The 71,558-nt window shown below is 50.5% G+C and overlaps 1 protein-coding gene across 3 annotated transcripts; it reads right to left on the reverse strand.

The window, feature by feature from the left end:
- Positions 1-27,518: 27,518 nt before the first annotated feature.
- Positions 27,519-54,672, reverse strand: LOC140188868 (histone H3.3A). 3 transcript variants are annotated; one of them, XM_072245526.1, is made up of 4 exons: positions 54,568-54,672; positions 37,487-37,643; positions 32,365-32,518; positions 27,519-29,828 (listed from the first exon to the last, which is right to left on the reverse strand). In XM_072245526.1, exons 2-4 carry the CDS (start codon positions 37,612-37,614, stop codon positions 29,700-29,702), a joined length of 411 nt encoding a protein of 136 aa, XP_072101627.1. In that variant the 5' UTR covers positions 37,615-37,643; positions 54,568-54,672; the 3' UTR covers positions 27,519-29,699. The 3 variants fall into 3 exon arrangements, with proteins under 3 accessions (XP_072101627.1, XP_072101629.1, XP_072101628.1); XM_072245528.1 differs by lacking the exon at positions 54,568-54,672 and adding an exon at positions 53,754-53,861; XM_072245527.1 differs by lacking the exon at positions 54,568-54,672 and adding an exon at positions 44,457-44,539.
- Positions 54,673-71,558: the final 16,886 nt, after the last annotated feature.

Below are 71,558 nucleotides of genomic sequence, written 5' to 3' on the forward strand. Positions count from 1 at the left end.
TTGTTGTATCTGATGGTCGAGAGTTTATTGATCGGATAAATCTGAAATAAAGGAAATATTTTACATTTTGCTTCCATGCTGCCTTTTTAAATTCTGCCGGGCAGAAGGGAGTAGGTCGGTGTTGGAAAGAATTGCTCGCCATCCAGCACAAGCAGGACAAATGCCCGCCGTTCACGCTTTTTCATAGGTGCTCCCTGGCCTGCTGAGTTCCTCTGGCACTGAGTGTGTTGCTTTGGGTTTCCAGTGACGGCAGAATTGTTCGCTCCGGTTTCCTCCCACACTTCAAAGGTTCAAAGGCACAATTTCATATCAGAGAAATGTATACGATGTCAATCCTGAAATGCTTTTTTCTTCTCGACCGTCCGTGAAAACAGAGCAGTGCCCCAAAGAATGAAGGTCAGTTAAACGTTAGGACCCCAACGTCCCCACCCCACAGCTCCTCTGGCGGTAAGCAACAATCCCCTCTCCCCTCACAGGCAAAAAAAAAGGCATTGGCACCCGCCACCAAGCACTCAAGCGTGAGCAAAGCAACAGCAAAGACACAGACTTGCAGTTACCCCAAAGACATCACATTTCACCCGGTATTCGACATACCACAGGCTCTCTCTCCGCCTGATAAGGGAGAAAGAGGTGTCTCCATTTTCCCGGCGAGCGGAGAGACATAACAAACAACTCGCTGGTTTACAACGTTAAAAGTCCGGCACGTCGCTTTTTTTTGAGCTCCTGTGCCCGAAGGTCGCAAAGATCCCGGGTCTTCGGGCCCGCAGCAGATATCCCGACTCCCCCGACGACACGCGGGTCTCCTGCCGTGACACTGGCCCTCGATCTGCCCGTCTCCAGAGCCCCGAAGATGCAAGCATAGAGGTTGCTGTTAGGTCTCATTGACCCTCCTACGCTCCGCCTTCAAGTTTCGAAGACCTTCAAAGGTTTCGGGCTAGTAAGTTGTGGGAATGCTACGGTAGCTCCGGAAGACTTCTGGGATGCTGCCAGCATAATGCATTCCACTGTGTGCTTTTGAGGTTTCGACGTACCTGTGGCCAAATAAAGCTAATTGAATTAAAGGAGGGAGGAGAAGATGGCGGCGCGATGCAGCGCGCGCGGCCGTTCCGAATGATATCGTATGTGTTAACTAGGGGGCTGTGCACAATCCTGATTTGATGGAGACGGCCGTGAGAAGCACGGAGGAACATCTGGAGAAACTTCTGGAATGCCTGCTTCGCTGCCACTGCTACTGTGCGATCGAGAATCTCCGGAGGGGAAGGCCCCAAATCCTCGGCTTTGCCTGTTGCCTGTTGCCGGGGCCGGGGTCGAAGCGCTCGGCAGAGATGGTGCTCGGCGCTCGGTGTCGGAGAGCTGGTCGGAGGCTCGGAGTTTTGGACGGAATCAGAGTCGGACTGTGGTCGGATGCTTCCGGGATGCTGCATCGGCAAGTTGGCGGCGCTGGAGGTTCACCGTCTGCATGAGATGATGGGACTTTCGAGAGACTTTGAGACTTTTTACCGTGCCCGTGGTCTGTTCTTATCAAATTATGGTATTGCTTTGCACTGTTGTAAATATATGTTATAATTATGTGGTTTTTGTCAGTTTTTCAGTCCTGGTCTGTCTTGTGTTTCTGTGATATCATTCTGGAAGAACATTGTATCATTTCTTAATGCATGCATTACTAAATGACAATAAAAGAGGACTGCGTGTCCTCATAATCTAATCTAATCTAATCTAACACTAAATAAAATGCCGCAAGGAACAAGTTTTATGCCTCATCATTCCTGACTTCCAAAGAACCTTTTGGATCACAAAAGCTTCAGGATCCGACTCCAGACACAAGAGATTCTGAGGATGCTGGGAATCCAGAGCAACACACACACACACACACACACACACACAAAATGCTGGAGGAACTCAGCAGGTCGGGCAGCGTCTGTGGAAATGAATAAACAGTCGACGTTTCAGGCCGAGACTCTTCTTCAGGAAGGTGGCGGGTGGGGGGGGAGATTTCAGAATAAAAAGTTGGAGGGAGGAGGAAGAGGCTGGCAGGAAGGTGATGGGTGAAGTCAGCTGGGTGGGGCAGGTCGAGGGCTGGACGAGAAGGAATCTGACAGGAGAGGAGAGTGGACCATGGGAGAATGGGAAGGAGGAGGGGATCGGGGGGGGGGAGTGATGGGCAGGTGAGAAGTAAAAGGTCAGGGTGGGGAATAGAGGCGGGGGGTGGTTGAATTTTGTTCGTCGGAAGGAGTAATGGGGGGGTTGGATTTTGTTCACTGGAAGGAGTAATCGAAGGGGGGGGATTGAATTTTGTTCACCGGAAGGAGTAAACGGGGGGCGGGGGGTTGAATTTTGTTTGCCGGTGGGAGTAATTGATATTCACACCATTAGGTTGGAGGCTACCCAGATAGAATACAAGGTGTTTCTCCTTCACCCTGGACGGTGAACTCTTCACGACACAAGAGGACGCCGTGGATCGACACGTTGGAACGGGAATGGGGTGCAGAATTAAAATGTCTGGGCACTGGGAGATCCAGTTGGTGGTGGCTGGCACGGAGGCGCTCGACAAAGCTGTACCCCCCCCCCCCCCATCTCTACGTGTAGATGAGCCTCACCAACGTAGAGGAGGCCGCATCGGGAGAGCCCGACACAATAGGCGACCCCCTCCCACCACCCCCCACCCCCAGCGGATGCGCAGGTGAAGCGTGGCCTCACCTGGCAGGACTGTTTGGGGCCCTGAACGGAGGCGAGGGCAGGGTGCGGCACTCGGGCTGGTTACAGGGGTAAGCACCCGGACGGAGAGTAGCGGGGAAGGATGAATAGATGAGGGAATCGCGGAGGGAGCGACCCCTGTGGAAAGCGGAGGGGGTGGGAAGTAAAGATACGTTTAGGGGTAGAGGCGGACGATAATTTTTCAGAGGTGGAGACTCACGGGGTGGTAGGTAACACCAAGAGGGACTCTATCGCTGTTACGGCCGTGGGAAGACAGGGACGAGTGCGGGTGTGGCGGAGACGCAGGTGAGGACAGCATCAACAGTAGAGGGAGGGAAACCGGAGAACCAGGCGGTCACAAACTCCTTAAAGGGCGGCGGCGGGGGGATCAAAGCCCGATCAACGATCACCGGCGCTGTAGAACGATTTCACTATACGCCACTCTACCCAGTTGCCCGCCGTGAGCTGTCAGGGTAATGGGCCTCAGCAGAACCGTCGCGCGTGGACAAGGGGAGGAGGGGGGAGAGAAGGAAGAGACGGATAGGGAGGAGAAGGGGAGGGGGAGGACGGGTGGATAGGGGAGGATGGAGAGGGAAGGGGAGGGGAGGAGGGGAGGGGAGGAGGGGGATGGGGAGGAAGGGGAGGGGGAGGAAGGGGAGGGGGAGGACGGGTGGGTAGGAGAGGTGGGAGGGGGTAAGGGGTGGGGGAGGGGGAAGGATACAGAGATATAGAAATATATGCCCCTTTGTTCTGGCAAATTGTATTACGTCACGTTGCAGCCATTGTGAGCCTTGGACTCCCAGGACAGATAATATTGTTCTGTAAACCAGCCAACCCATTCATACAGAACTCTCAGCTGCTGCTGACTCCAGGACAGAGTTTGCCCTTAACCCCTTCACACTGATCCCAATGCACACTTCTTCTTTTGTTGGCTTCATGCTCATTCAGCTGCGACGGTGCGGAGGGAGTTTCACTCTGTGTCTGACCCCGGGAGTGTGTGATGGGACGGTGCGGAGGGAGATTCACTCTGTGTCTGACCCTGGGAGTGTGTGATGGGACGGTGCAGAGGGAGCTTCACTCTGTGTCTGACCCCGGGAGTGTGTGATGGGACGGTGCGGAGGGAGCTTCACTCTGTGTCTGACCCCACACCAGAGGATCGCGTGCCTCACTGACCCCAGAGAGCTGCGTTGGCTGGAGTCAGGGCTTTGAGTCCTGGTAGGGTCACCCGTGCCCAGCAGGTCAAAGGGTTAGAGGTCAGACTAAGAGTGGTCCACTTGGTCCTCCAGGTTCAGGGGGGTTCTGCTCAGGATTAACAACCCTGGCTGGTCGAAAACAAAACTGTTAGGGAAACGGCGATGAAGAATCCTTTCCACATCTGAGTGCGACGGTATTCCTGAGTCTTCACCTGGGACTTGCGTGACTGACAGGAGTGAAAACTGAGAGGAGGCTACTGACACGATGAAGGAAGCCCCGAACACCGCCAGGGATGGAGGACCTTCATCGCCGCCCGAAACACCAGTGGCGTAGTGGGCAAGAAGCAGCACCCATCATCAAGGATGATGGTCTTGTGGTCACAGACCCCCGCCATCTTCGGTCTCTTTTTGCCACCAAGGGGAAGGCGGTGCAGGAGCCTTAGGTCCCACACCACCAGGTCCAGGAGCGGTTGCTACCCTCGAAACTTCCCTCACCACGGGCCCCACAGCTCCCATCTCATGTCCCCAGTGTTATTTATTCTTCACTTGTCTTCTTTTGCACGTTGGTTGGCTGCTGGTCTTTGCTCTCCGTAAGCGTTGTGGCATTTCTCCATTTTCCCGCTCCTTCGGGGTCGATGTCAATGGCCAGAGTCGATGCCCTCTGGGGGGGATGGTGGGTACCAAAGGCGACAGAGTGATTCCTGGACAACCCCAGCGGCTTGCACTTTGTTAGGAGTTTGAGATCTGGTACGTCACCGAAGACGTTCACAGATTTCCGCTGATGGAAATCACGGGGAGCACTCTAAGTGGTCGCATCACCGTCTGGTATTGGGTTGGGTTGGGGGGGGTGCTTCCACGGCACAGGATTGGAAAATGCTGCAGAGGGTTGTAATCTGAGCCAGTCACCCAGGACATGCCCTCTTCTCATTGCTACCATCAGGAAGACACACACTCAATGATTGGGGAACAGCTTCTTCCCCTCTGCCACCCGATTTCTGAATGGACATTGAACCCATGAACACTACCTCAATACTTTCCTCTCTTTTAACACTAATTATTCATTTTAACACTTTTTTTGTGTGTTACACCGTACAGTTGACGCAAGATGACAGAGCCTTGTCATCTTCAGAAGTTTTCGGATGGCTCTGCCATAGTTGGATGCATCAGCAAGGGAGATGAGGCTGAGTACAGGTCTACGGTAGGAAACTTTGTCACATGGTGTGAGCAGAATTATCTGCAGCTTAATGTGAAAAAGACTAAGGAGCTGGTGGTAGACCTGAGGAGAGCTAAGGCACCGGTGACCCCTGTTTCCATCCAGGGGGTCAGGGTGGACATGGTGGAGGATTACAAATACCTGGGGATATGAATTGACAATAAACTGGACTGGTCTAAGAACACTGAGGCTGTCTACAAGAAGGGTCAGAGCCGTCTCCATTTCCTGAGGAGACTGAGGTCCTCTAACATCTGCCGGACGATGCTGAGGATGTTTTACAAGTCTGTGGTGGCCAGTGCGATCATGTTTGCTGTTGTGTGCTGGGGCAGCAGGCTGAGGGTAGCAGACACCAACAGTATCAACAAACTCATGCGTAAGGCCAGTGATGTTGTGGGGATGGAACTGGACTCTCTGACGGTGGTGTCTGAAAAGAGGATGCTGTCCAAGTTGCATGCCATCTTGGACAATGTCTCCCATCCACTACATGATGTACTGGTTGGGCACAGGAGTACATTCAGCCAGAGACTCATTCCACCGAGATGCACCACAGAGCGTCATAGGAAGTCATTCCTGCCTGTGGCCATCAAACTTTACAACTCCTCCCTTGGAGGGTCAGACACCCTGAGCCAATAGGCTGGTCCTGGACTGATTTCCTGGCATAATTTACATATTACTATTTAACTACTCATGGTTTTATTACTATTTACTTATTTATGGTGCAACTGTAACGAAAACCAATTTCCCCCGGGATCAATGAAGTATGACTATGACTATGACTACATCATTGTGGACTTCAGGCATGCTAGGAGTCACACTCACATCCCCATCTACGTCAACGGAGCTGTCATGGAGCGTGTATCAAGCTTCAAATTCCTTGGTGTCCACATTTCCGAGGATCTCACCTGGTCCCTGAACTCCTCCATCCTGATCAAAAAGGCGCAACAGAGCCTTTATTTCCTGCGGAGCTTCAGGAAAGCTCACCTCTGTCCCAGGATACTGACGGACTTTTACCGCTGTACCATTGAGAGCATAATCACCAACTGCATCTCAGTGTGGTATGGCAATTGTCCCGTATCGGACCGCAAAGCACTCCAGCGCGTGGTGAAAAATGCCCAGCGGATTATCGGCACCCAATCGCCCACCATTGAGAACATCTACCGTAAACGTGCCTGGGCAGGGCGAAAAGCATTATCAGGGATGCATCTCACCCTAACCATGGACTTTTTACTCTCCTCCCATCCGGTAGGTGCTACAGGAGCCTCTGCTCCCACACCAGCAGGCACAGGAAGAGCTTCTTCCCTGAGGCTGTGACCCTGCTGAACCTCACATCACAGCGCTAAGCAGTATTGCATCCGTATTGTACTGTCTCAGTACTTTTATATTTGTATGCTGTAGCACTTACTTTTTATTCGCAGTTATTTTGTAAATAACACTATTCTTTGCGTTTCTGGTCAGCCGCCAGCTGCATTTCATTGGCTTTGTATCTGCACTCGGCGCGATGACAATAAGGTTGAATCTAATCTAGATGCAAGTTACAATCCAGTAAAAACAAGCGAGAGGCAGAGAGGAACTCTCGGGGTTTTAAAAGAATGATGATTGTTCGGGTCCCTTTAAAAAGCGCGAGTTGCGGGCTGGCAGATCACAGCCTCGTCGTGCGGGCAAACTCGGCGATTTTTTTTCTCTTGCAAACTTGCCACCGAGTTGGTTCCGTGCGGAGAGAGGGTTTTTCGACTCGTGTGCACAGCGCCAGAAAGGGGCGAGCGGAGAATGCGAGAGGCGGCTCTCGGCCATGGGCAGGCGGAGCGGCTGGGCTCTGCCACTGATGCTCGCCCTCACCCTGGCCGTCTGGCTGCTGCAGCTGGCCGCCAGTAAGGTGTGCGGCTCCCTCACCTTGCTCTCCCGGTCCTTCCACACCTTCTCGGCGCTGCTGGGGCTCGGCACCCTGCAGGTGTCCCTGAGGCTGAACGCGGGCGGCCGGGCGCCCGCCGGGGCCAGGAACACCTTCGGCTGGCTGCGGGTCGAGCCCCTGGGGGCCCTGGTGCAGGCGGTCTTCCTCGCCGGGGTCTGCTTCGCCGTGCTGGGCAAGGCGGTGGAGAGCGTGCTGCAGCCTCAACCCGTGCGGCGCCCCGGGGTGCTACTGGGGGTCGGGTTAACCAGCCTCCTGGTCGACCTGGGTGCCCTGTACCTCTTCAGGAGAGGCAGCACCCCGCAAGACTGGCCCTCCGCAGGCAAGGGGCGCCCGCAGGAAAACCAAGGTAAGATGCCCCCTTTTTCCCTTCTGGTTTGTCGTTCATTCTGCCCGAAACGTCCGCGACTTGCTTATTCCTCTCCATAGATGCTGCCCGACCTGCTGAGTAACTCCCGTGTGTCCCTCTCTCCCTCTCGATTTCCAATATCGACAAAATCTGTTGTGTTTAGTTAGTTGCTGTTGAACTTTCTTTTCAAACTGCCAGAAGCTTAGAGTGCCCTGTTTATCAAATTTATACAACCTTGAGATTTAGCCACTTACGGGCAGCCCCGCGACAAGAAACCTGAAAGAACCCGTTTTTTCCTTTTTCAACCTTTTTATTAGTTTCATAATGATAAACATAACATAGTATTGATACAAAGTTATTGGGATTTTTTTTTTAAAAAGACTAACAAAGATCCAGTGTGCAGAGAGAGAGAGAGAGACGGTGGGGAGGGAAGAACACAAATTGTGCAGACGATGAAAGCGAGAAACAGAGCTCGGGATGGAAGTGAGTCCGTGGAAATCTGCCACTTCTTGGCTCATCACAGAGCGGAGAAAATAGTCGCGGAGCCTGGGGGGGGGCGGGGCGGCCTCACTGCGTGGAGTGAACGGAAGTTTTCGGGCTGCGGTCCACCGTGTCCAACGCGTGTCCAATTCCCCCCCGCCATCCCGTTGCACCTGCCCACTTCTGCATTAGCTCTGTTGATTTCTGTGCCCTGGATTTCGGGGAACTGTCCGGCTGCCTCTCAGACGTTGCCACCGTCTCTGCCTCTGCCGCCAAATCGGAAGGGTCCGGCGGACTTCGTTATCTGCCGGCCGCCCCAGAATCGCCCGGAGTGGCAACGAGGCAAGAAGGAGAGACCGGAGACCCATCATAATGTGAACGAGAGTCCGAGGGGGCAAACCACATCGATTAAACCTTGACCAAGACCAAGAACTCCAGCACCGTCCTCCGACAGCATGGGGGGGGGGGCCGAGAGTGGACGAGGGACGAGGGAGTTTGGGGGGGGCGAGAGTGGACGGGGGAGGTGGGCGAGAGTGGACAAGAGAGACAATAGACAATAGGTGCAGGAGTAGGCCACTCGGCCCTTCGAGCCAGCACCGCCATTCACTGTGATCATGGCTGATCATCCACAATCAGTATCCAGTTCCTGCCTTCTCCCCATAACCTTTGATTCCGCTATCTTTAAGAGCTCTATCCATCTCTTTCTTGAAAGCAGCCAGAGACTTGGCCTCCACAGCCCTCTGGGGCAGAGCATTCCGTATATCCACCACTCTCTGGGTGAAAAAGTTTTTCCTCAACTCGGTTCTAAATGGTCTACCCCTTATTCTTAAACTGTGGCCTCTGGTTCTGGACTCCCCCAACATCGGGAACATGTTTCCTGCCTCCAGCGTGTCCAATCCCTTAATAATCTTATATGTTTCAATCAGATCCCCTCTCAGCCTTCTCAGGAGGAGGTCGGCAAGAGTAGACGATGGAGGGGGGGGGTGAGTGGATGAGGGAGGGGGGGCGAGAGTGGACGAGGGAGGAGGGGGGCAAGAGTGGACAAGGGATGAGGGGGCGGTGAGAATGACGGAGGAGGGGGGGGCGAGAGTGGACGAGGGAGGAGGGGGGTGAGAGTGGACAAGGGAGGAGGGGGGCAAGAGTGGACAAGGGATGAAGGGGCGGTGAGAATGACGAGGGAGGAGGGGGGCGAGAGTGGACGAGGGAGGAGGGGGGCGAGAGTGGACGAGGGAGGGGGGGGCGAGAGTGGACGAGGGAGGGGGGGGCGAGAGTGGACGAGGGAGGAGGGGGGCGAGAGTGGACGAGGAAGGCGAGAGTGGACGAGGGAGGGGGGGTGAGAGTGGACGAGGGAGGAGTGGGGGCGAGAGTGGACGAGGGAGGGGGGACGAGAGTGGATGAGGAGGGGTGACCAGAGTGGACGAGGGAGGGGCTGGCAATAGTGGGGGGGGTCGAGAGTGGATGAGTGAGAGCGACAGAACACAAATGGGGACCTTACTTCAGGAGCAGGAGCTACACGCAGCCACCTTCCACCAACAGCAGTGAGTGAGAGGCCGGTAGATGGCGCTAAACACCCCCCTCGCCTTCCGCATATCACTTCGATGATTTGAAACTTCCTGAGTGCTTTAATCGGCGGGAAATGGGGTCAAGCGTGAGCTGCTTGGCTTTGAGGCCGCGCCCTTCGCCTGAAGCCTCTCGAAGGCCCCTCAGAGACAACAAAGCGCCAGATTGTCAAATCGGCCTGAAAACACACCACCACCAAAATGTAGACCACAGGCTCCTGCAGCAGCAGAACCACCTTTTGAAAGAAAAGGAAGACGGCAAACAAGTAGTTTCTTGATCCATCTGGAGGACATCGCCCATGGTAGCGTTGTTTGAGTGCAGGAGCTGGGGCCTCGGTGAGTTTAGGAGGCAGATACGGTGAGCCTGTTTGTAGCATGGACCTGGTGTGGAGGAGACTAAAAGTATTGTCTTTGAAGAATCAGACAGCAGATTATTAGAAATTTTATAAATTTTGCTTCTGCCTAGTGACATTCTACACCAAGATCTTTCTCCGAGCCCCTGCGGAGAAGGCCGAGGCCTTCCTTGCTCCAGCCCGGTGTATTATGGGCCGTGTCTGTCACGTGGGTAGACAAAGCTAGGAGCCAACATAAAGAGTTTGTGTGGGCATCCTGGAAGCGTTGCTCCCCAGGGTCTGACCCTGTACCATGCAAATCTGGGCATCTCCTGTAACCAGGCCTGAGGCCTATAGTCCAGGTGGCTGTTTGGCCTCTCCACCTCGACCTTTCAGAGTTGTGAGGGGAAGGGGCTGGACGAAGGCCTGATGCTTGCATCTTTCTGTCGTTGCAGACCTCCTCAGCGAGACGGCGACCAGAGGCCTGGGAGACAGCCAGAGCTGGCGGGGAGAGGACCTACGGGAGCCCGGTGAAGAGGGGCGCCTCGGCTGGCAGGCAGCCTCCCCGCACGTGCTGGGGGATGCCCTGGGATCGGTGCTGGTTCTGCTGAGCGCACTGGCCCACTATGCCGCCTGGCTGGCGTGCCCCAGGGAGCAATGTGACGGGGAGGGGGAGGTGAGGGCCGGGCCCTGCTGGCTGCTGCGCCTGGACCCGGCCCTGTGCCTGGGGGTGGTCTGCAAGGCCCTGTGGGCAGCCTGCCCCCGGCTGAGGGAGTCGGGGGCTGATCCTGCTACAGGCGGTCCCCGGCGGCCTGGATGTGGACCAGCTGCGGGAGCGGCTGCTGAGGGTGGAGGGGGTGGCGGCCGTCCACGAGCTCCACGTGTGGCGGCTGGCCGGCCGGCAGCTGGTGGCCACCGCCCACATCCGGTGCCGGGAGGCGGGGGCGGCCGGGCGGGCCGGGGCCTTCTTCGGGCGGGAGGGCTTCCAGGCCGCCACGGTGCAGCCGGAGCTCGGCAGGGCCGCGGGGCGGGGCTCGGGCTGCGCGCTGGCGTGCGAGGAGAGCTGTGCCTCCAGGCTGTGTTGCTCGGGAGACGGGGTAGGCCGCAGGGCCCGGGAGAACTCCATGCTGGCCGACGCTCCCCTCTCAGGGTACGTCAGCACTGAGTGCGAGACTACTGTCTAATCAAAGTTTGAAGTTTAAAATAATTTTACCATCAAAGTAGTATTTATGCCACCAATCACTACTTTACGATTAATTTTGCTCCAGGAATTTACAGTAGAACAAATAAGCACAGTAGAATCAATCAAAAGCTACACAAGCACCTACCCTATCTTTGCCCCTTAATTTTGTACACCCCTATCAAATCTCCTCTGTCTTCTACATTCCAGGGAGTACAGTCCTATCCTATTCAATCTTTCCTTATAACTCAGGTCCCCAAGTCAGACAACGTCCTTGCAAATTTTCTCTGCACTCTTTCAACCCGATTGATATCTTTCTTGTAGGTAGCTGATCAAAACTGGATACAATTCTCTAAATTAGGCCTCATCAACATCTTGTGCAACTTCAACACCCCATCTCCCGTACTGAAGACTTTGACCTATGAGGGGCCAATGTGCCAGAAGTTTTCTTCACGACCCAATCTGCCTGTGACGCCACTTTCAATGAATTATGGACCTGTATTCCCAGATCCCTTTGTTCTGACGCACTCCTCAGTTCCCTACCTGCCCTGGTTGGTCCTACTGAAGTGCAAAACCTCGCACTTGTCTGTATTAAATTCCACCTGCCATTTTTCAGCCCATTTTCCAGCTGGTCCAGATCCCACTGCAAGCTTTCATTACCTTCTATGTTGACACTGCAGCACCAATCTTGCTATTGTCCTCAAATTTGCTGACCCAGTGAACCACATTACCATCCAGACCGTTGACACAGATGACAAACAACAGCGGACCCAGCACCGACCCCCCATGGCTCTCCGCTGGCAGAGGCCTCCAGTCAGAGGCAACCATTCTCCTGTGAAACCAACGTCTAATCCAATTTACTACCTCATCTTGAACATCAAGTGACTAACCCTCCTTGACCAAACTCCCGTGAAGGACTTCTTCAACTTTTCCCGGTAAGCTTACTTGGAAAATCTAAAAGCTTAGTCAGACACAACTTGCCACACACAAAGCCAAGCTGACTATCTCTGATCAGTCCCCTTCTATCCAAACACTCATATGTCTGTTCCCTTAGAATACTTCCCAATAACTTTCTCACTACTGATGTCAGGCTCACCGGCCTACAAAGTCTTGGCTTATTCTTAGGAGCCTTTCTTAAAGGGAAGAACACTAGTTATCATCCAATCCCCTGGTACATCACCTATTGCTAAGGATGTTTTAAATATCTCCTCTATGGTCCCGGCAATTTCTGCACTGGGTCTGACAGAACACATTGTCAAGCCCCGGGAATTTGTCCGCTCGAATTCAAAGGTTCAATTTAATGTCGGACAAACGTATACAATATACATCCTGAAATTCTTTTTCTTCGCAAACATCTATGAAAACAGAGAAGTGCCCCAACGAATGAATGACAGTTGCATGTGAGGACCCCAAAGTCCCCCCTCCAGCTCCCCCCTCACAAGCGTAAGCGGCAGTAAGCAACAATCCCCCCTCCCTCCCTCCACTGGCAAAAAAAAAAGCATCGCCACCCGCCACAGAGCACTCAAGCGTGAGCAAAGCAACAGCAAAGACACAGACTTGCAGTACTCCAAAGACTTTGCACTTCACCCGGTATTCGACATACCACAGGCTCTCTCTTTCTCCCTAATAAGGGAGAGGGAGCTGTCTCCATTTTCCCAGCAAGCTGGGAGACATAACAAACTGCTCTGGTTTACAATGTTAAAAGCCCGTTACGTCACTTTTTTTTTTTCGAGCTCTGTGCCTGGGGATCGCAAAGATCTCGGGGTCTCCGGGCGCGCAGCAGCAGTAGATTTCCCGACTCCCCCGACGACACGTGCAACACCGACCCTCGATCCGCCCGTCTCCGGAGCCCCGAGGTCTCAGGCTTCCGAATGCGAGCCGGACTCTCAGGCCAAACCCTTGGCGTGCCGAACGACGGCCGGTCCTGAAACCCTGAGAACGGGTCCCATTCCCGCAAAGATCCGAAGTCAGTGTGTAACTCTGGGTTCGGGTCTTCAAATTTGCCTCAAGACAGCAAACACCTCCTCCTCTGTAATCTGTAAAGCGTTGTTGCTTTGCCTCACTTGCATAGACTGTGTCCGAGTAAATACAGATGCGAAGAAAAAACCCATTTAAGATCTCCCCCATCTGTTTCAGCTCCACACATAGATGACCATTCTGACCTTCCACAGGACCAGTTTTGTCCCTTGCTATCTTTTCAGTAGAAACCCTAAGGATTCTCCTTTTCCTCGTCTGATAGACTAACCTCATGCCTTCTGTTGGCCCTTCTGGTTTCCTCAAGTGTTCTCTTGATTCCTAGCACTCCTCGAGCACCTCGTTTCTACCTGTCTGCCTGTACCTGCTTCGCACCTCCTCCTTTCTCTCCACCAGGGGCCTCAATATCTCTCGAAGGCCAAGATTCCCTAGACCTGACGGGACCTTGCAGGCTGCCCCCAGCACGTCCTCGGCCTGTGAAGGCCATCGGCGCACTCTAAAACGCAATGCGCACAAAACGCCGGAGGAAGTCAGCAGGAAGCGTCCGTTTGTCACGAATAAACAGCCGCCGTTTCGGGCCGAGACCCTCCTTTGGGACTGTGGGGGTGGGGGGGGAAGATGCCAGGGATATTGTATGCTTTGACGTACGTGCGATAAATAAAGCTAATCTTTAATTTTTTTTTAAAAACTCCTCTCTGCTGATTGTCCGACCCTCACACCGTGGAATTTTCGCTTGGACCTCGGACAAGGTTCGAGTGAGGCGGTGGAACGAGCCGCTGGCACAAATAGAAGTTGGGACGGGTACACAGATGGTAGGGGTGTGGTCCTGGTGAGGGTCAAAAGGAGGGGGCAGTTTGAATAATTTTGGCGGGACATCTGAGCTTTTAGATAGAGGGATAGATAGATAGACATACTTTATTGATCCCGAGGGAAATTGGGTTTCGTTACAGTTGCACCAACCAAGAATAGAGTATAAATATAGCAATATAAAACCATAAATAATTAAATAGTAATATGTAAATTATGCCAGATGGAAATAAGTCCAGGACCAGCCTATTGGCTCAGGGTGTCTGACCCTCCAAGGGAGGAGTTGTAAAGTTTGATGGCCACAGGCAGGAATGACTTCCTATGACGCTCTGTGTTGCATCTCGGTGGAATGAGTCTCTGGCTGAATGTACTCCTGTGCCCAACCAGTACATCATGTAGTGGATGGGAGACATTGTCCAAGATGGCATGCAACTTAGACAGCATCCTCTTTTCAGACACCACCAGTTCCATCCCCACAACATCACTGACTCTCTTTGACCCTATGACTCTAGCTTTTGAGCTGTCTCCTTCTAGCATCATTTACGGAAATCTGGCTGCTCAAAGGAAATTTCATATTGAAGTACGTGCATGTCACAATATGCTACCCTGAGATTCATTTCCTTGTGGGCATTCGCAGTAAGTTCAATTAAACACAATAGAATTGGTAAAAAAAACTGCACGCAACAAAAAAACAACCAAGAAGAAATTGTGCAAAAACCACCCCCCCCCCAAAAAAAATATATTGAGAACAGGAGCTGGCTGGTGGCGTAGTGGCATCAGCGCTGGACTTCGGAGCAAAGGTTCCCGAGTTCTAATCCAGCCGGCTCCCTGGCACGCTTTCCATCCGTGCTGGGTTGAGCGTCGAGCTAGCAACCCGACCTCGTAAAAAAATAAATTGCCTGCTACAGTAACATCAACAGCAAAAAATTGATGGCCTATGCTCTCTCCCGTGAGTTTAAAGGCAATTTCTTCTTCTTCTTCATTGAGGATAGGAGTTGGAGAGTCCTTGAAAGCAAGGCTGTGGAATCAGTTGAGTGTTGGGGTGAATGAAGTTACCCACGCTGGTTCAGGAGCCTGATGGCTGAGGGGTAATAACCGTTCCTGAACCTGGTGGTGTGGGACCCGAGGCTCCCGTACCTCCTTCCCCACGGCAGCAGCGAGACGAGAGCATAGCCTGGGTGTCGGGGGTCCCTGATGACGGACACTGCTTTCTTGTGGCCACGCACTCCTCGTAGGTGTGCTCAATGGGTGGGGGGAGGGCTACCCTCTGTCTCGTTGGCCTCCCCAGCTTCTGCTCGGTTTCAACCTCTGCCACCCGACTGTCCCCGATAGGAACGAATTCCCAAATCCGCCCCCACCCTCAGTTCTCCCCCTGATCAAGAAGAATTGTGAGATCACAGCGACTGCCTCGGGATTCATAATAACGTTTCTTCGGTTTCTGCGTGTGGACTTTCTCAGGTAATTTTTTTTAAAAACCACAAACTACTTGGTGATGTGGCGCTCACAGAGCTTGGCCACTAGCTTGCAGGGGGCGAAGTAAGAAGCTGGTAAGTGATAGGTGGAAGAGTTAAAAGGCTGAAGAAGGAGGAATCTGATTGGAGAGGACAGTGAACCATGGGAGAAAGGGAAGGAGGAGGGGAACCGGAATGGGGAATGAAAAAGAGCGGGGAGAAACTAGAAGTTTAGGGAAATTGACGTTCCTGCCGCCAGATTGGTGGATAGTCAGACGGACTGCGAGGCGTCACTTCCCCCAACCTGCGCGTGGCCTCCTGGCGATCAGAGAGGAAGCGAGTCTGCGAGGTGCATGGCTGAGCAGGGTAGATCTTCTCCCCAGTGTTGAGGCTTGTGGGCCCCAAAGGTACAGGAAGGCTTGGGCTTATTCCTACGAAGGCTTGGGCCTACTCCTAGCCTGCCCCGCAAGGTGCCCCACTTTTACAGGAATCAGCCAGGTGGCCGCCCTGCAGTATGATCACGGCTCATTTGACCTGGGCCTCATCTTCATTTCACTACGTCCATTATTTAAAAATTCTGCCCCACCCCCGTCGGCACTGTATATATTAGTGACCCAACTTTCACAGCCGAGTACAGACCCCTCACACCCCCCCCCCCAAAAATCTCATTTCCATCTGCAACAGGTGATCCCTTATTCTGAAGAGGAATATCTTTAGCCAGAGAGCAGTGAATCTGTGGGAATTCATTGCCACCAAGGGTTCCCAACCTCGGCTAATGGAAGGGGTTCACGGCAAAGAGGTGGTTGGGACCACCCCACCCCCGGATTGCCCCGGATGGAAGCCAAGTCATTGGGCACATTTGAGGAGGAGGTTGAGAGGCTCTTGATAGGTCAGGATGGCAAAGGTGAAGGGGAGAAGGCAGGAGAACGGGATAGTAAATCAGCCATGATGGAATGGCGGAGCAGACTCAATGGGCCGAATGGCCTAATTCTGCTCCCTTGTCTCGTGCCTCCCTCCCCCTAGATTTGGGTATCCCAACAGGGTAGGCACCCTCTTGCCATCTCTACCCTGCCCAGAAAACAGAATATTCCAATATGATGCCGGTTTTGGTCACCTTACCTGCAGTTAAGAGGTCAACAAGGCTGAAAGAGCAGGGGGTAAATTTACAAGGATGTTGCCGGATCTGGAGGACCCGAGTTATAAGGAAAAGATTGAACAGGTTCGGACTATTTTCCCTTGGAACGTAGAAGATTGAGATAGAGGTATACAGAATTATGAGGGGTATAGATAGGGTAAATGCAAGCAGACTTTTCCTGCTGAGGTGGGGTGGGACTACCACCAGAGGTCAAGGGTTAAGGGTGAGAGGTGAAAAATTTAAGGGGAACATGAGGGGAAACTTCTTCACTCAGAGGGTGGTGAGAGTGTGGAACGAGCTGCCGGCACAAGTGGTGCGTTCGAGCTCGATGTCAACGTTGAAGAGAAGTTTGGATAGGTACAGGGGTGGGAGGGGTATGGTCCCGGTGCAGGTCAACGGGTGGAGGCCGTTTAAATGGTTCAGCATGGACTAGATGGGCCGAAGGGCTTGATTCTGCGCTGTGCTTTCCTGCGACTCCTGAGGTTCTGCAGACGCCGGAAGTCCAGATGAGCACACTCAATATGCTGAAGGAACTCAGCAGGTCAGGCAGCGTCTACGGAGAGAAAGAGACAGTCGACGTTTCGGGCTGAGACCCTTCATCAGGACTCATGAAATTCCTCTCTGGCATTTTGGGTGTGGGTCATTTCAACGTCAGATTCCTTTCTTCAGCGCATGGGCTCAACTTTTATTTTCCCCCCAGTGTCTCCTTTCCTGAACAAGGGCTTTACACTCGGAGGACCTTTGTAACCCTTTCGGAAGGTCACAACACATTCACAATACCGACAACCGCTTCTTTTCAGACGCGAGAATATGGATTGTCCTGCAAGGACGCACGGTTCGGAAACTGCACCGTGTGGCGGACAGGACAGCTCTACAACCTGGGGGCGGGGGGTCAAACCTGCCTCACGCACTTCCAGCCTTCCCGCCATCACGGACACGTATACAGACAGGTGCCGGAAAAGGGCCAGTAACATCATGAAGGGTCCTACCCACCCTGCACACGGACTGTTTGCCCCACTCCCATCGGGGAGGAGGCCACATAGCACCAGACTCAAAACCAGTTCCTTTCACCCCAAGCAGTGAGGCTAATCAACACCGTCACCCACTGATCCAACCCCTCCACACCCCCCCCCCCCCACAACCACCACTACTTTATCATCTCCTGTCAGAGTCACCTCATGTAGGGCCACTCCTGTGCCCAGCGTCACTTTACGGGCACACAAGCATAAACACAAAATACTCTGCGGACACTGGGGTCAAAGCAACACGCACAACACGCTGGAAGAACGCAGCGACTGTTCGTTTCCACGGATGCTGATGGACATACAATCGCTCTATATGTATATGAGCTATGCTTATATATTTATATTTATTGTCTTTTTATTATGGTGTTCTGGATCTGAACAATTATCTTTGCACTTGCGTATTGAGAACAGTATAGAAAAGGCCCTTCCAGCCCTTTGACACTCGCTGCCCAATTTAATTGTCACGGGACAATTTACAATCACCAATTAACCTTTCAACCGGCAGGCCTCTGGCCTGTGGGAGGAAATCGGAGCCCAGGGAGGAAACCCCCGCGGTCACGGAGGTGGGGAAGCGTACCAGCTCCGTCCAGGTATGTGGCGGGAATTGAACCTGGGTTGTCCGCACTGTAAAGCGTTGTGCTAACCACTACGCTACGACATTAGACAATCTTGAATCAGATCCGGGGGACCTCCAGCCTTAAGTAACACCAGTTTACTTCGCTGGTCAATATTGCTTTAAGTTCCTTTCTCCCCCTCCGCCCCCCAATTTTCTTGTATTAGGGAACTTTGCTTGTATCTCAAGCAGCGAATATTCGTTGAAAGTCTGATCCTCCCCCCCCCCGCCATTATTAATTCACTTCTTTAAAACTACAATCAACAAGGTTTACCTTCACGCAGTGAGGATATTTTAAAATTCGTTCCGTGTCACTTTCCGACTCAGCCAAGGGCATTTGCGTATTTAGTCGCAAACAAAGGAGTCACTGTTACACGAATTAAACCACTTTATTAAAGTTATATAAGGCATGCAGAGAGGAAAGGAACTGGTTAATGAAGAAGCAGTACAGAGAACAAATTAACACATCATTCACTGAATGAGCTCTGCAAAATGCCAGAGGGAAATGCAGTCTTCTCTCTCTTTCTCAACAGACTTGTCTCTCTATTCTCCAACTCTTCGGTCACTAGCACAGTACTCACGGGAAAATTCTCCCGTTGCACAAAGAAACCGCTTTTCATACCCTTCAAAACTCCAACATAACTCTTACCCCGTGATTCAAGCTACATATATTATTAAAGTATCTGTGATTTATACAACCTTGAGATTTGTCTGCTTACAGGCAACCACTAAGCAAGAAACCCTTGGGGTAATCAAATTACTAAAAAAAAGACCAACACCCAACATGCAGAGGGAAAAAAAACCAAATCATGCAAACAGCAAAAGCAAGTAATAGCATTCAGAACTGAATTGGGTCCACAGAGCCAGAGCCCAGACCAGGCCCATAACCTCAGTCTCAGTTGATCAGACAGTGAAATGCGTAGCCGCAAAGCTGGAGCAATCTCACGGCCTCAATACCGTGGGGAGGAGGGAGCATCGCAGAAGAGCGGAGTCGTCCTGACGCCGACCCTGCTTTTTCAGGCAAGGTGGGCCGGCGTTCTAGTAGTCCAAACACCGGATCGTGCCGCGCACTTAGGGCTGGGGCCCCGCCGCAGCGATGCGCTCTGGGCCTAGGCCCCGCCGCCTAGCCCGAAGCTGCTCTCGAACCTCCCCGAATCGGCCCGGCGCTCAGACCGATTCAACTGCGCTCCCGGTGTACGTGGGCGAAACTCCTCCAATGTCGACTCCTCCCCCTCTCCGACTCGAACATGGCACGCTCAGAATTTGCCCTCGAGTCAGCTTTGCTTTCGCTCGCCACTGTTGGATAAGGCACCTTTCCTGGACAAACGTGGATTCATCCTGATCTACTCCCGGGGTGTGGGCACGTGGCCAAGTGGTTAAGGCATTGGACTAGTGACTGGAAGGTCATGAGTTCGAGCCCCAGCCAGGGAATGTGTTGTGCCCTTGAGCAAGGCACTTAATCACACATTGCTCTGCGACGACACCGGTGCCAAGCTGTATGGGTCCTAATGCCCTTCCCTTGGACAACATCGGTGTCGTGGAGAGGGGAGACTTGCAGCATAGGCAACTGCTGGTCTTCCATACAACCTTGCCCAGGCCTGCGCCCTGGAGAGTGAAGACTTTCCAGGCGCAGATCCACGGTCTCGCAAGACGAACGGATGCCTTTACTCCCGGGGAGTAGACATGTACTGCTTTAACTTCCTCGATACCAAACAATCCCAATTCCAGGCTGACACCATTTTGCCTGACAGACTTCCATTTTCTTTTCGCAAACACCAAGGAGGAATCACAGTTAACTCTTTCCTTACACCTCATTACCGTTATGCTTTCTATTTTCAACAAGCTTGTGAAAAAAAAAACTCGACCACTTAATCAATTTTTAAAAAAAATTTAAAATTATTCATTTTTAAATTGTGGCAGAGTTGAGAACGGAGATGGTCCAGCTGTCATCAGCGGGTGTGACCCCCCCCCATATGATGGAGCTGAAGGTGGGGGCGGATTCCCCAAGAGGACGGACAATGTGGAGCAGCAGGCAGCAGGTGTCACGCCAGAAGGAGAGTGAGCCCCCGGGTACCTCAGCAGGGAGAGTCGTTGGGAAAACTTAAGAGGGGACCCAGTGAGGGAACGGCCTGGTGTCTCTGGGGGGGAACACGTTCCCAGCAATGTACCAAGGAACCCCCTGAAAGCCAAAGGCCCTAATCCTGAAGGCTTAGTGGGAACACGCTCCAGTGTGTCGTTACGAATAGAGGGTATTTACGCTAAAGCCATACTCGACACTGGGCCGCGGGTCACGTTGTTGCACTGTTCATTTTACAACCGGTATCTGAAGCGTCTACCCTTGACCCCATTCAGGGCACTGGAGACCTAGGGGCTTAGTGCTGGTGATTATCCGTACGACGGTTATTTGTCAGTGAAGTTGGAGTTCTCGGAGGCCGATGTGGTCCTTGATACATTGGTGCTGATTTGTCCGGACCCTGTTGAGAAGGGCGGCGTTTCAGTTCTGGTGGGGACCAACACCCCTCTGGTGAGGAGGCTCATGGGGGCCTGCAAGGAGAAGGCTGGCGAGGGCTTTCTGGGAACGTTGTCCGCGCTCCCGGGGTTTCGAGCTGCTTTTGAGGAAGCGCGTGGCTGCATTAGGCAGGATACCGATTTTAGACGGGGGACTGTGTGGTTCACCCGGTCGAACCCAATGGCGGTACGGCCTGGGGAAGTAGCAAGAGTGATGAGGACCCCTGAGTTCCCCGGAGTGCCTGAGGGCGAGGCCCTTTTAGTGGACACTCCGGAAGACAACGGGGGGGGAGCTGGGATTTCCGGCTGGGCTACTGGAGAGGCCCGAACTGCAGAAGCCCTCGGTTGTACAGGTGAGCAGGATGGCAATGATTGTCAGGAACACTACGAAGGGGAGGGGGTCACCTTCAAGCGGGCACATTTGCTCCCGGTGACGGTAATGTCTAATGTCCCTGTGAGACACGCCAGGGAGAAACTATTGGAAAAGGGGGAAAAGTTGACTGCTGAGTCATTCAACTTTGGCGACTCCCTGGTTCCTGCGGGTTGGAAGAGGAGGTCGGTAGAGAGGATGTTGAAGCTGGAAGGCGTCTTTGCCACTGACGAGTTTGTTGTGGGTTATTCCAAGAGCAGACATCACACTATCTGGGTGACTGAGGACACCCCGTTCAGAGAAAGGTTGTGGCGACTGGCCCCTGCAGACGTGGAGGACGTTCGGCAGCATTTGTGTAAGCTGAAGGAAGCTGGGATCATCACCGAGTCCAGAAGCCCCTATGCGTCCCCAATAGTAGTGGCCCAATAGAGGAATGGGAAGGTATGGATGTGTGTGGGCTATAGGACTCTGAACAGGCGCACTGTCCCTGACCAGTCCTGAGGATCGAAGACGCACTAGCCTGTCTAAGTGGTGCAAAGTGGTTCAGTGTGATGGACTTGAGGGGTGGATATTACCAGATCCCCATTAGTGAGGCTGACAAAGAGAAGATGGCATTTACAGGTCCCCTGGGATGTTTCCATTTCCAAAGGATGCCCCAGGGCATCTCAGGAGCCCCTACAACCTTCCAGCGGGTCATGGAGAAGATGGTGCGGGTTATGAACTTGCTTGAGGTATTGGTATATCTGGATGACCTCATGGTACCTGGATCCACCTTGGAAGAACGTGAAGTGAGGCTGCTGAAGGTGCTGGACCGCCTGGAAGCTGAAGGGTTAAAACTCTCCCTGGACAATTTGCAGTTCTGCCAAACGTCTGTTGGCTACGTTGGGCACATAGTCTCACAGTGTGGAGTAGCTACAGATCTGGCTAAGATAGAGGTGGTTACCCACTTGGCCAAGACCCCAGACTGTGAGCCCTCTGCGCTCATTCCTTGGGTTCTGTGGTTACTATCGGAGGTTTGTGAAAGGCTACGTGAAAGTGAGTCACACATTGAATCAGTTTATGTGTGGGTTACCACACATAAAGGGAGGGGGAGAAAAGGACAGGAGGGTGGAGAGTATCTTAGCCCATCGGAGTCCTTTGGACTGAGGTGGGATGTAAAATGTGAGGAGGCCTTTCAGTCGTTGAAGGAGCTGCTGACCCAGGCACCGGTGTTGGCTCTTGCGGACCCCCGTTTACTGTATATATTGCACACAGATGCCAGCCGAGAGGGTTTGGGGGCGTTCTGTATCAGGATCAGGGCACCGGGTTGAGGCCTTTTGCACTAGTCAGCCGGAGTCTGTGGCCCTCCGAGAAAAACTATCCCACGCACAAAAGTTGGAATTTCTGGTGTTGAAATGGGCGTTGGTGGATAAGTTGAGTGACTATCTCTACGGGGCCAAGTTTGAGGTGAGAAGGGGAACAACCCCCTAATTTATATCCTGACCTCGGCGAAACCGGATGGTGGTTGGCAGCATTGTCTGCCTATGATTTCAGCCTGGAGTACCGGCCGGGGAGCCGGAACATTGATGTGGATGCTTTGTCCCGACGGGTGCATGAGGGACTGGACAGGGACGAGGAGTGGGGGAGCGTTCCTGCCCCGGGGGTGAAGGCCATGTGTCAGTTTGTCATCACCGTGAGGGCAGAGGGAAAGGAGGGGCAGGATCAAGCAGTGGATCAATTGGGGGCTTCTGATGACGCCATCCCCCAAGTTTACTGTAACATCTCTGCTAGGAAGACAAATCAGCTGCCGGAATTGAGTTCTGGGGAAGTGGCTGCTGCTCAGCGAGATAACCCGGGCATTGGTACCGTTTGGGCAGTGGTTGAAAAGGAAGACGTGGCTCAGGCGGAGAAGATGAAACTCGCGTCGGTGCCTCCATTACTGAGAGAATAGCCTCGGTTGGAGTTGAAGAACCAGGTCTTATACGGGGTCACGTCACCCTCGGACCGACCTCGGTGTCGCCAGCTGGTTCTGCCTGAGAAGTATCGGAGGACGGCGTTGAAGTCGCTTCATGACGATTCTGGACATTTGGGGGTGGAAAAGACCTATAGATTGCTAGGTGCTGATCCTGGATGAAATTGGAGGTCGAAGAATACCACAAGTTGTGCACTTGACAGAAGACTTTGCCTACGCGGGCAGCTCCCTTGTCCCACCTGTGGGGCATCTGGACCTGGTGTGTGTGGATTTCCTGTCAATAGAACTGGATGCCAACAACACAGCGAGTGTCTTAGTCATCATGGTCCACTACACCAGATATGCTCAGGCTTTTCCTACCAAGGACCAGAGGGTGTCCACAGTGGCAAAGGTGTTATGGGAGAAGTATATCATCTATTATGGCCTTCCCAGGCGAATACCTAGTGATCGGGGACAGTATGTCGAGAGCAGACTCATCCATGAGTTACTGGGCATGCTTGGAGTTGAGAAGTCGAGGACCACACCCTATCCCCCGCAGGGCGATCTCCAGCCAGAGAGGTTTAACCGGACCTTGCTAGACATGCTCGGGACCCTGGAGATCAGCAAGAAGAGCGGGTGGGGTCAACGTATTGGACATCTGGTTCACAATTACAACTGTACACGAAATGAAGCTACCCGGTACTGGCCATACTTTCTGATGATTGGGCGCGAGGAAAGGTTGCCCATTGACCTTTGTTTTGGGACTGATGAGGGTGACATCCCCCCCCCCAAAAGACTTGTCTGAAGTATGTGTCTGACATGAGAAGAGAGCTGAAAACGGCTTATGAATTAGCTGGGGTCACAGCTGTGAAGCAGAATCAAGGGAATAAGAGGAGGTGAGGGATCAAAAGGTGAGGTTCTCCCAACTCCTGCTGGGAGACCGGGTCCTCCTCAGGAATCTGGGGCTGAATGGAAAGCACAAGTTGGCTGACCGCTGGGCGGCCACACCCTACGTGGTGGAGTGTCAGATGCCAAACCTTCCGGTTTTCCGGGTGAAACCAGAGGAGGGGAATGGGCCTGTCAAGATATTCCATCGGAACCAACTGTTGCTCCTGGGTTGAGAGGCGCAGGTAGACCCTGAGCCTGACTCGGAGGCTACTCTTAGTAAGAGGACTCTGCGGAAATGCGGGGCCACCAGCAGGAGAGGCTGGGCCGGCCCCCACCCCTAAGAGGGATACTGATTCGGAGGATAAGGACCTGGAGGTGTGGTATACGCCACCTTTCGCTAACTCCCCATTGATTGAGGAAGAGACTCCTGCCCCTTCTCCCGCTGTGTCAGGTGAAGTGGGGTGGGGGGCTCTCTGTGGGCAGCAGGACCCTGCGGGGGAGGAAGTGGGGCTTGGCCACGGGTCAGAGGGCTCCGAGTTACTGGTGGGCATGAATGACAGGTTGGGGGGGTGGGGGGGGAGGCCTCGCCAGGTAGACCAGAAGTGTCTCCAGTAGTGTTTTAACCTGAAGAGTTAGGTGAAGGGGTGCGGAGGTGTCAGGGAATTAGACCACTGGATAGGCTGGCCTACATAGCACCAGGGGAGCAGAGTGTGACCCCTACCATTTTGGGGAGCTATGTCACTGCCCTTTACACCTGGATTGGACTTTGAGTTTTGCAGGAAGGGTTGGCGAATTATCTCAAAGTCATGAGGACATGACTAAATTTGGTGGGGTGAAGAGTGTAACCAGCTGTAAGGTTTCACTGCTAACGTAATGGCCTCTCTGTAACATTCCACTGCTGAGGTACTGGTTTCTCTGTAGCAGCAATATTTGGGTTACGACGAGAGATAACGGGGCATGTTAGCCAATGAGCAGAATGTTGTTCTTTCTTGTGCAGCTGGGAGCCGGGATTTCGTGGTCTTGTGCCGGGGAGAGATGAGGAGAGAAGACGTGAATGGAAGAGACTGGACTTGGAGCGAGGGTCCGAAGGTCAGTGACGATCAGAGGAGGTCGATGGTGGATGACTGGCTTATCAGTGAGCTCCAACGTTGTGCAATAGACTGTTTCATGAGAATGGACCCTTTTCTTTTATCGTTTCTTTACTAACCACATAGTCAAATTAAGAATTATAAAGCTCAATCATTGAATCGCATATTGTGTACTGTTTGTTATTTCGGGGTACTGATTTGTAACAGGGGACACCGCGCAAACGAGATTTCTTAAGTTTGGCCAGGCTGGGGGTTATCACTCCCTTGATTAAACCGCTAGCCGAACTGAGTTAAACGGATTTTATTTTTGAGATACAGTGGCCCTTTGAGGTGCACTGCCAGCAACCCTCCCAATTAACAAATCACGGGACAAATTACTAAAACCAATTAACCTACCAACTGGTACGTCTTTGGACTGTGGGTGGGGGGGGGCAGGGGTGGAAAACCAGAGCACGCAGAGGAAACCCACGCAGTCACAGGGAGAATGCCCTTACAGGGCAGCAGCTGGAATCGAACCTGGGTTGCCTGTGCTGTAAACGGTTGTCCTAACACTATAATGTTCATGACGTTGTAGAATTCTTCCCTTCGATATTCCTCAACCCTAGAAGATCACAGTTCAGGCTCTATAAGGGTCACGCAAAAATGGTCAAGGGACACTGCGCGATTGTGCTCACTCCAACTCGCGGGCTTGGTCCAGACCAGGAGATCCAAACTTGGGGTCTACCAACTCCTCGGTTAACGGCATGAACCCCTGGTCCGGACTCTACTCAATCACATCTCTTACGGCAAGGACACCATCCCTGTGACCCCTCTGGTGACTTTTAAACCACACCTAAGGGCAAATTGGCGAGCCCGCAGTGTGGAAACGGGAGGCCTGTCTGTGCGTGTGGGAGGGTGAGAGGGGGAAAAAAAGTCTCGTTTTGTTGCTTGTCATGTTCTGTGTTGTTTTACCCAGCATTGTGGGTATGCTATGTTGGCGCTGGGACGTGCGGACCGTCTCCCCAGCACACCCCCCGGTGCTTCGGTTGTTAATGCAAATGACACCTTTCACTATAAGTTCTGAAGTACACGCCATAACTAAATCTGAAGCAACACAGACAAAACGCTGGAAGAACTCGGCAGGTCAGGCAGCATCTGTGGAAATGAATGAACAGTTGACATTTCGGGACAAGACCCTTCATCAGTACGGGGGGGGAGGGGGAAGATGCCTGAATAAAAAGATGGGGGGAAGGGAAGGAGGCTAGCTGGAAGGTGACTGGTGAAGCCAGGTGGGTGGGAACGGTCAAGGGCTGAAGAAGGAATTGGGTTCGACAGGAGAGTGGACCATAGGAGAATGGGAAGGAGGAGGGGACCCAGGGGGAAGTAGGAGGCAAGTGAGAAGGGGTAAAAAGTCAGAGTGGGTGATAGAGGAAGGTGGGGTGGTGGGGAAGGAGAATTGTTTACCAGAAGTTTGAGAAATCGATGTTCATGCCATCAGGTTGGAGGCTACCAAGGTGGAATACAAGGTGTTGCCCCTCCACCCTGAGGGCGGCCTCAATCTTGGCAGAGGACGGGCCACGGACTGAAATGTCGGAATGGGAATGGGAATTAAAATGCTTGGCCACTGGGAAGTCCCACTTGTGGCGGATGGAGCTGTCCGCCAGCTTACGACGGGTCCCACCAACCTGGAGGAGGCCGCACCGGGAGCACCAGACACACTGGACGACCTCAGTAGGTTCGCAGGTGAAGTGTTGCCTCGCCAGGACGGACTGTTTGGGGCCCCGAATCCGAATCCTATTTCTGAGTTTATGGAGAAGCAACTGGACACAGCGGCCCAATTTGATCATAAACACAAGAGAGATTCTGCAGACGCTGGGAATCCAGAGCTAACACACACACACAAAGTGCCAAAAGGAAAAGAACTGGGAGTGTCTATGGAGAGGGATAAAGAGCGGGAGATTCGGACCGAGAAGCTTCCTGATGATGAAACGTCAGCTCTTTATTCCTCTCTGTAGATGCTGACTGACCTGCTGAGTATCCCCATCATTCTGGGGGTGCTAGGCCAGACTTGACCAATGTTAATTCGGAGCCGCTCAAAACCCAACTGAAAGCCGAGCAGGGGCAGGAAGCAGGCCAGAGGTCAGACAGCAGGGGAACCTGGTCCAATACAGTTACTTCACGTTAAAATAAGGGCCAAGGTTATCGAGTTACTTTGCCAGGGCTGCTCGGGAACGCACGGGGCTCCGCACCACTCAGCCCACCAACCCGTCCATACGTTTGTAGAACTTGGGAGGAAACCCACGCAGTGACAGGGAGACAGCAGCAGCAGATTGAGGATGGGATCAAGGGGAAGGCACCACAGTGGACAGAATCATACTTGCACGGAGGAAAATGGTTATAGTGGTCGATTATTCGAGGGTAAATTATTCCAGACCTAAGGTGCGCCACCTAGAGGCGCTGTGGTGGCATAGCAGTTTTGGTGACTCTTTCTCCGGTGCTGTGTTTGACTTGGCCCCAGAAGTCTGTTTTTGTTTGTGTGCATTTTTGTGCAGAGTTGAATGACAATTAAGCCTGAAACTTCAAATAGTGAGCAAAGCACACAAGATGCTGGGGGAACTCAGCAGGCCAGAAACAGCGAGTTAACGTTTCAGGACCCAGCGTCGACTTTGTTGCCTACAAGGTGGGGACGGACGACAGGGAGAGCCCGTACGCTTGGCGATCGATTATGGGCGGCGGGTTGGGGGAGGAAAACTGTGAGACGGGAGCACCGATTTGCAATCCCAGTCCTGGCTAACTCGCGGACGGGGAGAAAGAAGAAAAAAAACACGAATTCCAACTCTGTCCTCAGATTTCACGCTTTTAATAGTAATGTGTACAAGATAGAGAGAGAAGACAGTCGTCACAGAAAGGAGACACGTCGTGAATACAGAAGACGAAACCTCTTCAGAAAGACAAACACAAAGAGGTTTAAATTTTTTTTCTTCTGAAACACAAATAAAACCCTTTCTACAAACATTTTTTTTTCTCTACAGTGTAGCTGATATGAAAGATTTAAAGACTGACTTATAAAATACCCTGGACTGCGCTGTGATCTGGAAACTCGTGCTGCAAGTGTGGGAGACATTTGTCCTTCTGTTTTCCCTCCCGGACTGGAGGGAGGGGAGAGCGCAGGAAGGAGGTGGAAGCGCCAGGCGACCATCGGCAAGGAGTCGCTTGCGGCGACGGCGTCCTTTCAAACGGCAGCTACGCTCGAAAGCGGGGAAGGGGGCTCGCAAAGCAAAGAGGCGGCAGAGCTAAGCTCCCTTCGCGCCCTCCCGAGACAGGGACGGACCGAACCCGTCCCCACACCTTGCCCAATTTCCCGGCCATCGACACTCCCCCGCCCCGGTGAGCACCGGGTTGGTTCGAGTAAGACCGCGCCCGCCTGCACCGCAAACTCCCGGCTCCCTCGCCAGCCGGCAGACCAAGGAGACCCGAAGGCAAGGCTAGCAGTTCACCTTACCCACGTTTCCTCCTTCGCGAGGAGTAACAAGCACGCTGTAGGCAGAAAGAGGGGCAATTGTCTTTGAAAGCCAACCATTCACACCAAACGGGGGGCAGGGGGGAAAAAAAAATCACAGACACACACACACACACTTGGATAATCTAGATTCTGAAACCGATACTTCATTCAGCAATAAGAAACTGGTTCCTCACACACAGTTCAGGCATTTTCTTGCTGCCATTTCGCGTTGGAAACACCAATTTTGAATGAGGTGTATTTTTTCCCCCTTCTACCCTGGGGATAAAATATTCTGGAGGAGGCAGACATTTTTGCAAGGAATCTGCCCTCCCAAAAAAAAATTGTCTCTACTCATTTAAAAAAAAGACCGAAGGGGGAAAAAAGAAAGCTGCTGAACAAAACTTTTTTTGCAAAAACTTAACACAAAAAGGGGAGAAAGAATTCAAATATCATCCCAAATCCACTGTGGACCTTCCTTTGCGGCCGAGGGAACAGCGGGAAGCTCGGAGGTAAACGTTAAGCACCCTTTGTAATTGTCGTTTTTCCTCACCCCCCCTCCCCATTATCACGAAGTCAATGGAAAAATAGTTTTTTTTTTGCGTTACGGCGATATAAAATCCATTACCAAATGCAGGGCCCGCAGTAGCATACTAGGGTGACTTTGGGACTACTGGGGGGGGGGGGGGGGGCAGGATGACGTAGAATTTATTTCCGAGATCAGGAAGCATTTCTATTGCTTGTGGTGTCGAGGGGGTAAGGAAAATGAGAAGATAGACTTTTTATTTAAAAAAAAAGTTTTAACACCAGCCAGCAATGTTCTCTAAAAATACGAACGGACGTCTACTCATAGCTGGACACCGAGAGCAGGACAGCAGGTTCTGGACGGGCAAGCTAACGTGTTTGGTAAATCCACCTGTTGCTCCTCGGGGGATTTTGGCGCGGGGGGGGGGGGACAAAACCAAGGAAAAGGCAAGGAATTCCGCCCCCCAACCCCTGAGCGTGGCGGTGCTGGGCTCCTGTACCACGCACCCTATCGGTAGAAATCTGCAATGCTCCCCCCACCCGCCGAACTCAAGCGACTGACTCAGGAAGGGAGGCGAACTCCCGCTCCCCGTGACTCACGCACGGCGGCCGCGCGCTCGCCACCGCCGGCCGCACGCGGCAGAGACAGCAGGGACGGGGAGCGTGGGAGTCGGGCGCGGTCCAGGGACAGGTGGGGAGCGGGCGGCGCGGCAGTCCCACACTTGACTGAAGCACCGAGCCTCGATCCACCTGCTGTTTGGGGGGGGTGGGGGAGAGGAGAGAAAAGGAGAGGGAGAGGAAGAAGGAAACAAAAAAGAAAAAAATATATATATATATAATTCTGCCTCAGACCCAGCCCCACCCACGCCTCCCCCAGGAAGGAGTTAGAACAGCGACAGTTTCCTCAGAGGAAAATTCTAGAACAGTCGACAGAACTACCGAACAAAGGGAGCAGGGTAGCGCCCACCCCCCCCCCGGCCTCCTTCCACCCGGAAGCCGCCTTAGGCCCGCTCGCCGCGGATACGACGGGCCAGCTGGATGTCCTTGGGCATGATGGTGACTCGCTTGGCGTGAATGGCGCACAGGTTGGTGTCCTCGAAGAGGCCTACCAGGTAGGCCTCGCTAGCTTCCTGTAGTGGGGTGGGGGGGGTGGAGATAGAAGAGGTTATTCAGTAAGGGATCAGGGCGATGAAAATCAAACATGCAGATTACAAAATCCACTCCATCGCGTTTCCGATCGTAGCCCAACTCCGCACGTTGGCAGAAATGACTCCAAAACCGCGCAGCTCGGGCGGACGATGGTTGAGTTGGGCTGTTCTCCGATCTGGGGCGATCCGTTTTGCGAAAGCGTTTTGTCACACCGTCAGCGCGATGGTCACTTGATCCCCGAATGCGCGGCCTCTATCTACTTATCAATCAGCTGACTGGTCGTCGTTGACGCGGCAGGGGGCGGGAAGGTTTCTCGTCGCCGATTGGTTACTTGGTGCGTCGTCTGGAATTTTACCCGCGTCGGAAAACCCTGCTCCGAGAGAATTCCCTTACAAGCCAACGCAGGCACAAGGCCGAGCATTCGAGGTGAACGGCGCACAGGCGATCCCTTCTCACACGGTGACAACACGCTCGCAGGTGGATCGCCAAGGTTGGAGAGCAACTCAACCCCACCTGCGTTGTGGTCCGACTCCAGGACGAGGTGGGCGAGAGGGCCCACGTCTCCACTGTATTCGCTGCGCATCAGGAAACAGCTTTAAAATTAGTCAAAAGACTCGCACCTCCAACCACCCTCCCATGAAGAGAATTCAAAGACTGACCACCCCTGAGAGAAAACATCTTAAATGAGGAGCACATTATTTTAAAAATTGCAGGACAACCCCCGAGGTCGTTTATGAAAGACTGCACAGCTTCTGACGCAGAAAATCTTGGGACCTGGGAGTATTGTGTTCAGTTCTGGTCATCTCATTACAGGAAGGATGTGGGAGCTTTAGAGAGGGCGCAGAGGAGATTCACCAGGACGCTGCCTGGATTGGAGAGCACGTCTTATGAGGAGAGGTTGAGCGAGCGAGGGCTTTTCCCTTTCGAGCGAAGGAAGATGAGGGATGACTCAGTAGAGGTGTACAAGATGAGAAGAGGCACAGGTCGAGTGGACAGCCAGAGACTTTTGCTCAGAGCAGAAAGGGACATAATTTTAAGGTGACTGGAGGAAAGACTGGTGTGTCCATTTGCCTGAAACACCCTGCCAGGGATAGTGGTTTAAGGAGATACATTAGGGACATTTAGAGACTCTGAGATCACCATTGTTATGTGCCATGTCGTATGACATGACCATCATGTGCTGTGTCGTATGACATCACCATCATGTGCTGTGTCGTATGACATCATCATCACGTGCTGTGTCATATGACATCATCATCATGTGCTGTGTCATACAATGTGGGTGATCATGACCACAATTGTTCTTGGCAAATTTTTCTACAGAAGTGGTTTGTCATTGCCTTCTTTTGGGGTGTCTTTACAGGACTGGTGACCCCCAGCCATTATCAATACTCCTGAGAGATTGTCTGGCCTGGCGTCAGTGGTCGCATAAACAGGACTTGTGATACGCACCGGCTGCTCGTACGACCATCCACCACCCTGCTCCCATATCTTCTCGTGACCCTGCTCGGTGGGGGCAGGGGTAGGCTAAGCAGGTGCTACACCTCGCCCAAGGATGACCTGCAGGCTAGCGGAGGGAAGGAGAACCTCACACCTCCTTTGGTTGAGACGTATCTCCACCCCGTCACCCAAACTCTCTGACAGGCAAACCGATGAAAGGGATTTGTGTGGGACGGAAGGGTTAGATTGAACTTAAAGGCTGATTTATACTTGTGTGTACTAGCTTACGCTGTAGCCTACGCAAGTGGCCTACACCGTTGTGAGCATTTGTACTTGTGCGTTGGTGTGTCTGCGTCGCTCTGCAATTCATCGCCAAAACGCTAGTTGGCGGTGGGGTTTCTATGCCACTGCGTTGAAATTCAACACTCAAACTTCAAACAGTGCCGACTGAAACTGAAGGAGGGTGAATTTTCTGTGCCTGTCCGGCCACTGAGAGACAGGGACGAGGAAATGCATGTCAAATATTTTCGGATGTCGGCAGGTAGATTTGACGATTTGGTTCATCGTCTCCAACCATTTATTTTGCATCAGTGTACGCACAGTATACTCAGAGACTGGCAACCACCATTCCAGTTTTAGCTTCAGGTGGAAGTCTAGCTACAAACTGGCGTCAAGCACGGGGTCCTCCATAATTTGAGATCTGTAAAGCTTAATGGAAAGCATTGCAGCCAGAGTTCCTTCCCTGCCCTTCAGTCACCCAAAGGCAAGCTATCGCAGCGTAGGAGGAAATGCGAAGCTACCAAGTGGACCGGTCACAGTTGTTTCGGTCTGTGTCGCCACGACGCGTAGTTACATTTTGGGAGAGGTGCGCGTTAGGCTACAGCGTAGGGTACACCGTACCTATGACATACACTTAACGCACAAGTATAAATCAGCCTTTAATCAGAGGCGGCAAGAGGAAGTTGTCTCTCTGCCCACCACTCCCGGGCCTAGAGGACACACGAGAATCACACTTTCCCCCCAGGTAACCTCTCAGCCGACAGAACGGGCCGCCCACGCAGGGCTTTTATCGCCTACCTGGAGGGCACCGATCGCCGCGCTCTGGAAGCGCAAGTCCGTCTTGAAGTCCTGGGCGATTTCGCGCACCAGGCGCTGGAAGGGCAGCTTGCGGATCAGCAGCTCGGTCGATTTCTGGTAGCGGCGGATCTCTCGCAAGGCCACGGTGCCCGGCCTGGAAAGGGGCGAGAATAGATGAAGAGGGGTTTATGTTGCAAGCGTACGGGCAGCGTGCCTACAACTCACCAACCCACACTCTGGAATGTGAGAGGAAGCCAGAGCACCCGGAGCAAACCCACACACAGTCACAGGAAGAACATACAAAATCCTTCGGAATCCAACCCTGACCAGCCCGATCACCTTGTTATTTCTGAATAAAAATATCCACGATCCTGTGAGATCTTCGTATTTTGCTTTGGTACAGAGGGGCAGATTCCCTTCCTTAGAAAAATAACTCCTTATGAGTTATTCTCAAACTCTCCCTCATAAAGTACGTAAACAAGGACTGTAGGCCTGGAGGCAGCCTGTCATGGGGTCGAAGGCCTGTCTGTGCGAGTGGGTGGCTGGGTGGGAACCATGCCCTCCTTTACCGTCACGATGAGGCCTACCTCAAATTGGGGGAGCAACACCTCATTTGGGTAGCCTCCAACCTGATGGCACGAGCATCATCTTCTCCAGCTTCTGGTACTTTCTACCCTCCCTCCCCCAGTTTTCCCACTCTGGCTCCGCTTTACCCTCTTCTTGTTAGCCCCTTTCTCCCACAGTCCATTCTCCTCTCCTATCAGATTCCTTCTCCTTCAGCCCCACTACCTTTTCCACCTATCACCTCCCAGCTTCTTACTTCACCCTCCTCCCCCACACATCTACCTACCTTCCAGTTTCTACTCTTTTCCCCCACCCCGACGTCTTCCCCCTTCCTTTCCAGCCCCGATGAAGGGCCGCGGCCCGAAACGCTGACCGCTTATTCCCCTCAGCCAGACCTGCTGAGTTCCTCCAGCATTTTGTCCGTGTGTTGCTCAGGATTTCCAGCACCCGCAGAATCCCTTGTGGATTTGTTTTGCCGTTGTACTTGTTTCTTTCAAATTATTGTTGTTGTTGCTGCTTGTGTTTTTTTCCTCTGTACACTGAGGGCACAAGTCGGCACCGGAACGCGTGGCGATCTTGCAGGCTGCCCCCAGAACATCCACGAGCCTGTCGGCCATTAACACGAACTAGGCACGTTTCAATGTTCGTGTGACAAATAACTCTGAATTTGAATATTATCAGCTCTCGGGGCCGAATTCTATTAGCCAGGCCCTGGGGGATTTATGCACCCTAATTTGCCTCGAGTCAGCAAACACCTCCTCCTCTGTAACCTGTACAGGGTCCAAGACCTCGCTGGTGCTTTGCCTCACGTCTACAGACTCCGTGTCAGTCTCGAGAGTACACACAGATGCAAAGATCTGCCCCATCTCTTTTGGCTCCACGCATGGATTAACATTCTGGTCTTCAAGAGGACTAACTTTGTTCTTTGAAATCCTCTTGTTCTGAACATATCTGTAGGGTTCTCCTTCACCTTGTCTGCTGGGGCAACCTCATGCCGCTCTTTAGCTCTCCTGATTTCTTTCTTAAGCATTCTCTTGCACTTTTTTATTCTATATAAGCTCCTCATCTGTTCCTCCCTGCCCCTACTGATAAATTTTAAGGGAATGGAGGATTCTCAGATCCCTGTAAACAATGGGTTAAGTACTGACTATGTCCGTGACTGCAGTGTGTTTGGATAATCTCTCACAGCTGCCTTCTTTGGAGCAAGATAAGGGTTAAAGTTCGCCCAAGATAAGAGTTAAAGTTCACCCAGATCCACATGAGATGTCTCTGGGCTTTTCACACCTTTTGATTTTGACAAAAGCAGTACCTGATGGAAATTAGACAGAACATTCCTTTCTTAATTAAAGCACAAATTTGACAGATGTTCTTTATCTTTGTAATTAAGGTGGCTGGAGTATCTAACAAATTGATTGTTCTTTGTATCAATAGTCCATTGACTTGACCGGAATGATTATCAAACTGATTGTTCTTTTGTAGCGGTGGCCTTATAGCTTCTGACAATTCTGACATCGGGCAGTGAAACTGTAGAACCGCCGGGGAGATGAGAAAGGGTCTCTCCCTGATGTCGGGTCCGAGTTCACTCGCCGGCTGAGCTCGAAGAAATAAACGGGTGAAAAGATAAGTAACGATCTTTTTGTGCTGTTGTTATTTGATCCAGCAAAGTTATGTTTACACTACCCGCTACACACCTCCTTTCTTCACTCCATATTTCTTGAAAACCAAGGCTCCCCCAAACCTGTTATCTTTACCTTTTATTCTGACAGGCACGTACAAGCTTTGTATCCTCAAAAGTTCACTCTTGAAGGCCTCCCACTTACCAAGTACACCTTTGCCAGAAAACAGCCACACTTGCCAGATCCTTCCTGATGCCATCAAAAGTGGCCTTCCCCAATTTAGAATCGCAACCTGTGGACTAGACCTAACTTTTTCCATGTTTACTTTGAAACTAGTGGGATTATGATCAGTAAATGCAGTTTTTTAAAATTATTACAAATGTACTGCTGTCGTAAAATGACATATCTTACGACATATGGCAGTGATGCTAAATCTGATTCTGACTGCTTATATCATTTTTAATGAACTATTACGGACAAACAATAGTTAACCATCCAAGTGACCAGGAGTTGGAAAGAGTTTGCTAAGATGTCACCAATTACAAAAAGGGTTGCAGTATTTTGGATAAAAATGTCTGTTAATTTTCTTTGCAGCTTAACGAGGAGCAGCAGCTTCGGAGGATTAATGGCGCCTAACGGCGTCTCCTTTGCTTTCAACTTTGGAAACAGCTCTATTTCCGTATTTAACACCTCTATTTTCCCCTTTCAGGGTTCTTATGAAGACACTGACCTGGCACCTGCTCTCGGGGTTGGACCAATAGCCGCTGTTCGGCACGCCAAAGGTCTCGGCCTAAGAGTCAGCTCGCCTTTGGAGGCCTGAGGTCCTGGGGCTCTGGAGACGGGCAGATCGGAGGTCGGTGTCCGGGCAGGAGATCGGTGTGTCGAGGGAGACGGAAGATCTAAGGCTGTGTGCCCGGAGGCCTGAGATTTTTGGGCACAGAGCTCGGGAAAAGCGACGTCACGGACTTTTAACATTGTAAACCAGCGAGCTGTTTGTAACGTCTCCCCTCTTGCTGTGAAACGGAGGCACCTCATTCTCCCTTATTAGGGAGAGAGAGAGCCTGGGGTATGTCCAACACTGGGTGAACAAGTAGTCTTTGGGGTAACTGCAAGTCTGTGTCTTTGTTGTTGCTTTGCTGCACACTTGAATGATCAGCGGCGGGGGCTGATGCTTTTTTTTGCTGGCGGGGGATCGTTGCTTGCTGCCGCTTACACGCGAGAGGCAGAGGGAGCTGGGGGGGGCGGACTTTAGGGTTCTAACATTTAACTGTCAATCATTCTTTGGGGGCACTTGTTTTTCGCAGATAGTTGTGAAGAAAAAGCATTTCAGGATGTATATTGTATACATTTCTCTGGCATTAAATGTACCTTTGAAACCTTTAATTACCTGCTATCTACTTGTATACATGTAACAGTTTAGTATGTCCCCTAGTGGTCACAGTATGTAGATGGAGTTGCTCAGCGAGTCCTCTGTTGGCCACAGTATGTACGTGCAGGGGTGTGTGTGTGTGTGTGTGTGAGAGAATGAGAGAGAGAGAGAGTGTGACAGTGTGAGAGAGTGTGTGACAGAGTGAGAGAGAGTGTGACAGAGAGAGTGAGAGAGTGTGAAAGACTGAGAAAGAGAGTGTGAGACAGAGAGACACAGAGTGTGTGTGAGAGAGAGAGAGAGTGACAGAGACAGAGAGTGGCAGAAAGTGTGACAGAAAGAGTGTGACAGACTGAGAAAGTGTGAGACAGTGAGAGAAAGTGAGAGTGTGAGACAGTGAAAGTGTGTGAGAGAGATAGAGAGAGAGACAGAGAGATAGAGAGAGAGAGAGAGAAAGAGAACAAACAATGGATTCAAAATTGTATCAAGACATTTTGTAGGAGAGTGTCAGGGTATTGGTCTGTCACCTGAAGCTTAATGGAAGCTGGATGAGGCAACAAGCCAACACAAGAGTAAATCAACCACAGAATGGTTGTCAGCAACAGAACGAAGAAAGTTTGTGTTTTGGAATGGCCAAGTCAGAGTCCAGACCTTAACCCAATTGGGATGCTGTGGCATAACCTGAAGAGGGCTGTTCTTGCAAGGTATCCCAGAAATACTGATGAACTGAAACGGCTTTGTGCAGAGGAATTGGTCTAAAATTCCTTCTTGCCATTGTGCAAGTCTGATCGGCAACTACAGGAAACGTTTGGTGGAGGTTATTGCTGCTGAAGGAGATTCTATTAGTTATTAAATACAAGAGGCCACATACTTTTCCCCAGCCTGAACTGCGAATGATTAAACAATCTGTTCCACAAAGACTTGAAAAGTACAATTGTTCGTGTGTTATTAGTTTAGGCAGACTGTGTTCGTCGATTGTGACTTAGATGAAGATCAGACCACATTTTATGAGTAATTAATGCAGAAAATCAGGTTATTGCAAAGGGTTCACAAACGTTTTTCTTGGAACAGTAGGTGCAGTTGTTCAGTGTGCCCCCTGCCAACAGATCTTGGTACGATTGTGGAAAGTTCCAGAGGCTTCTCTGGTGCTGTATTCTTTGAGCAGGGAATATCTGATTAGTTGCGTCTTACCTACAAATTTGAATGGAATGTCTCCAATCTACAGAGTATATACATACATATATATATATATATACACACACACATATATATATATATGTAAAAGAAGATCACGTGACGACACCATCACTTTCTTCCCACCTTCACTTACTCAACATAAACCACCGTTCAGTTTTCAATTTTCCTTGGCGCTTAACAAAGCAGTCGTAAAACAACAAGTTTTGCATCTCTTCTGAAAGAAACTGGGATTAAAACATCAGAATCCAACAAGAGCTTCCCAGAAAGTCCGGGGGGAGAACAGGCGGGCGCCCCTTTCCACTGCCCAGGGACCGCACCCGGCATGCCCCGAGGCTTAAAACCGATCGCTGCCCCGTCTCCGACTCCGCACGAGTCTTACCTGTAGCGGTGAGGCTTCTTCACCCCGCCAGTGGACGGCGCACTTTTGCGGGCTGCTTTGGTGGCCAGCTGTTTGCGTGGGGCTTTGCCACCTGTTGACTTACGGGCTGTCTGCTTGGTACGTGCCATATTCCACCCTCAGTACACCGCACACCTTCCTGGGCACAAACGCAAGGGGGCAGAGTTTAACAAAAAAGCTCACCAAAGACAATACCCTTCTTACCCCAATCTAAACTACTTTTTTTTTAAAAAAACACTACTTTCTCAATCTTTTGATGTACACTCAGTGGCCACTTTATTAGGTACACCAGCTCGTTAATGCAAATATCTAATCAGCCAATCACCTGGCAGCAACTCCATGCATAAAAGCACGCCGGCACGGTCAAGAGGCTCAGCTGTTGTTCAGACCAAACGTCAGAAAGGGGGAAGAAATGTGCTGAGTGACTTTGACCGTGGACTGATTGCTGGTGCCAGATGGGGTGGTCTGAGTACCTCAGAAGCCGCTGACCTCCTGGGATTGCCAGCCTCCACGGTCTCTGGAGTTCTCGACCGTTTCTACGCCGTGGACCCCTACCATTCAGCAAGGGGGCTGTGGATCCCAGGTTGGGAACCCCTGCTCTAGAGTTTACAGAGAACTATGTTTAAAAAAACACACACACACAAAAAAAATCCAGCGAGCGGCAGCTCTGAGGGCGAAAATGCCTGTTTAACGAGAGAGGTCAGAGGTGAAAGGCCAGACTGGTTCAAGCTGACAGGGAGGCGACAGTAACTCCAACAATCCCACGTTTGTGTACAGAAGAGCATCCCTGAATGTAAACCACACCCGAACCTTGAATTGGAAACTTTATTAGCTACAGGAGGCAAGTTTCTTCGTGATTAACTGCTTCTGCCGCAAAACCACAAATTTCATGACGTGTGCCGGGGGTATTAAACCCGACTCTTATTCTGAAGCAGGCTCTCGTTCCACTCCCCTGCCATGCGAAAACAGGAGACACAGGCAGAGGCACCCACTAACAGAAGCCAGAAACCAGGCCCGGTTTAGAGAGCTATCTCCACCTCTTCACGGGCCGAAGGGCCTGTACTGTTCGACGTTCTTGTGTCCCCCATGTCGGCCAAGCAGCTCAGTGGCAAGGAGACCTGGCTTCGATCCGGACCCCCGTGGTCTGGTACAGCGATTTGAAATAGGGCAAACTCCCCCCCACCTCCAGTGTCCCCAACCTACCTCTGGAAGCAAAACTTACCGTCCGCTTAAAAAAAACCAAACACAGACTTGCGTGTCCCTTCCAGAATTAGTTCGGCTGAATTGGTAAAATTCATCACCTTGCACACCGAGGCAGTTTAAGAAAATTGCTGTCTAAACAGCGGTTGGATTTCAGAGGATTTTTAATTTAAAAAGATTCACGTACAAGACTTCGACGTCACCGGTCAGGCCTGTGATTTATTGCCCTTGAACGCTGCGGCAAGGGGCCAACTGGATTACTGTGGGTCTGGGTTCACCTGTGAGCACAGAGCCGCTGACAACTGAAGATATGCACAAATCAGAATCAGGTTGAATATCACCAGCAAACGCCCTAAGATCTGCTGCTTTGTGGCGGTCGTACAACGTACAGTGAGGTGATGCATTTTGGAAGGACAAACCAGAAGGCTGAGTACAGGATTAATGGTCGGTTACTTAAGAGCGTGGATGAACAGAGGGACCTTGGGGTTCAAATCCATCCCTCAAGGTCGCTGCACAGGTTGATACGATAGTTAAGAAGGCCTATGGGATGCTAGGCTTCATTAATAGGGGGATTGAGTGCAAGAGTAGAGAGGCCATGTTGCAAAACTCTACAAATCTCTGATGAGACCATGTTTGTTTGATGATGGACTTCAATAAAAAAATAAATTACAAAAAAAAATATTGTGTACAGTTCTGGTCACCTCATTATAGGAAGGATGTGGAAGCTATGGAGAGGGTGCAGAGGAGATTTACTTGTTTCCCAGGGCACGAATAGCAAACACCAGAGGGCATATGCACAAAGTTAAGGGAGGGAAGTTTAGGGGACACATCGGGGGTAAGTTTGATTGATTGATTGATTGATTGATTAATTAACTAATTACACAGAGGGTTGTGGGTGCCTGGAATGACTTGCCAGGGATGGTGGTGGAGGCTAAAACATTAGGGGTATTTAAGAGCCTCTTGGACAGGCACATGGACGAAAGAAAAATAGAGGGTTATGGGGTAGTGTGGGTTTAGCACTTTTTTTAAAAAAAGGAATATATGGGTCAGCACAACATTGAGGGCCGAAGGGCCTGCACTGTGCTGTAGTATTCTAGCTATTCTAGTATAATAGTTGTAAAAAAAAAATCAGAAAAAGAATTAGGTTTATTATCACCGGCATGCGACGTGAAATTTGTTAACTTAGCAGCAGCAGTTTAATGCAATACATAATCTAGCAGACAGGGAGAAAAAAAAAGTAAAAATAAATAAAATAAAACATAATAAATAAACGAGTAGATCAGTTACATATATTGAATAGGTTATTTAAAAAATGTGCAAAATAGAAATACTGTATATTTAAAAAGTGAGGTAGTGTCCAAAGATTCAGTGTCCATTTAGGAATCGGATGGCAGAGGGGAAGGAGCTGTTCCTGAATCACTGAGTGTGTGTCTTCAGGCTTCTGTATCTCCTACCTGATGGTAACAGTGAGAAGGGGGAATGACCTGGGTGCTGGGAGTCCTTAATGATGGACGCCGTCTATTTTGAAGCAGCACGGAATGCCTTCACAACCTGTACGTTTCGTAATCAGTACCAACATACATATTCCGGAAATTCGCGCAGCACTTCCAGGCTGCCCCCTGCACGTCCCCGTGTGCGTGGGTTGCTAACGCATTTCACACGCTCCCGTTTCGATGTCCACAGGGCGGCGCGGCGCTTAACAGTACCGGCGACCCCGGGTTCAAATCCTGCCGCCCGTCCGTGAGGAGTTTGCATGCTCTCTCCGTGGCCGCGTGGGTTTCCTCCCGCAGACCAAAGACGTACCGGCTGGCAGGTTAATTGTTGTAAATTGCCCCGTGATTAGGCAAGGGTTAAAAAAAATCTAATCCAGAAATTATCGAGTTACATAGAACCTTATAGCACAGGCCCTCGGGCCTACAATATTTGTGCTGAGCCTTCATCCCACTCTAAGATCAATAGAACCCTTCCCTCCCACGTAGCCCTCCATTTCTCGGAGTCTTGGACGAATAACATGCCAAAAGTGTCCGGCAGAAAAGAGTAGCCATTCAGGGCCCCCCGTTAATCCTGCACCTTTGCCCCACGTTAACCCAGTGCCCTCACATGGTCGCTTAGCAACCATGGGAGGATAGGGCGCACCCTTTCTGAAGACCCACTATCCTTTCTCGGGCAAAAGTGTCTTACTTCTGGGCGAGGGCCGATGTTGGAAAGACCGTGGAAAGGCCAGAACAAAATACAGTACAGAAACAGGCCCTTCGGCCTATCTGTTCCATGCTGTGCACAGCATCCTCCCTGCTGGGCCCAGCTGCCTGTGTTCTTCTTCAAGCCGTTGTGGTTATACCTCCTTCCTAAATCTTGTTATTTATTTATTGAGTAACCGCGCGGAATAGGCCCCTCTCGTGACCAGCAATCCCCCGACTTAACCCTGGCCTCAACACGGGACCTACGTCTTTGGATTGTGGGAGGAAACCCGAGCTCCCAGAGGAAACCCACGCAGTCACAGAGGGAGCATTCAAACTCAGCGGCGTGCAAATCCGAGGTGGTCTCGACCACCTCCCCCAACCCTGGCAGCTCCCTCCAGGAATTCATCACCCTCTGCGTCAAGTTACCTCGCGGGCCCCCTCCACATCTCCCGCACGGCAGTGCAGCGGCTTGCACCAACGCCCTGCGGCACAGGCGACCCAGGGTTCAATTCCCACCGCTGCCTGCAAGCAGTTTGCGGGCTACCTCCGGGTGCCCTGGTTTCCTCCCGTGTGAACAAAGATCGACAAACAACCAACGTGCAAGAGATGATGAATCTTGCAAATACAAAGTCGCAGATGCCCAGAGTGGTGGTAAAGGCATTAGAGGCTTTTAACAGATGTTTGGATAGGAAGGATATGAACACGGTGTAGGCAGGAAGGATTAGTGCCTGGGTAGTTTTTATTTTTTTTAAAAAAGCTGGTCCAGCACAACATTGTGGGCCGAATGGCCTGATTCAGTGCTGAACTCTTTTAAAGCTACTGGCCCCTTCTACCTCCGATCCCTGAATGAGGACCGGTTTGTGGGACGTCTAAAATTAGACACTTTTAGGTGATGCAACCAGCTGATTATTTTTAAAAAGCAATCTAAACAGACGTTGTGTCTCACACAAACTGTGCCCAACTGCTGGGAGATAGGATATCCTGCACCACGGGACTTCACCAAACTGCAGGCGGCGCCTGGCGGAAGGGCCTCGGCCCGAAACGTCGCCTCTTTATTCCTCACCACAGACGCCGCCCGGCCTGCCGAGTTCCTCCAGCATTTTGTGCGCGTCGCTGTAGGTGGCGCCACTGGCAGTGACGGGACACGGAAAGGCGACGACGCCGGGAGGCCCAAGATGGCCGCTGCCCACAGGCAGAGCGAGTGGCTTAAACTCCTCCCGGGCCTTAGTCAGCCGAGACCACTGGTCACAAGCCACAAGCCACGCAGTGGTTTCAGTTCCATCACGGAGAACACCTGCTGTTTCTAGAATGTTCCATTAAATACCACAGTAGTGCTGGAAAAAAATAAAGATCCAAAAAGGGCACCGCTGATGCCGTCTGGAATGAACCACGGGAGAAAGTAACTAACTCCCAGAGATTTTAACACCACCCCTCCCCAAACCATCCTCTATCTGCTCGTGTTAAGCCTCAAGTCTTCCTGAACCACAACATTTAATAGACAAGCAATTTTCATTAATTAAGTTGCCGTGGAAACGAAGTCCTGCAGGCCCCGCCCAGCCTGCGGCCTACTAACCCGTGCAGACTTGAACACTGAGTCCGAACTCCTCCCTCAAAACCCAGAGACAAGTCGGTGACAGGCAAAAACAAAATGTGTCGACTAATTAGTGCCCTTGTGTCAAATACTCAACCGGTTGGGAGGTGGGACGTCTGCCAGCTTTTCTCCTCACTCGAAGCCCCAGACGAGAGAAAAAATAAAGAGATTAAATTAACAGCTCCCGTTCCCTTGGGGACAGTCCCGATGGCGCAATGCCCCTGGGGACAGGCATCCCATCTCGGCGCCCGCTCACGCCGGGGAACAAAACCGCGTCAAGGCTGTGCGCTGCGACCTCGGAAGCCGATTACAACGAGGCAGGGCCCTGGGCAACACTGAGGGGGGGAGTTTTATCTGGCGCACGCGCATTGAAGCGCACCGCCTGCGTCAAGCCAAATTAGCGGCGCGTCGCCAGGCTTCCAGAGCATGCCCAGAACTCTGGGACGTGGGAGCTTCCTTTCGCACCGTAGGGGTTTGTTGTTCTTGCCATTTGAACAATTTGTCCCCTCCCCCCCATTTGGGTGGGGGTTGATGTTTTTCTTTGAACAGATTCCGTGGTGCTTCTTTGTTTCGTAGCTGTCTGTGGAGGAGACAAATCTCAAGTTGTATACTGCATACATACTCTGATCACAAATGAACTTTTGATGGGTTAGACGTTGGCAGGAGCAGCTTTGGCAGTCTTTACAGGGGGCTTGTGAGTTTGAGCTTGGGAAGATCACCAAGCACGCCCACACACCTTAGAGGCCTCTAACCCGGCCAAGGCAAACGGTAATAAGCCAATATCTCACTCTACAGCCGAAAGCTCGCAGCAACACCTCGGGAGGGCTGCGCGGTCGAAAGAGCCGACCGAGCTGAGATCCCCAACGTGGAACAGAATCAGGTTTAATACTGCCTCATCTCCCGTGAAATTTAAAAACCAGGAGGCCTGCAGACGCCGGAAATCCAGACCAACACACACAGAACGCTGGGGGAGCTCAGGTCAGGCAGCATCTGCGGAAATTAATAAACAGTTGACGCTTCGGGCTGAGACTCTGGAAAGGGAGGGGGGGAGGTGGGGTGGGAAAGAGGTGATAGGTGAAGCCAGGCGGGTGGGAAAGGTAAAGGGCTGGAGAGGCAGGAACCTGATAGGAGAGGAGAGTGGACCATAGGAGAAAGGGAAGAAGGAGGGGACCCAGGGGGCGGTGATAGGCAGGTGAGCAGAGTTAAAAGGCCAGAGTGGGGAATAGAAGAAAAGGGAAGGGGGAGGGAAAAAAATTTACCTCAAAATTTGTTTGGTGGCAACCACATAGTGCAGAATAGGAAGAAATTACTACAAGTTACAAAAAAATATATAAAATAAAGAGTGCAAAAAAATTGGATTGTACCTATTAATGTGACCACGGCTGACAAGGCCTTTCAGCCACATTTTTATCCCCCTCTAATCTTCTCTCATTTCATCTACAGTGAGGACAGGGGCACCGCTCTGTTCACATTCCACACCCAACAGCTCATCCTCCATCACTTCCATCTATCTCGGCGAAATATTCCGTAATCGGCGAGCCCTGGAGCGCGTGGGGGCCGGATGTGAGTGGGCCTGAGAGTCCGGGGCCTAGGTCTGGAGGCCCAGAGTGGCTAGTGCTGTTCTGCTAGGCACTGTGGGTATGCTGCACAGGCGCCGGATCCCGTGGCGTTCCGGGGTGGGGGGGGCGGAAATCGCATCGTCGGCCAGCCGAGGGGTCAACATCAAAGGTTGGAGCCCGAGAGTCAACTGGAATTCCGGCAGACAAACCTGGAGACCCAGAGGCCTATGGCCTACCTGTGTGTGCGTGGGCGCACACGTGTTGAGGGGAGAAAATGGGCTCGTTCCGCTGAACACGGAGGCCACACTTGTGGGCTGCCCTGCCCCCCTGTGAACTCAAACACCTTTTGCCATGTTTCAAAGCACAGTTTCTCTAAGTTTCTAAGAAACTGCGACCGTCCCTGGGAAGGGTTGTATACATACCTCGATAATTAATGTACTTCGAAGTTTGAACTTTGAATGTGAATGCTCGCATGAAAATAAATCTCGGCAGAGCAGCGTGAATGTTAACACACTTTGACAATAAATGCATCTTGACCTTTAAATTTTCAAGAGAGTAGCAATAATGTAGTAGGATTTCTGTGAGAGTAATTGCGGATAACAGCGAAGTTTCAGTAACTGTTTGCAGAGCGTCATGATAAGGGCAGTTACAGAAAACTGACACTCCTGATTCGGAGAAATTGGCTTCTCAGGAACTGCCTGCGTTCAATAGAAAGTTCAAAGAACAGTCATTATCAAAGTGTGTATAAATTATACAACCTTGAGATTCGCCTCATTATAGACAGCCTCAAAACAAGAAACACGAAAGAACCCAATTTTTTTTTTTTTTTTTTAAAAAGACCAACGCCCAAAAATAAATTGTGCAAACAACACATGTAAAAGTTGCTGGTGAACGCAGCAGGCCAGGCAGCGTCTCTTGGAAGAGGTACAGTGGACGTTTCAGGCCGAGATCCTTCATCAGGACAACAGCACTCAGAACTGAATTGAATCCACAGACATGAAGCCCAGGGCAGTTGCAGGAGGCCACAGCCTCAGTTCAGAGCGGAGCAGATCTATAATTTCAGATAACCAGCCGTTCCTGTTTGTGACAGGAAGTGCCAGCTCCGGTACAAGACCACGCGGCAAGAACATCAACTCAAGTCCGCCCGCCCCCATTCACAGATGTCACCCGATCGGGAGTACTTCCAGAATGTTCTTTTATTTCGGATTTCCTGTCATGGCTGGCTTCTCCTTCCCTCCCTCTGTCTCCGACTATCCCAATTAATGGATGTCCACTCCTCCACACGCACGTCAGGCATCATTAACTAGGTGGCAAAGAAAGCAAGCATGCCCCCCCCCCATGGAAAACCTTGCTTTCCACGTCGGTCACTCTCTTTCCCGGCAGCAAAGCATTTTAACTCCCGTTCCAACATGCCTGTCCGTGGCCTCCTCTCGTGCCACAATGAGGCCACCCTCAGGGTGGAGGAGCAACATCTTGTATTCCGTCTGGGTAGCCTCCAACCTGATGGCATGAACATCGATTTCTCCTTCCGGTAAAAAAAATTCCAAGCTTCTCCCCTCTTCTCACCGGCCTATCACCTCCCCCCAGTGCTCCTCCTACTTTCCCTTTCTCCTATCAGATTCCAAAATGCCAGAAGGACTCAGCAGGCCAGGCAGCACCTACGGAAATGAACAGGCAGCTGGCGTTTCGGACTGAGATCTTTCATCAGGACTGAGAAGGACAGGGGAAGGTGCAGGATTGGAAACATGGGGAGAGGGGAAGGAGGCCAAGCTGGAAGGTGATGGGTGGAGCCAGGTGGGCGGGAAAGGTCAAGGGCTGGAGAGGAAGGAATCTGATCGGAGAGGAGAGTGGACCATAGGAGAAAGGGAGGGATGAGGGGACCCAGGAGGAGATGATAGGCAGGCGAGAAGAAGGAGTGGTTGGAGAGTGGGGAGGGGGAAAAAAAAAAGCAGTCTGACGCCAACGCAGCGCGCCCTCAACTCGCCAACCCTAACTTGCACGTCTTCTGACTGTGGGAGGGAACTGGAGCACCCCGACGTCACGGGGAGAAGGTCGAGGGGGGCAGCAGGAATCTAACCCCGAACAGCGACCGGCCCGCACAGTGGGCCGCGGCTAGCCTGCTGAACAGCCGTCACGGATGGGTGGGAATCGGACTCGCAACCAACGATCGTGGCAACACCTGCACTACCGCGGCACCCGTATGGGGGTGGAGAGACTACAACCAGCGGATCCTGCAGACAATAAAGATATATCGGCTTCCTTTACAGGGAGTTTTTGAGTCGGGCCAAGGATGGCTCATTACAACCATATAGGGTCTTGGCAAGAGCATTACCAATAAAACCATTGAAGAGCACAGCTTGATCGACTAGCGTCAGGGCCATGGAGAATTACAGCGTAGAAACAGGCCTTTCGGCCAGTCTAGACTGAGCCTACTCCCATCGGGGCCACAACCCTACCATCCATGCACCGATCCAAACTTCTCTTGAAACCTTTGAGATCGAGCTCCCACCATTTGCACCAGCAGCTCGTTCCAAACTCTCACCACCCTCAGAGTGAAGTAGTTCCCCCTGAAACTTCTCACCTTTCACCCTTAACCCATGACCTCTGGTTGTAGTCCCGCCCCACCTCGGTTGTAAAAGCCTGCTTGCATTTACCCTATCTATACCCCTCATAATTTTGTATACCTCTGTCAAATCTCTCCTCAATATTCTACATCCCAAGGAATAAAGTTCTAACCTGTTCAATCTTTCCTTATAACTCAGGCAACATCCCGGTAAATTTTCTCCGTACTCTTTCAACCTTGTTTGCATCTTTCCTGTGGGTTGATAAAACTGCACACAATACTCCAAATTATACAACTTCAACATAACATCCCATCTCCTGCACTCAGTACATTGATTTATGAAGGCCAAAAGCTTTCTGTACGACCCCATCCACTTGCAATGAATTCTGGACCTGTATTCCCAGATCCCTTTGTTCTACCACACTCCTCAGTGCCCGACCGTTCACTGTGTAAGAACTACCCTGGCTGGTCCTACCAAAGTGCAACACCTCACACTTGTCTGCGTTAAATTCCATCTGCCCACGTCTACACAAATTTCATGTTCTTCTCCCAAGGTCTCACCAACTTCCTCCATTTCCTGTTGCTTGGGACCGCCTACACCAGTCATTTCATCTACCAAGTTTATTGTCATTTAACTAGATAAATGCACACCGTCAAACGGGGCAACGTTTCTCCGGACCAGGGTGTAAAGCACAGTAGTACACGCAACAACTTTAGGAAGGCAAGGATAAAACCTACAGGTAAATTACGCCTAAATTAACAAAGTAAAGTACATAAATTAAACATCATCTCAGGTACAGAACAGGTCAACCAGTGACACTTCAAATGTGATGCGGCAGGGAGTTCAGAATCCTAACAGCCTGAGGGAAGAAACTGTTGCCCATCCTGACTGTTCTTATCTTTATGCATCGGAGTCTCCTGCCTGATAAGGTAAAGGCATCCGTTAGTCTTGCGAGACCATGGATCTGCGCCTGGAAAGTCTTCACTCTCCAGGGCGCAGGCCTGGGCAAGGTTGTATGGAAGACCGGCAGTTGCCCATGCTGCAAGTCTCCCCTCTCCGCGACACCGATGTTGTCCAAGGGAAGGGCATTAGGACCCATACAGCTTGGCACCGGTGTCGTCGCAGAGCAACGTGTGGTTAAGTGCCTTGCTCAAGGACACAACACGCGGCCTCGGCTGGGGCTCGAACTCACGACCTTCAGGTCGCTAGTCCAATGCCTTAACCACTTGGCCACGTGCCACACCTGCCTGATGGTAGAAAGTCAAAGAGGAAGCTGGATGGACGGGTGGGATCCTTGATAATACTAAGGGCCCTGCGTACGCAGCGCTCCTGATAAATGTCCCCGATGGACGGTAGGGAGACCCCTATGATCCTCTCGGCCATTCTCACAGTCCTTTGTAGGGACTTCCGGTCCGATGCTCGGCTGCTCCCAGACCAGATGGAGATGTAGCTTGTCAGGATGCTCTCAATGGTGCTCCTGTACAGATTGGTTAAGATGGGGGAAATGGGGTGAAAGAGAGCCTCGTTTGCTCAATCTCCTCAGAAAGTGGAGGTGCTTCTTGTTCAGGGAGGTGGCGTTGAGGGACCAGGTGTTGTGAGCTCCCAGGAACTTGGTGTGCCTAGCTCTCTCTCAACCAGCACACCTCTGAAGACAGAAAGGCGGAGCAGGTTCGACCGGCCGAGGGGGCCCCCAAGTCAGCCTCGACGCTCTGTGGCCCTCACGTTGGAGGAGACACCCAGGGTCGCGAGGGGAGCCTGCAAAACTCTGCGTGGACAGCTCCGGAGGCCAGGATCGACCCCCGGGTCACCAGAGCTGCTCGGCGCACCGCCGTCAAGAGAGGTTTGAAGCAAATCCAGCCTCGCTCACCTCCAAGAGGATGGCGACCCTCTCGTTCGGTTTGGAGGCTCGCAAGAGCTGCGTTGGCTGGAGCCTGGGGCTTTGTGCTTTGGCCCTTGGTCGGGTCACCCAAGCCAAACAGGTCAAAGGGTAGAGGCCAGACTAAGAGTGGAGGGCAGGAAAGGTGATCTGATAGATCAGGGATTCCCAACCCCTTTTCTTTATGCCACGGACCCCTGCCATTATCCGAGGGGGTCCGCGCATCCCAGGATGGGATAGGCGGAAGGTAGAAGATTCCGAGCAGCCAAACTATCCCCCTCAACGGCACACACAGAACGCTGGAGGAACTCAGCGGGTCGGGCCACATCTACGGGAAGAGAGTTAACAGTCAACGTTTCAGGCCGAGACCCGTCGTTGGGACTGGGGGAAGAGAAAAAGCTGAGAGTTCAGAGAAAGAAGGTGGAGGGTGGAGAGGTGGCCAGAGGAGGAAGTAGTACAAGATAGTAGGTGATAGGTGGAACCAGGAGAGGGCGAGCGGGGGGAGGGGGTGAGGGAAAGAGCTGGGAAGTTGATTGGTGAAAGAGATAAAGGGCTGGAGAAGTGGGGGGAATCTGATAGGACGGTGTAGAAGACGGTAGGGAAAAGGGGCGAGGAGCACCCGAGGGAGGTGATGGGCAGGAAAGGAGACAGGGTGAGGGTGGGGGAGAATGGGAATTGGGGAATGGTGCAGGAGAGGGATGGAAGTCTGAGAATCGACGTCCATGCCATCAGGCTGGAGGCTACCCAGACGGAATATAAAGTGTTGCCCCCCCCAAACCTGAATATGGCCTCATTGTGGTAGCAGGAGGCTGTGGACCGACATGTCGGAATGGGAATTTCTAAACCCCTCCCCCCACTCTGAGGTTGGGGTAACAAAAAAAAAAACAAGGGGGGTCATAGAGAGAGGAATATTGAAAGAGATTTTCTCTTTTAGAAACATAGAAAATAGGTGCAGGAGTAGGCCATTCGGCCCTTCAAGCCTGCACTGCCATTCAGTATGATCATGGCTGATCATCCAACTCAGAACCCTGTACCTGCCTTCTCTCCATACCCCCTGATCCCTTTAGCCATAAGGGCCATATCTAACTCCCTCTTAAATATAGCCAATGAACTGGCCTCAACTGTTTCCTGTGGCAGAGAATTCCACAGATTCACCACTCCCTGTGTGAAGAAGTTTTTCCTCATCCCGGTCCTTTATCCTCAAACTGTGACCCCTCGCTCTGGACTTCCCCAACATCGGGAACAATCTTCCTGCATCTAGCCTGTCCAACCCCTTTAGAATTTTGTACGTTTCAATAAGATCTCCCTTCAATCTTCTAAATTCCAGCGAGTGTAAGCCTAGTTGATCCAGTCTTTCTTCATATGAAAGTCCTGCCATCCCAGGAATCAATCTGGTGAACCTTCTTTGTACCCCCTCTATGGCAAGGATGTCTTTCCTCAGATTAGGGGACCAAAACTGCACACAATACTCCAGGTGTGGTCTCACCAAGGCCTTGTACAACTTTCAGAAAATACCGGAACACACTGCCAGAAGTGAAATCAGATACAACTAGCACCCACAGGTTATCGGGAGCAGGGAGAAAGGCAGGAGGATGGGGTCGAGAGGGAAAATAAAGTAGCCAGAACAGACTGGATGGGCCGAATGCACACAAGCCAGAGGACAGCAGAATTAGGCCATTCGGCCCATTGGGTCTGTTCTGCCATTCCATCAGGGACGATTTAGTTTCCCTCTCAGCCTCATTCTCCTGCCTTCCTAACTTCGACCTCCATCTTAAATATGATTTGGCCTCCACAACCCGTCTGCTAATTCTGCTCCTGCGTGTTCAGGAGGGGCTTGGACAAACCCAGGCTAGGCAAAGAGAGATACTGCTCCAATGCGCGGGGGGGAGGGGAACGAGGGACGAACGTAGGCGGGCAAGAGCATTCAGTACGGACGGACCCCCATCTCCACACCTCTGCGTTCAGAGATCTCCCAGGTGAAAAATTAGGTCCTCTGAACTCACCGGGCTTTAGCGTGGAACAAATAGCAATAAAATAAATCCTCACCACTACCGTCAGGCAGGGGGGGTACCACAGCACCAGGTTCAGGAACGATACAACCTGCAGACCCCTGAACCGTGGATAACTTCACTCACCTCGACGCCGACCCGGTTCCACAATCTACAGACACACACACCCGGTGACTTGGCCCCCACAGCCATCCATGGCAATCAACTCCACCCTCTGGCTCGAGAAATTACCCCCTCGTCAGACATCCTTTTATTCTGAGGCTGTGCCCCCTGGTCCTCGACCCTCTCGCCATCGGAGATCTCCTCTCCTCGGCCACACTACTTCATTCTAATGTGCCGTGTCGCAAGACGCGGGCGATCAAGGTCTTGACCGTGACTGCTCTTGGCAAAAATGTTCTACACTGGGGGGGGGGGGGGGGGGGAGAGAGTTTGCCATTACCTTCGTCTGGGCAGTGTGCCCAGACAAGACGGGTGATCCTCAGCCGTTATCAATGTTCTTCAGAGATTGTCTAGCCTGGCGTCAGTGGTCACATAACCAGGACTCGTGATCTGCACCGGCTGCTCGTACAACCATCCACCACCTGCTCCCACAGCTTCAAGTGAACCTGATCGGGGGGCTAAGCAGGTGCTACACCTTGCCCCAGGGTGACCGGCAGGCTGGCAGAGGGAAGGAGCACCTCACACCTCCTTTGGTAAAGACGCATCTCCACCCTGCACCCCCCCCATCTAATCCTTCGATATTTGATAGGTTTCAAAGGGTAACTACCGCAGAAGACAGACAAATTTGAGATAGACAAAGTCCTCAAGAAATGTGGGGAGAACGCAAAAATAGGGTACAGACAGATATTAAGCTTGTTGTTGTTTGTCCATTGTCGTCGATGAGGACCTCGACACCATTAATCATCATGATGGTGTCGAGACTGGCGCGTGGTTTGGATTTAAGTGAGGGAGAGTCAGCCTCACATCTGGATCCAGTGGCAAGACAGAGTCTAGACGGCTGGAGATGGGACTAGGCGCAGTGGATGACCAGGACGTCTTCTGTGTCTTGTCCTGCTCTACGCGTTCCACGACGCTTGCAGAGACCGCCTTCTTGACCGTTAGACCTTCCATTGTTCTCGTCCGCTCAATCCGCCGGAGTCTGTCTTCACATGCTGGGATAGACAACTCCCTATCTCACCGAGGGTTTGAGACCCGTCGGCTACCCTCACCTGGTTTAGCCGGCTTGTCAAAGCCGTTGCCCGGGGTGTGGCCGCTGTCGCGTGCCAACAGCTACGGGGAGCCACAGGTGAGAGCTGAGTGCCAGGTGGGGACCAAAGGTGGACTAACCGCCTCGAAAAGGACGCGACATATTCCCCCACCAGAGGTGCTACCCCTCCCTGACACCTCATACACCTATTAACTATTAATAAATCAAGCTACGGTAATTTTTGAATGGTGGAACAGGCTCGAAGGGCCAAATGGCCTACACCTTTATCCCCACCCCTCCCCTATGTATAATGGGGAGGTGGCTTTATTCTGTCTCTGCCCTGGGAGGGTGAAGAGGAACAATGTGGAGAGGCTGCTTCCACTCTCCCGGTTAGACAGCCGGCACCACCGCCAACCCCGCCCCCCCCCCCCCCCCCGGGTAAGCCAAATGCCCACCCCTGCCCCTTCAATGGCCCAGCTGTCACAAGCAAGGTTAATCCGCTCCCCCACCTCCCACCCCACTGCACTGAGGAGAGGCCCGGCTCCCCTTCTCAAGCCGGTGACGGGGAGAGCGTACCGGAGCCAGGCAGATCAGCCTGTCGAGCGGTGCAGCAGCCTTGCGCCCGGCGCCAGGAAGACCGGGGGACCGACCGCGGGCTTCGGGGCCGGTGGAGGGAGCGCACGCCAGTCCTCATCGGCGGGGGTGGTCAGCAGATTCCAGTTCCTGGGTGTCAACATCTCTGAGGATCTCCACCGGGCAATTACAAAGGAGGCAGGACAGCGGCCATATTTCAATAGGCATTCGAGTAGATTCGGAATGTCATCAAGGACACTCTCAATTGTACCCTGGTATTGGGGGGGTGGATAGGAAAAGGCTGGGGGGGGGGTTGAAAACTCATCGTGGGCACCAGCCACCCCCACCCCCACGGTCCAGGACATCTTCAAAAGGAGGTATCCAATATCAAGGACCCCCTCCCCACCACCCTCTTCTCATTGCTACCATCGGGGGCCTGAAGGCACACACTCAACAATTCGGGAACAGCTTCGTCCCCTCTGCCATCCAATTTCTGAATAGACATCGAACCCATGAACTCGTTAAAAAAAAATCCAATTTGCGCTACTTTAGAAATATATTTCCTATCACAGACTGCAGTGGAGGTCAACTTCAAGGCGGAAGTTGATAAGTTTCCTGATCGGTCAGGGCGTCAAAGAATATGGCGAGAAAGCAGGTGTACGGGGTTGCGTGGGGTCTGGGATCCGCCACGCAGGAGCAGGCTCGATGGCCTAATTCTGCCCCAATCTCTTACGGTCTTATCGCAACTTGCCGTTTTAAAACACATAACTGCCGCCAGAAAAAGGCAAATATTTGCACGGCATGCGCTAGAGATTCTGAGAGGCAACAGGGGCAGGCAGGAAAACTTGAGAACAAGGATTTCCCGCTCAGAGAATCTGCATCCCGACGTTCAGCCCCCCTCAATAGTTCCATCTCCCCCACCCCACCTGGGACGGGGTCGCCCAAAACGACCCACTTCCTCAAACTATCTCGCAAAGAAATCGGGGAAGTTTTTGTTTTAAAAAGAGATAACACGAGCGACAAACGCGGGAGAAAGTTTAAAATATTAGCATTAAAAATCGATAGCTGAGCATTTGAGCAGGAACTAGTGAATGCATCTTCCTTCGGAAGTCATGCTCTGAAAAAGCCCACGAATGCCACGAGTCAACACCCCCCACCCCCAAAACGGGTTTGCCCCCCTCCCCACCAACAGGAATAAAATTTGAGCCCCCCTTTCCCCGTTCAGGTGAAGTTGAAATTTACTTTTTAAAAAAAACACGCGCCGTTTGCACGCACCACGTGGGGGAGGATACGCGATCAGCAAAACAGCAATAAATACAAAAACAAGAATTTTAAAAATTCTCCCCTCCCCGTAAGAAAAGCACCCCGCAAGAAAATACATTCTAGTGTAAACCGCGACAGCAGACAAACTTCAATAAGGCGCGGAAAAAATGCACTCAGATACACCGCGTCTTAAAACACCCGATAATTAATATTCTTTTTCACAAAACGCACACAAACAACGGGCAAACCTTTCTAGAGTGAATCTAATCTAATCCCGTGCCGATATAAAAGCGTCTTCAGCCTTTTATTCTTTAAAAGCCGAGGGAGCGCAAAACAAAAACACAAACACAAACATGGACTCCGATCTCTCCTCCGGACGAAGTCGTTGGTTTCTATTATTTTAAAAGCGGTTCCAAATTCTGGCGTTCAAGACCGACAAGGAAGGAGGAAGAGGCAAGGCTTGTTTTTTTATAAAAAATAAAAGTACTTGGGGGGGACCAAAAAGCGCGAAGTCAGGACGTACAGACAGAGGCAGACCTCGTCTTCCAGGACAAATTTTCTCCCCCCTGTTCTCTCACGTTTTCTGGAGGATTATGTGACAGACTCTCTCTCTCTCTCTCTCTCTCACACACACACACACACACACACACACAAAAGGACAAAATGGTGATCGAATCTAAACCCCTCCACAGCTCAGACACCAAAGCACCGAGACAGTAACGTGCGTTTAAACAACTACCAAGCTCCCAGTAGGTTCAAGAGCCACGCTCAATAAACAGGAAAGAAGGGGGGAGGGAGAAACAAAATGTATCAGTTCGACTCGACACTATTTAACGAAATGTAACGAATTATTTTTTTGATTCCATTTGGCCACGCGTAGAAACAAGAAGCGTTCAATGTAATCTTCCACACAGCGCAATAATAAAAAAAACATTTCCCGCAAGGTGATAAAAAGCCAAGAGGCTCAACTCTCACAAAAAGGCCACCCCCCCCTCCCCAGACGTTCACGGTGAAATGTGAGGGGAGGGGGGATTAAAATCGATTTGGAGGGTCGACACTCACCTCCCTCGCCGCTGGATCTCCCTTGTCACAATTTCCCCCTCAATCGCTACATACACAATGGCAACGTTCTGCCGTCTCCCAGCGACCCACTCGCTACACGGCCGGACCAATCGGCGCCCCCGCCGGGTGGGCGGGAGGTCCGCCAGCCAATGGCGTGCGCTGGAAGCTCGGCTTCATTCATAAAGCCGCCGAGAAGGCGCGGGCGATTCGAATGCGCGTCAATGGTCCAAACCGGATCAAAAGCTCAAGCGTCCAAATTCAAGTTTATTGTCATCTGACTGTCCATGTATCCGCAGGCAGGTTAACGCTGGAGGAACTCAGCAGGCCAGGCAGCATCTATAGGAAAAGAGTAACTTTTTTTTCACTCTACTCTGTAGATGCTGCCTGACCCGCTGAGATCCTCCAGCATTTTGTGTGTGTGTGTGTGTCTGTTGCCTGTACTCCGTGACCTGGCTGATGAAAGCCAGCAGGACAAATGCAAGCAACACACATCAAAGTTGCTGGTGAACGCAGCAGGCCAGGCAGCGTCTCTAGGAAGAGGTACAGTCGACGTTTCAGGACGAAGGGTCTCGGCCCAAAACGTCGACTGTACCTCTTCCTAGAGATGCTGCCTGGCCCGCTGCGTTCACCAGCAACTTTGATGTGTGTTGCTTGAATTTCCAGCATCTGTAGAATTCCTGTTGTTTAGGCCAAATGCATGCTTCATAAGAAATAGTAGCAGGAGTCGGCCATCTCCGCCATTCAGTAAGATCATGGCTGATCTGACCATGGACTCATCTCCACCTACCTGCCTTTTCCACATAACCCTTAATTCCCCTACTACGCAAAAATCTATCCAACCTTGTCTTAAATATATTTACTGAGGTAGCCTGCTTCACTGGGCAGAGAATTCCACAGATTCACCACTCTCTGGGAAAAGCAGTTTCTCCTCATCTCCGTCCTAAATCTACTCCTCCGAATTTTGAGGCTGCGTCCCCTAGTTCTAGTCTCACCTACCAGTGGAAACAACTTTCCTGCCTCTATCTTATCTATCCCTTTCAGAATTTCATATGTTTCTATACGATCTCCTCCCATTCTTCAAGTACAGTCCCAGGTGACTCAATCTCTCCTCATGGTCTAACCCCGTCATGTCTGGAATCAACCTGGTGAACCTCCAAAGCCAGGATATCCTTCCTCAAGTAAGGAGACCAGAACTGCACACACTACTCCAGGTGCGGCCTCGCCAGTACCCTGTACAATTGCAGCATAACCTCCCTGCTCTTGAATTCAATCCCTCTAGCAATGAAGGCCAACGTCCAGGATATCTTCAAGGAGTGGTGTGTCAGAAAGGTGGTGTCCATCATTAACGGCCCCCATCACCCAGGACGTGCCCTCTTCTCATTGCTACCATCAGGGAGGAGGTACAGGAGCCTGAAGACACACACTCAATGATTCAGGAACAGCTTCTTCCCCTCTGCTGTCCGATTTCTGAAGCTTTGAACATTACCTCACTACTTTTTCTTTCTTCACTCTTTTCCTGCACAACTTATTTAGTTTAATTTACATACACAGTATAGTAATTATATATAAACACAAAACACTCTGCGGACGCTGGGGTCAAAGCAACACTCACAACACGCTGGAGGAACTCAGCAGGTCGGGCAGCATCTGTGGAAATGATCGGTCGACGTTTCGGGCCGGAACCCTTCGTCAGGACTGTAGAGGGAAGGGGCAGAGGCCCTATAAAGAAGGTGGGGGGAGGGTGGGAAGGAGAAGGCTAAACTCAGGTTGGAGGAGCAACACCTCATATACCGTCTGGGTAGTCTCCGGCCCCTTGGTATGAACACAGAATTCTCCAATTTCCGGTAATTCCCTTCCCCTATCCCTATTTCACTCTGCCCCCTCCCCCAGCTGCCTATCACCTCTCTCATGGTTCCGCCTCCTTCTACTACCCATTGTGTTTTCCCCTATTCCTTCTTCACCTTTCCTGCCCGTCACCTCCCTGCTTCCTCTCCCCCACCCCTTTATCTTTCCCCTTACTGGTTTTTCACCTGGAATCTACCAGCCTTCTCCTCCCCACCCTCCCCCCACCTTCTTTATAGGGCCTCTGCCCCTTCCCTCTTCAGCCCTGACGAAGGGTTCCGGCCCGAAACATCGACTGATCGTTTCCACGGATGCTGCCCGACCTGCTGAGTTCCTCCAGCGTGTTAGAACCATAGAACCATAGAAACTACAGCACAGAAACAGGCCTTTTGGCCCTTCTTGGCTGTGCCGAACCATTTTCTGCCTAGTCCCACTGACCTCCACACAGACCATATCCCTCCATACACCTCCCATCCATGTATCTATCCAATTTATTCTTAAATGTTAAAAAAGAACCCGCATTTACCACCTCATCTGGCAGCTCATTCCATACTCCCACCACTCTCTGTGTGAAGAAGCCCCCCCCTAATGTTCCCTTTAAACTTTCCCCCCCTCACCCTTAACCCATGTCCTCTGGTTTTTTTTCTCCCCTTGCCTCAGTGGAAAAAGCCTGCTTGCATTCACTCTATCTATACCCATCATAATTTTATATACCTCTATCAAATCTCCCCTCATTCTTCTATGCTCCAGGGAATAAATTACTAACCTATTCAACCTTTCTCTGTAACTGAGTTTCTCAAGTCCCAGCAACATCCTTGTAAACCTTCTCTGCACTCTTTCAACCTTATTTATATCCTTCCTGTAATTTGGTGACCAAAACTGAACACAATACTCCAAATTCAGCCTCACCAATGCCTTATACAACCTCATCATAACATTCCAGCTCTTATACTCAATACTTTGATTAATAAAGGCCAATGTACCAAAAGCTCTCTTTACGACCCTATCTACCTGTGACGCCACTTTTAGGGAATTTTGTATCTGTATTCCCAGATCCCTCTGTTCTACTGCACTCCTCAGTGCCTTACCATTAACCCTGTATGTTCTACCTTCGTGTTGATAGTAATTATATATACATTATTACAGTGTACAGTTTTTAAAGTTATATATTACTGCTGCTGCAAAACAACAGAACATACAACATAGGAGCAGAATTGGGCCATTTGGCCCATCGAATCTGCTCCACTATTTCATCATGGCTGATCCATTTTCCCTCTCAGTCCCCAATCTCTTGTCTTCTCCCTGTTACCTTTGACACCCTGACCAAAGAGGAACCTTTCAACCTCTGCCTTAAGTATATCCAATGACTCGGCCTCCAGAGCCGCCTGTGGCAACGAATTCCACAGATTCACCACCCTCTGGCTAAAGAAATTCCTCCTCAGAATCAGAATCAGGTTTATAATCACTGGCATGTGACGTGAAAGTTGTTAACTTAGCAGCAGCAGTTCAATGCAATACATATTCTAACAGAGAGAGAGAAAAAATAAATACAATAAAACATAATAATAAATAAACAAGTAAATCAATTACGTATATTGAATCGATTTTTTAAAATGTGCGAAAACAGAAATACTGTATATTAAAAAAAATGAGGTAGTATCCAAAGATTCAATGTCCATTTAGGAATCGGACGGCAGAGGGGAAGAAGCTGTTCCTGAATCGCTGAGTGTGTGCCTTCAGGCTCCTGTACCTCCTCCCTGATGGTAACAGTGAGAAAAGGGCATGCCCTGGGTGCTGGAGGTCCTTAATAATGGACGCTGCCTTTCTGAGACGCTGCTCCCTGAAGATGTCCTGAGTACTTTGTAGGCTAGTCCCCAAAATGGAGCTGACTAGATTTACAACCCTCTGCAGCTCCTTTTGGTCCTGTGCAGTAGCCCCTCCATTCCAGACAGTGATGCAGCCTGTCAGAATGCTCTCCACGGTACATCTATAGAAGTTTTTGAGTGTATTTGTTGACATGCCAAATCCCTTCAAACTCCTAATGAAGTATAGCCACTGTCTTGTTTTCTTTATAACTGCATCATTATGTTGGGACCAGGTTAGATCCTCAGAGATCTTGACACCCAGGAATTTGAAGCTGCTCACTCTCTCCACTTCTGATCCCTCTATGAGGATTGGTATGTGTTCCCTCGCCTTACCCTTCCTGAAGTCCACAATCAGCTCTTTCATCTTACTGACGTTGAGTGGCAGGTTGTTGCTGTGGCACCACTCCACTAGTTGGTATATCTCACTCCTGTACGCCCTCTCGTCACCACCTGAGATTCTACCAACAACGGTTGTATCGTCAGCAAATTTGTAAATGGTATTTGAGCTATGCCTAGCCGCACAGTCATGTGTATATAGAGAGTAGAGCAGCGGGCTAAGCACACACCCCTGAGGTGCGCCAGTGTTGATCGTCAGTGAGGAGGAGATGTTATCACCAATCCGCACAGATTGTGGTCTTCCGGTTAGGAAGTCGAGGATCCAATTGCAGAGGGAGGTACAGAGGCCCAGGTTCTGCAACTTCTCAATGAGAATTGTGGGAATGATGGTGTTAAATGTGAGCTATAGTCAATGAACAGCATCCTGATGTAGGTGTTTGCATTGTCCAGGTGGTCTAAAGCCGTGTGCAGAGGCATTGAGATTGCGTCTGCCATTGACCTTTTGTGGCGATAGGCAAATTGCAATGGGTCCAGGTCCTTGCTGAGGCAGGAGCTCAGTCTAGTCATGATCAACCTCTCAAAGCATTTCATCACTGTCGATGTGAGTGCTACTGGGCGATAGTCGTTCAGGCAGCCCACATTATTCTTCTTCGGCACTGGTATAATTGTTGCCTTTTTGAAGCAAGTGGGAACTTCTGCCGTAGCAGTGAGAAGTTGAAAATGTCCTTGAATACTTCCGCTAGTTGGTTGGCACAGGTTTTCAGAGCCTTACCAGCTACTCCATCGGGACCTTTGCGAGGGTTCACTCTCTTTAAAGACAGTCTAACATCGGCCTCTGTGACGGGGATCACAGGGTCATCAGGTGCAGCAGGAATCTTCACAGCTGTAGTTGTGTTCTCCCTTGAAAAGCGGGCATAGAAGGCGTTGAGTTCATCTGGTAGGGAAGCATCGCTGCCAATCATGCTATTGGGTTTTGTGTTGTAGGAAGCAATGTCTTGCAGACCCTGCCAGAGTTACCGTGTATCTGATATCACCTCCAACCTCGTTCGAAATTGTCTCTTCACCCTTGAAATTGCCACCTCTGTTCTAAATGGATGTCTCTCTATTTTGAAGCTGTGCCCTCTGGTCTTAGACTCCCCTACTAAAGGAAACTTCATCTTCATATCTAGGCCTATCAACATTTGATAGGTTTCAATGAGATCCCCCTCATTCTAGTGAGTACAGGCCCTGAGCCATCAATCACTGCTCATTGATAATCCTTTCATCCCCGGAATCATTTTCATGAACTTCCGCTGAACCCTCTGCGATCCCAGCACACCCTTTCTTAAATAAAGGGCCCAAGGTTGCTCACAATACTCCAAGTGAGGCCTTGCCAGTGCCTTATACAGTCTCAGCATTACATCCTTGCAGTTACATTCTAGTCCTCTCGAATCGGTCGATTCGACCTACCAATGAACCTTCAGGAGATCCCGCACAAGGATTTCCGAGTCTCTTTGCATCTCAGGTTTTTAAATTTTCTCCCTGTTTAGAAAATAGTCGATGTTTTTATTCCGTCTACCAAAGTGCTTGACTGTACGCTTCTCGACACTGTATTCAATCTACTATTTCTTTGCCCATTCTCCTAATCTGTCTAAGTCCTTCTGTAGCCTCTCTGATTCCTCAAAACTACCTGCCCCTCCACCTATCTTCATATCGTCTGCAAAGCTGGCCACAAAGCCATCAATTCCGTTATCCACATCATTGACATATAACGTTAAAAGAATGGGTCCCAACACAGACCCCACCGTGGAACACCACTCGTCACAGGCAGCCAGTCAGAAGAGGCTCCCTTTATTCCCACTCTTTGCCTCCTACCATCAGTCACTGCTTTATCCACCCTAGTATCTTCCTCTTCTCTTTTTTTTTTGCAGCCTCAAGTGTGGCACCTTGTCAAAAGCCTTCTGAAAATCCACACACACACACACCATCCTCTGCCTGTGATTTCTTCAAGGAATTCCAACAGAGTTGTCAGGCAAGATTTTCCCCAAAGGAAACCATGCAGACTTTGGTTTAATTTGTCATCTGCCTCCATGTAACCCGAAACCTCATCCTTAACAATCGGCTTCAACACCTTCCCAACCACTGAAGCAACACACATCAAAGTTGCCGGTGAACGCAGCAGGCCAGGCAGCATCTCTAGGAAGAGGTACAGTCGACGTTTCGGGCCGAGACCCTTCATCAGGACTAACTGAAGGAAGAGCTAGTAAGAGATTTGAAAGTGGGACGGGGAGAGGGAGATCCGAAATGATAAGAGAAGGCAGGATGGAGGTAAGAGCTGGAAAGTTGATAGGCAAAAGGGATATGAGAGGATCATGGGACAGGAGGCCCAGGGAGAAAGAAAAGGGGGAGGGGAGGAAAATCCCAGAGGATGGGCAAGGGGTATAATGAGAGGGACAGAGGGAGAAAAAGGAGAGAGAGAAAAAGAATGTGTGTATATGAATAAATAACAGATGGGGTACGAGGGGGGAGGTGGGGCATTAATGCAAGTTTGAGAAGTCAATGTTCATGCCATCAGGTTGGAGGCTACCCAGACGGAATATAAGGTGTTGTTCCTCCAACCTGAGTGTGGCTTCATCTTTACAGTGGAGGAGGCCGTGGATAGACATGTCAGAATGGGAATAGGACGTGGAATTAAAATGTGTGGCCACTGGGAGATCCTGCTTTGCGTCTCAACCATTGAAGTTGGGATACAGTAGCTGGCCTATAATTTCCTTTCTTCTGCCTCTCTGCCTTCTTTGGAAGAGTGGAGTGACGTTTGCAATTTTCCAGTCCTCCGGAACCATGCCAGGATCTATTGATGCTTGAAGGGTCACTACTAATGCCTCCACAATCTCTTCAGCCACCTCTTTCAGAACCTGGGGGTGTAGTCCATCGGGACCAGGTGACTTTTGACTGTCAGACCTTTCAGCTTCCCAATCACCTTCTTCTTATGGACAGTGCTCATTTCTGCCCCTTGACACTCTCGAACTTCCAGCATACCTCTAGTGTCTTCCACAGTGAAGACTGATGCAAAATACTTAGCCAGTTCTCCCGCCATTTCCTTATCCCCCATTACTACCTCTCCAGCATCATTTTCCAGCGGCCCAATATTTGGCTTAGACAAATTGGAAAAATGGACAAGATAGCGGCAGATGGAATACAATGTTGGGAAATGTGTGATAATGCACTTTTGGTAAAAGGAACAATAGTGCGGACTATTATCTAAATTCAAACATCAGAGGTGCTTGTGCAAGACTCCCAGAAGGTCAATTTACAGGTTGACTCTGTGGTAAAATCCAGTGTTAGCATTTATTTCAAGGGGAATAGAATATAAAAGCAAGGAGCTAATGCTTTATAAGACACCGGTGAGGCCGCACTTGGAGTATTGTCAACAGTTTTGGGCCCCCATATCTCAGAAAGGATGTGTTGTCACTGGAGAGAGTCCAGAGGAGGTTCACGAGGATGATTCCGGGAATGAAAGGGTTAACGTTTGAGGAGTGTTTGGCAGCTTTGTGCCTGTACTCACTAGAATTTAGAAGAATGGGGGGGGGGGGATCTCATTGAAACCTACCAAACGTTGAAAGGACTAGATAGGGTGGATGTGGAGAGGATGTTTCCTGTGGTGGGGGTGGCCAGAATTAGAGGGCACAGCCTCAAAATTGAGGTTGTGGGGGGCAAACTTTTAGAACAGAGGTAAGGGGGAATTGTTTTTTAGCCAGTGAGTAGTGAATCTGTGGAATGCTCTGCCACAGACTGCGGTGGAGGCCAAGTCCGCGGGTGTATTTAAGGCCGAAGTTGATAATTTCCTGATTGGTCAGGGCGTTAAAGGATACAGCGAGAAGGCAGGTGTACGGGTTGAGTGGGATCTGAGATCAGCCACGATGGAATGGCGGAGCAGACTCGATGGGCTGAATGGCCTAATTCTGCTCCTATGTCTTATGGTCTTACTCTCAGTTCTCCTTTACTCTTTATGCATCTGAAAAAAATTTCAGTATTGTTTCAGCTTGCTTACTTTCACATTTCATCTCCCCCCCCCCCCCCACCCCTATGGTTTTCGTTAGTTGCCTTCTGCCGGTTTTTTAAAAAATTTCTCAATTCTCTCACTTCCCACTAATTTTTGCTCTATTAGATGCCTTCTCTTTTGCTTTTATGTTGGCTTTGACTTCCTTTGTCAGCCACAGTTGCATCATCCTGCCTTAAGGGTACTTCCTCTTCTCTAGGATGTATCTGTCCTGCGCCTTCCTAATTGCTCCCAGAAACTCCAGCTGTTGCTGCTCTGCCATCGTCCCTGCTAGTGTCCCCTTCCAATCAACTTTGGCCAGCTCCTCTCTCATGCTTCTGTAATTCCCTTTACTCCACTGCAGTACCGATACATCTGACTTCAGCTTCTCCCTCTCAACTTATCGAATATGAACATGAATTCAATCATATTATGACCACCGTTTCCTTAGAGCTCGATTACCTTAAGCTTCCTAATTGGATCCGGTTCATTACACAACACCCAAACCAGAATTGCTGATCTCCCCCTAGTGGATTCAACCACAACCTGCTCCAAAAAGCCATCTGGGAGGCAGTTCACAAATTCTCTCTCTCGGGATCCAGCATCAACTTAATTTTCCTACTCTATCCGCATATTGAAATCCCCCATGACTAACGGAAGGCTGCCTTTTTGACATGCTTTTTCTATCTCCCATTTTATTTTTTAGACCACACCCTGGCTACCTTTCAGAGGCCTGTAAGTAAGTCCCTTCAGGGTCTTCTAACCCTTGCAAGTTTCTCAAGCCACCTGCAAGGATTCAACATCTTCCGACCCAATAGACAATAGACAATAGGTGCAGGAGTAGGCCATTCAGCCCTTCGAGCCAGCACTAACATTCACTGTGATCACGGCTGATCATCCACAATCAGTATCCAGTTCCTGCCTTCTCCCCATATCCCTTCACTCGGCTATCTTTAAGAGCTCTATCTAACTCTTTCTTGAAAGAATCCAGCGAATTGGCCTCCACTGCCTTCTGAGGCAGAGCATTCCACAGAACCACAACCCTCTGTGTGAAAAAGTTTTTCCTCAACTCCGTTCTAAATGGCCTACCCCTTATTCTTAAAGGTGACCCGACGTCACCTCTTTCTAAAGATTTGGTTGCAGTTGTTTAACCAGCAGAGCCTCTCCTCCTTCCTGACTACCTGTCTGACAATAAGATATAGGAGCAGAATTAGGCCATTCAGCCCATCGAGTCTGCTCCGCTGTTCCATCCTGGCTGATCCCGGATCCCACTCAACCCCATACACCTGCCTTCTTACCATGTCCTTCGATGCCCTAACCGATCAGCTTCCACCTTAAGTATACCCACGGACTTGGCCTCCACCCCACTCGGTCCTTTCGATAGACGGTGCATGCTTGGATATTGAGCTCCTAGCTGCAATCGCCTTTTAGCCATGTCCCCGTGATGCCCACAACGTCACACCTGCCAATCTCTAACTCTGCTAAAAGATCATCTGCCTTATTCTGCATCCAGACTTAACATATTCAGTCCTGTATTCATCACCCTTTTCGATTTTTAGAACATAGAACATAGAGTAGTACAGCACATTACAGGCCCTTCGGCCCACAATGTTGTGCCGACCCTCAAACCCTGCTTCCCATATAAGCCCCCAACTTAAATTCCTCCATATACCTGTCTAGTAGGCTCTTAAATTTCACTAGTGTATCTGCCTCCACCACTGACTCAGGCAGTGTATTCCATGCACCAACCACTCTCTGAGTAAAAAAACCTTCCTTTAATATCCCCCTTGAACTTCCCACCCCTTATCTTAAAGCCATGTCCTCTTGTATTGAGCAGTGGTGCCCTGGGGAAGAGGCGCTGGCTATCCATTCTATCTATTCCTCTTATTATCTTGTACACCTCTATCATGTCTCCTCTCATCCTCCTTCTCTCCAAAGAGTAAAGCCCTAGCTCCCTTAATCTCTGATCATAATGCATACTCTCTAAACCAGGCAGCATCCTGGTAAATCTCCTCTGTACCCTTTCCAATGCTTCCACATCCTTCCTATAGTGAGGTGACCAGAAATGGACACAGTACTCCAAGTGTGGCCTAACCAGAGTTTTATAGAGCTGCATCATTACATCGCGACTCTTAAACTCTATCCCTCGACTTATGAAAGCTAACACCCCATAAGCTTTCTTAACTACCCTATCCACCTGTGAGGCAACTTTCAGGGATCTGTGGACATGTACCCCCAGATCCCTCTGCTCCTCCACACTACCAAGTATCCTGCCATTTACTTTGTACTCTGCCTTGGAGTTTGTCCTTCCAAAGTGTACCACCTCACACTTCTCCGGGTTGAACTCATCTGCCACTTCTCAGCCCACTTCTGCATCCTATCAACGTCTCTCTGCAACCTTTGCCTCCCTGTAATCCTGCGGCTCATCGCACTGGCTGCAAACTTGCCCTGTCCCCCGGCCTGTCCTTCCTGCCGGTCTCACTGAATACTTGCTTGTAAACCAGCTGCCCCATCCTCAGCCCTATCGCTCCAGTTCCCATCCCTCTGCCCAAATTAGTCGAGACCCTCCCCAAACAGCTTGAGCGAAGCTGCCCGCAAAGATAGTGCAGGTCATACCTTCCCACTTCATCGGTAAATCTGAACCCCTGCCCCCTGCACCAGCTCGTCTGCCACACATTCATCTGCCAGATCATTCTATTCTTACCCTCACTGGCAGGTGGCGCTCCAGGGGTTACTACACTGGAGGTTCTGCTTTTCAACTTTCTACACACTGCCGACCAGTATTTCACAACCTGTGTTGGCGATATTAAACCTGATTGTGATTCTGAATTGTGGTGGTGTTACTGCCAGCCTCACTCACTGTTGTAGCGTGGTCGAAATCACCGGAGAGACAGAGTCGCTGGTAGATACAAAGCAGCTTCTGTATTCGACACAACAAGGTACAGCAGGCATCTCACGGACAGAGACACTTTCCGCAGAAAGGTCTGCTGGCCCAATGTGGGCTCGATATTTATATGCTAAACACAAAGGGCAATCGCTACTTAAAGTTATTGGCGTAACAACAGGAATTCTGCAGATGCTGGAAATTCAAGTCCTGACGAAGGGTCTCGGCCTGAAACGTCTGAAACTCTTCCAATAGATGCTGCCTGGCCTGCTGCGTTTACCAGCAACTTTGATGTGTGTTGCTTAAAGTTATAGACAATGCTTCCTTTTGAAGCTACATACAAAACATCAGACCTCCTAACTCCATTCTTTCCTTCCGACGCCAACATGTCTGGGTTGGTATCCATAGCCTTTGGGAATGCAAGTTAAATCCACAATACATTTATTTGGCATTTTACGTGCTAATATAGAAGACAATTAATATTTATAAAGTATGGATAATACTGACTTCGAAACCGCAGCATCTGGTCAAACTATGGCGCCAGAAGCATCTGGTATTCACAGCTTTTTAGGAAGCGCATTGTTGTGGACTCAATCCACAGTACTTTGTCAGATAGAAGTCTGGTGGCCAAAGTCATTAAGTGTAAACAAATCATCTACCCAAAAAAAACTCACTCTAACACACTAACCGCGCACTCTCCTTAAAATCTTTTATCTAAACACCGAACGACAACAGGACCCCTGGCACGTGATAGGTCACAAGCCTCCAGTCCGAGGGATAACTCGCCTCTTGTCAGCCATCCAACCAATTACCTATCCAGTTGCTAGCTCTCCCCAAATCCCCGCGACCTACCGTTCTAGAATAACTTCCCAAATGAGACATAGATCATAGAACAGTACAGGAACAGGCCATTTGGCCCACAGTGTTGTGCTATCCCGGCTAATAAGCAAGTCACAAACACTCCAACACTAATCTCTCCTACCTACCTCATGTCCACATCCCTTCATCTCCCTCACATCCATGTACCTATCCAAACGTCTCTTAAAAGCCTCTAATGTATTTGCCTCCACCACCATACCGTGCAGTGTATCCACCACTCTCAGAGTGAAAAACTTACCCCTCACACCCCCCTTTGAACCTACCCCCCCACCCACCTTCAACGCAACCCTCTGGTATTAGACATTCCAACCTTGGGAAACAGATACTTTCTGTCCACTCTATCTATGCCCCTCATAATCCTAAACCTCTATCAGATCTCCCCTCGGCCTCCAGTGCTTGAGAGAAAAGAACCCAAATTTGTCCAGCCTCTCATGATAGCACACGCCCTCTAAACCAGGCAGCATCCGGGTGAACCTCTTCTGCCCCCTCTCCAAAGCCCCAACATCTCTCCTATAGTGGGGCGACCGGAACCAAAACCCGGCACTCAACATCAGTAAGATGAAGGAGCTGATTGCGGACTTCAGGAAGGGTAGGACGAGGGAACACATACCAATCCTCACGGAGGGATCAGAATTGGAGGGAGTGAGCAGCTTCAAGTCCTTGGGTGTCAAGATCTCTGAGGATCGAACCTGGTCCCAACATATCGAAGTAGTCATAAAGAAGGTAAGACAGCGGCTATACTTTACTAGGAGTTTGAAGCGATTTGGCATGTCAACAAATACACTCAAAAACTTCTATAGTTGTACCATGGAGAGCATTCTGACAGGCTGCATCACTGGCTGGTATGGAGGGGCTGCTGCACAGGACCGAAAGAAGCTGCAGAAGGTTGTAAATCTAGTCAGCTCCATCTTGGGCACTAGCCTACAAAGTACCCAGGACATCTTTAGGCAGTGGTGTCTCAGAAAGGAAGCGTCCATTATTAAGGACCTCCAGCACCCAGGACATGCCCTTTTCTCACTGTTACCATCAGGGAGGAGGTACAGAAGCCTGAAGGCACAGACTCAGCGATTCAGGAACAGCTTCTTCCCCTCTGCCATCTGATTCCTAAATGGACTTTAAACTCTTGGACGCTACCTCACGTTTTTAATATACAGTATTTCTGTTTTTGCACATTTTTTAAATAATCTATTCAATATACATAATTGATTTACTCGTTTATTTATTATGTTTTATTTTATTTTATTATTATTATTGTTATTTTCTCTCTCTGCTAGATTATGTATTGCATTGAACTGCTGCTGCTAAGTTAACAAATTTCACGTCACATACTGGTGATTGTAAACCTGATTCTGATTCTGACTGTCAAGTCAAACTAGAGTTTTTAGATTATGAGGACACACAGTCCTCTTTTATTGTCATTTAGTAGTGCATGCATTAAGAAATGATACATTATTTCCTCTGGTGTGATAACACAGAAACACAAGACAGACCAAGACTGAAAAACTGACAAAAACCACATAATTATAACATATAGTTACAACAGTGAAAAGCAATACCGTAATTTGATAAGAACAGACCATGGGCACGGTAAAAAAGAAGTCTCGAAGTCTCTCAAAAGTCCCATGATCTCACACAGATGGAGAAGGAAGAAAACTTTCTCTGCCATGAACCTCCAGCACCGCAAACTTGCCGATGCAGCACCCTGGAAGCACCCGACCACAGCCGACTCTTGAGTCCGTCCGAAAACTCCGAGCCTCTGACCAGCTCTCCGACACCGAGCACCAAGCACCATCTCTGCCAAGCGCTTTGACTCCGGCCCCGGCAACAGGCGATAGGCAAAGCTGAGGATCTGGGGCCTTCCCCTCCGGAGATTCTTGATCGCACAGTAGCAGCGGCAGCGAAGCGGGCTTTTCAGAAGTTTCTCCAGATGTTCCTCCGTGCTTCTCACGGCTGTCTCCATCAAATCAGGATTGTGCACAGTACCTACTTAACAAATATGATATCATTTCAGAGCGGCCGTGCACTCTGCGTTGCGCCGCCATCTTCTCCTCCCCTTCTAGATTCTAGAAAGTATTGGGACCTAGAGGCAAAAGAAAATAAAAATTTAAAAGGAATAGCAAGAATCCACTGATAGACCGGATGGAACCCACTGCCTGAGTGCTGCTTCTGCCCGGAACATCGGGAGGACCCGGCAGCGTCACAGCGGCAGTCCAGGAGCAGCGCTGGAATCTGCGGTGAGATGCTGAACTTTAAATAACTTGAGAGACTGTTTCATGGAAAAGAGCACTGCTGTCACTGCGTTTTGGGTCAGCGCTAGCTTCACGTCACGGGGATCATTGCGCGCAGGCGCTTCTGGGAAATGGCGCCAGGTTTAAGAAGAGCTCGGGAACCTTCGGGAAGGGTCGCCCGGTTTGAAAACATAACTATCTATGAGGGAGCGGAGAGGTGCAGATCGAATCTGTCTGCAAAGTCCAGGGACGTAGCCAGTTTTTTCACCTAATAACTTACGTCTTATGACTAATTAGCCATTATGTGGTTTTTTGTCAGTTTTTCGGTCTTGGTCTGTCCTGTGTTTTGTGATATCACACCGGAGGAATATTGTATCATTTCTTAATGCATGCATTACTAAATGACAACAAAAGAGGACTGCGTGCCCTAATCTAATCTAATAACTTATGACTTGTGGCTTATGATTTATGACTAGTGACTAATGTCTAATGGCTAATGGCTAATGGTTCATGGAACTAACGGATCTATCAAACTGCCGCACTTGCAAAAAATAAAAGGGAGAAAAAGGAAAAGTTGTTTGTTCTTTGAGTGGAATCCAGTTAAAAAACTCTCGGGTAGATGCATTCAATCCCTTTCAAGTGGGGAAGCTGCACATGTTCAAAGAACAAAAAGAAATCTGACTTGACACTGACAATACTCTGGACGTGGCCTAACCAGAGTTTTATTAAGTTGCAACATGACTTCTTGAGACCGTGTCAAAGGTCTTGCTAAAATACAAATAGATAACATCTACTACCCTACCCTCATCAATCCTCATAGTTACGTCTTCAAAGAAATCCTATAAGACTCGTGTCAACTTTTAGAATTGTTTTTCCCGCACTGTTCCCAAATTCTAGGTACTCTGATATCCAGAAATCTAATTCCGTTTTGGATAACGCAACAGCTCTATGTTCCTATGGGTAAGAACATGCTAATGAAATTCCTTCCAATTTCAGCCCTCATTTTGATACTGAGATCCCGGGACTTCTCAGCCAGGGAAAACATTACACAACCAACCCCCTCCCCCTTCCTGCTCGAGCGTCAGTAGCAAATCTTTCCTGCACTTCTTCTAAAGCAAGAGTCTCTTTCTGATGTAAGGAGACAAAAGGTTCAGCAATTTACCGGGACTTGAGGGCCTGAGTTAAAGTGTGTCAAGATTTCTTAATGTCATTTCCATAAGAACATGAGAAATAGGAGCAGGAGTCGGCCATCTGGCCCATCGAGCCTGCCCCGCCATTCAATAAGAATATGGCTGATCTGACCATGGACTCATCTCCGTCTACCCGCCTTTTCTCCATTGCCCTTAATTCCCTTACTGTGCAAAAATCTATCCAACCTTGTCTTAAATATATTTACTGAGGTAGCCTCCACTATTTCATTGGGCAGAGAATTCCACAGATTCACCACTCTCTGGGAAAAGCAGTTCCTCCTCATCTTTGTCTTAAGTCTGCTCTCCCGAATCTTGAGGCTATGTCCCCTAGTTCTAGTCTCACCTACCAGTGGAAACAATTTTCCTGCTTCTGTCTTATCTATCCCTTTCATAATTTTTTAAGTTCTATAAGTTCTCCTCTCATTCTTCTGAATTCCAGCCAATATTGTCCCAGGCAACTCAATCTCTCCTCATAGTCTAACCCCCTCATCTCTGGAATCAACCTGGTGAACCTCCTCTGCACAGCCTCCAAAGCCAGTAGATCCTTCCTCAGGACCAGAACTGCACACAGTACTCCAGATGCGGCCTCTCCAGTACCCTGTATAGTTGCAGCATAACCTCCCTGCTCTTAAATTCAATCCTGCTGGCAATGAAGGCCAGTGTCCCATTTGCCTCCTTGATAGCCCGCTGCACCTGCAAACTGACCTTTTGTGATTCGTGCACAAACACTCCCACGTCCCTCTGCACAGCAGCACGCTGCAGTTTATTACCATTTAAATACCATGGAGGAGGGAGGAGAAGATGGCAGCGCAACGCAGCTGAGCGCGGCCATTTTGAATGATATCGACATGTGTTAACTAGGGGGCCGTGCACAATCCTGATTTGATGGAGACAGCCGTGAGAAGCACGGAGGAACACCAGTAGAAACTTCTGAAATGCTTGCTTCACTGGTGCTGCTACTGTGCGATCGAGAATCTCCGGAGACGAAGGCCCCAAATCCTCAGGTTTGCCTATTGCCTGTTGCTGGGGCCGGGGTCGAAGCGCTCGGCAGAGATGGTGCTCGGTGCTCAGTGTCGGAGAGCTGGTCGGAGGCTCGGAGTTTTCGGACGGACTCGGAGTCGGACTGTGGTCGGATGCTTCTGAGATGCTGCATCGGCAAGTTTGCGGCGCTGGAGGTTCACCGTCTGTGTGAGATGATGGGACTTTCGAGAGACTTTGAGACTTTACCATGTCCGTGGTCTGTTCTTATCAAATTGCGGTATTGCTTTGCACTGTTGTAAATATATGTTATAATTATGTGGTTTTTGTCAGTTTTTCAGTCGGTTTGTCTTGTGTTCCTGTGATATCATTCTGGAAAAACATTGTATCATTTCTTAATGCATGCATTATTAAATGACAATAAAAGAGGACTGCGTGTCCTCATAATCTAATCTAAATAATAATCTGATCTTCCATTTTTCCCTCCAAAGTGGGTGACTTCATATATAAGTTTTAAGTTTTAAGAATACATTGGATAGATAAATGGATGGGAGAGGTCTGGAGGGTTATGGACTGGGTGCAGGTCAATGGGACTAGCGGAATAAAGTTTCGGCACAGAGTAGAAGGGCCAAATGGCCTGTTTTCTGTGCTGTAGTGTTCTATAGTTCTATGGTTCATTTACCAACGTTGTATTCCATCTGCCAGACCCTTGCCCACTAATCTAACCTATCTATATCTCTCCGTATCTTCTGCACAATTTGCTTTTCCACT

The sequence above is a fragment of the Mobula birostris genome, chromosome 28, assembly GCF_030028105.1.
Source record: "Mobula birostris isolate sMobBir1 chromosome 28, sMobBir1.hap1, whole genome shotgun sequence".
NCBI classification, from domain to species: domain Eukaryota; kingdom Metazoa; phylum Chordata; class Chondrichthyes; order Myliobatiformes; family Myliobatidae; genus Mobula; species Mobula birostris.

Coding starts and splice junctions, on each gene's coding strand:
- LOC140188868 (XM_072245526.1), bottom strand. CDS start 37,614: ATGGCACGTACCAAGCAGACAGCCCGTAAGTCAACAGGTGGCAAAGCC. Junction 32,519..37,486: donor AAGAAGCCTCACCGCTACAG/GTAAGACTCGTG, acceptor GCCCCTTTCCAG/GCCGGGCACCGTGGCCTTGC. Junction 29,829..32,364: donor CGGCGATCGGTGCCCTCCAG/GTAGGCGATAAA, acceptor ACCCCACTACAG/GAAGCTAGCGAGGCCTACCT.